At 47.0% G+C, this 71,670-nt stretch overlaps 1 protein-coding gene across 2 annotated transcripts; it reads left to right on the top strand.

Annotated features, from left to right (window-relative positions):
* Positions 1-41,131: 41,131 nt before the first annotated feature.
* Positions 41,132-66,374, top strand: GOT2 (glutamic-oxaloacetic transaminase 2). Of its 2 annotated transcripts, XM_077830834.1 has the most exons (11): positions 41,144-41,261; positions 45,554-45,668; positions 50,307-50,463; positions 52,138-52,266; positions 52,982-53,041; positions 53,193-53,354; positions 54,060-54,164; positions 58,638-58,788; positions 59,147-59,312; positions 60,655-60,805; positions 63,112-66,374. In XM_077830834.1, the coding sequence occupies exons 3-11, from the start codon at positions 50,329-50,331 to the stop codon at positions 63,232-63,234; spliced, it is 1,182 nt and encodes a 393-aa protein (XP_077686960.1). In that variant the 5' UTR covers positions 41,144-41,261; positions 45,554-45,668; positions 50,307-50,328; the 3' UTR covers positions 63,235-66,374. The 2 variants fall into 2 exon arrangements, with proteins under 2 accessions (XP_077686959.1, XP_077686960.1); XM_077830833.1 differs by lacking the exon at positions 45,554-45,668 and having other exon boundaries at positions 41,132-41,261.
* Positions 66,375-71,670: the final 5,296 nt, after the last annotated feature.

Here is a 71,670-nt window from a genome sequence, read left to right as displayed (position 1 = left end):
AGCAGGGAAAGCTGTAAAGAGTTTCTCAAACTGTTCACAGTTCCTGGTACATTTTACTTTCTGCGTTTCTGGAACACTTCCTAAGGAGCAAAGTACAGTGACTTTAAACCATTGAATTAGATCTCTGAATTCATGGAGGAGATACTGTATTATGATGGAGCATACAGACTGCACATGGGCAGAAAAGGGTTAATGCATAGCAGAAAGCACAATCAAGCCTGCCTGCCCAATAGACATTATTGGTGCCTGACCTTCAGAAAGGGCCTAAAAAGGGGAGAGATTGCTCAGTTGTGGTGTGCTTCCCACATGGGGAGAGAAGTCTGTGTGGGTAGGACTTTGCCTGGTCAGAGAGTCCCCCTGCAGGGAAGGCAGGCCTGAAACTGGCCTGTCTGGGTTTACCAGGGACTTGCTGATGGTTGTTATGCTGGGCAATGGCAGAGGGCACCTCACTTGAGGGGAAGGGTAGGATCTGAGGCCTAGATCATCAAGATGATTTAGATTCCTAATTTCCACTGAAGGAAATGGAAGTTAGGAGCCTAAATACCTTTGAGGACCTGGGCCTGAGCCCAGAGGACGGGTGTCTGAATAACCTCAGGAGCTGAGAACGCCTTGGTTTTGTTTTGATGTGAAACTGTTACTTTGGATTCTGTTACCCTGGGGGGGGTTGAAGGTTTCTGGTGGTCTAACCAGAGGGCTGAACCAGAAGCAACTAGGATGGGCTGAAGCCCCTTTGGAGGAAAAGGAGTGAGCAGCTGCAGCGCCAGCTGCTGCCATGAGGCGGTGCACAGGTGACCGCACCCAGAAGGAACAGCCTTAGAGGAGCTCTGGTGTGACCGAGAAGAGATTTTTTGCATTGCCTGCTGGCTGCCGAAGCAGGCCTCTCCTGTGTGTACCTCCGTCTGGTAAGTACCTTCTCTGAGACTGATCTCCACTGGGGACAAATGAAAACTCTATCGTACTGGGGGCATGCAATGGGGATGGGGAAGGGAGAGGAAGGAAAGTCTGAAAACCCTTGGGTGGAGTTGTGTTAACGGCAGAGTCTGTAGCTACCTATTCTGTGTTCGCCGTAGGATTCATGTGGACAGCATGAATCATTAGATATGCTTTAAAAAAAAAAATACAACCGTGAATGGAAACTAGAAAATCCACATCAACTCCACCAGTCTGACACCAGAACCACAATTTATTGCGTCCTTTAACTGGGGACTGTGGTTCCCACATGCTCAGAAAGACTCTGGCATTTGAAAAGGACTCGAATCCACAGGCTCTGCTCAGCCGGGACCCTGCACACACTTGTACTCTTGAAATGCTGCAGGCTGAGTGGGAGCAGAACATTTTTACCCCGTCTCCAGCCATGCCCAGATTCACAATGGGGCCATTCCTCACTCTTGCTGAAACTATGCAGGGGGGCTCTGTGGTAAAGCCTGTGGGTCAGGAACATCGTCCATAAATTCATGGCAACTATGCAGATTACTCCTGGTCCTGGCAGGGTCAATCTACAATGGGACAGGGCCTTACTGGCAGGGCCGGCTCCAGGCTTTTTTGTGCCCCAAACAAAAAATTTGCTGCCCCAAGCTCAGGTGGGGCTGGGGCTCGCAGACGGCGTGGGAAGCAGAGGAAGTGACATCATCTTCTCCCAGCGCCTGCAGGCCACCGTCTCCTAAGTACAGAAAAATTCTCCGCTGCGTCACAAGGTTCGGCTGACCCTCTTTCCTTTTAGGATGTCCACATGGGGTAGCCCTGGGGCGGCTGGAGACAGCTTAAGTCTTAGGCCTGGTCAGCAGGTTATACCGCCTTTCATTCATTTATATACACACAGACACACACACACACATTCCCCATATCCTGATACATCTTATTTAAAAATAACCTTAATTCTTTATACAACATTTCCCTGACTTGAGGTGGTCAAAACCCCTCAGCACTGATGCATTAACCTTCTTGAGTGCGTCAAGACCACTCCTCAGTACCGCATATAACTACCCTGATTGAGGGTGGCAAAACTAAACCCTCAGTACCACTTCAAACTACCCTTGCTGAGGGCGGCAACAGTTCCTCAGTACCGCTTTGCATCTGATCTTCTTGCTTAATCAATAAGTTCGCATGGCAGAAGCCCCAAAGTGACAGGCAGCCCCATGGGCAGTCCTCCTCTGATACCCCAATAGAGATTTCAAATGTCTTTTACCTCTATGGTGGCCCCATGGGATTCAAAGGGGAACGGTCCACAGTAGTTGTCGCTGACTCAGCTGGGCGTTGCCATACGAGTCACGGCACCAAATTGTGGAAGAAATTGCAGTCTATACTTGGGTTGCATACAATAAAGATTAACAGCCACATCTTCTTTATATGTATTCCTTTCTGGTCTCTTACTTTTCTCAGCAGCTTCTGCTACAGTTTACGTTCCATTTTTATTTAACACAAGGTCAAAACAGCATCTCTTACAGTTTTTCCACTCGCTTCCCACTCGCCCAGGCCCTGCCTTAAAGTCTCGTGTTATTAGAGTTAGCCTGACTCTTGCTCTATTCCTAAGAGCACTAAGATGTCTGCGTCCAAATCCCCTTTATTCCCCTTTTTTACTTCCACAGCAACTATGGCATCATCTAGATTCCCAATTTGGTGTTTGATAGGCTTTATCGCCTCCACTCGACTTTCCCATCTTGTGGCACTCAGTGGTTTCAGTGTCAGAGAGGATGTTCCCAGATGTTGCTTCAAAATTTGCCATCTATGAGTTGATGCAGAGAAAAATACATAGATGCTTTGAATTACATTAAACAATTTAGCAACCTCACTAGAAGCTGATGCTGCATCACTGACCACCAAGTTGAATGAATGAGAACTGCATGGGACAAAAAAAGCTCGAGGGTGTCTGCACTCCTGTTCTTTCCTCTCACGTTGGCACCGTTATCGTAGCCCTGACCTCTCACGTCAGCGATCGCAATTCCCGTATCTTCCAGCTTTTTAAGAAGCACATTTGTCATACCCGCTCCTGTAGTATCGTCAATGTCAATAAATTCTAGAAAATGCTCTCTGACAGTCACCATTGCAGGAACATTTTTACTAGGTTCTGTTGTTACAAAACGCACCATTAAAGTCATTTGTTCCGTATGGCTGATGTCAGGTGTGCCATCCAGAATAAGAGTAATATTGTGCTGACTTCAGATCTGCCACAATCTTCTGTTTGACTTTTTTGTTGCCAGTAACTGTATGGTCTCATTTTGAAATGTTTTTCCAAGGTAGTGGTGTGTGTGCCACGACTTGGGTGGTGACTCTTCTTAGATGCTCCTGGAGCACAGCATCAAACTCAGCCATCAGCTCCACAATTTTAAGGAAGTTTCCATTGTTTGGCACACACAGCTGATCTGCAGTGCCATGCAGGGCTAGGGTTTGGGTCGCAAGCATTGTCACAATGGCAATGAGCCTTTTCAGAATATTTTGCCAGTAAAGAGACTCTGACGCAATCTTCTCTTGATGCTGATCATCTATGGTGGTCTTTAACCTTTAGCACTTACCTCTGGGTTACCAGATAAATTCCACAGGTAAGAAGTGTTCTTAACATGTAAACTTAGAGAACGCTCTTGTGAGACTGAGCCAGTAGGCTGCGTGACCTGAAAACAACCATTAAGGATATATTAGCAGAGTATTGAAATGGTAAACAGGGCCATTGCTTATAGATAATTAGCAAAGCCATGTTAAATAGACCAGAGTCCTTGAAATGCAGGCCTATATTGTTAGACAATCAAGGAGTTGATACTAATTGTATTTATCTGTGTTTACCTGTATCTTGTTAGAGGTTTAACAATATGATTTAACTAGCTTGTAGATGCTAAACTTCTGTTCCTGTCTACAATGTTTCACTACTATATTCTATTGATTCGGAGATCAAAAGGGGATATTAACATTTAGATGCAACTTGTGGTGTAATATTATTGACTTCATTTCTCTTTGAAATTTTTAATAGACAATCTGTGAACCATTTGAATAGTTAATTGCCTTATGCTAACAAATGTAATAGTTACCTGTGTATGCCTAGGAAACAGATTACTTCAAAGCAACAGTGTACTTTGCCTATTCTTCAGCCAAAGAGAGCCTGCTGTGATCATTCACTGACAAGAGACAGACAGCTTTCAGCTATAAAGAAAGTTGAGGGCCTGATTCTTGCTATTCCAGATCTGCTTAAACTTTGTCAGGAAAAGTCTAAATCCATAAAACTGAGGTCTCCAGATCTACTCTGGATTATCCCTGAAATTTTCAGGGCAAATTTGAACAAACTCTTCACTTGGATTGCCTGTTGGATTATAACCCTTTAAATTAATTCTAGAAGGATTTTTACAAATCAGCAACTTCACCATTTCCTCTAGGAAATTGACCTAAGTAGTCTATTCATATCTGTATGTATAATGATTTTTGACCTTAGCTATTCTCGTTCTTTTCTTTATTAATAAATCTTAGATGTAGTTAATAAGGATTGGCTGTAAGCGTGTATTTGGGTAAGATCTGAAATATTCGTTGACCTGGTGGGCAATGTGTCTGATCTCTTGAGATTGGTAGAACTTTATGTATAGTGAATAAGGTTTTCAGTAACCTTCAGTGTATCAGACTTGGCTGTCGGGGTGGGAGCCAAATGGTGGACTGCTGAAAGGGACTGTGTTTTGGCTTCTTGGTACCAGTAAGATATTATAGGAGCTGTTTGGTTGCTGGTGTGTTGAATCTAATTATTAGAATTAACTACCAGTTTTGGGGATTGTCTGCCCTATTCTTTGCAGCTTGCCCTGGATGAGCATTCTCAGTACAGCCCCCCCAGTGACTACCCTCTCTGCTCTCTAGAGCCACTTCAGGTAAGAAAGGCTGCAAAGCTGAGAGCTCCTCCAGAGCTCAGGCCCAATCCAGGACGAGGCCGCTTCTGATCTTCAGGATGACTCAGTACTCATGTCTTCTTGAGAAAAGGCAGGAACACTGGTCTGCCACACTGTATAGCTATGGCCATGGCGTGGCACCACCATATTCATGGTCACTTTTATCCAGTTCAAAGGAAAAACTGCACCCCTCACTTATCCTCGTCTAATTCATTTAGAAACACCTAGAGCCAACATTGAGTTGGGCTTTGAGGGTAACAGTTCCAAACAGCTGAAGCAAGCTACTTGTTCCATTGTAAGAGGCCGCAACTTATGTCCTGCTATGTGTCTGCACAGGATGGGAGAGAGTCTTAAACCGGGGTTGCCAGCCCCAAAGGGGTCCTTGACGACTTTCTCAAGTGTCCACCAAATTCCTGGGGTTTCTCTTTAAAATCTTTGTATTTATCCATATTTGTAATCCATTACATTGCAGGAGGCATCTGACTTGCCTGGCAAACCAGAGCTGTGTCTCTGTACCTGATTCAGTGGTTCAAATGCAACCCCACAGCCATGCTTCTGTCCTCCCAGCTTTCAGTGCAGTAGGACATCCTTCCCAAGTGCATTGCCTCGTTCTGCTGGGGCTGTTTCCTGTGCACAGTTACTGAACACTGTGGCACATACGGAGGTGCTATAAGAGAATTGTCTCGATTCTCCCAGGATGCATTGACACAAACAGTTATTTGCAGATGCAAAAGCACAGCTCAGTCAAGGATGTGAGGCAGACAAGCTGCCGAGTAGATACAATTCCCCCATGATTGTTGTAACCAGGTCATGTAGTGTCATAGACGTGTGGGTAGATTTGCCGTGTGGACAGAGGCTAGAAGTTTATAGGTTTTCAATCTGCTGATAATCCACCCTCCCTTCCCTATCTACACTGGAAACTAGTCCTGTTGGGACCACAGTGCAACAGCTTAAATAGTTTCATCTTGTGGAGTCAACAGAACATACCCTACGGTCAAACCATGCTACAGTTGTTGACAGGACCAGTTTCCTAAACAATGTTTCAAACATGGATCATTGTGTTCCAAAATGATAAGTGTTGTAACGGGTGTACTGGTTGATGGTTGTATTGGAGTGGAGATGGACCCTAGGAATCCATAGTCCATTGGGATATAGCATGCTCAGAGGCGATGTACCATATATATGGGATGGTGTGAATGTGCCATTGTCATACTGTTTTGCTTGATGTCTCAGGTAAGACAGGCAGGAGCAAAGAGGTTGTCTCATAATTTAGGATAAAATTTTATCAGGTCATGGGCAAAAAAGAAAAATTCACAGAAGCCATGATCTGTCCGTGACTTTTACTAAAAAAGCATCCCTGATAAAATGGGGATCTGTGGGTTCCCACACCACCCGAAGCCGGCAGCTGTGTAACGGCTAGGAGCCACCTGCAGCTGCTGTGGGCTGCGGGGCTCCCTGCTGCCCTGGACCTCTGGGAGCTCGGGGGTTCCCCACCACCACCCGCAGCAGCCCGGATATGCAGGGTTGCCCTGCCTCCTGGGGCAGCCAGGCGCTTGGGGGTTCCCTAACCACCAGCAGCTCCGGGGTCCCTACCGTCCCCAGCGACCCTGCAGCCCCTGATCATTGCAGCCTGAAGTCATGGAGGTGGCTGGAAGTCACAGATTCCGTGACTTCCACGACCTCCCTGATGAAATCGTAGCCTTACTCATAACCTCTCAATGCTGCTTTCCTCATCACCCCTCATGAATCTGGATAGTGAATGATGCAGGGGAGCTTCTCACATTTTCCACTCACAGGGACTTCTTTGCTGTTCATGATTTCACGGACACCCTAGACCTGCTCTGACTCTCCAGAATGATTATTTCTACTTCCCCACCTGTGAGTTCTGGTTGCCGCGGTTGAAATACTGGTAGAAATGTAGCCCCACCTAGTGGCTCAAGAGTAAAACACCAGAATCTAGCAGGTCTGCTGCATGGAAACTTCTGATTCCATCATCCTCATAAATCAATTCCATAGCTTCTTTCATGTGATGGTCTGTTACATGCTGTACCTCAAAGTAGCACCCTGGTACCTCCGTATTCACTACTATGATAGGATGTAGCAAGGAGCTATGGCCTCCCTCCGAGATTGACAGGGAGGGACCAAAACCTGATGCGCGGAGCCAGGAAGGCCATGCCCTGCCCTCTGGAAGCAGAGGGGTCAGACAGGAAGAGGAAGTATAAAAGCCCGGCCCTGCAGCTCAGTTGGGCTGGAGTCATCAAGGGAGACAGATGCATCCCATTTGCTGCTGGAGCCTGAAGAGGACCCCAGCCAACCAAGGGCTAGATTATTTGCTACCCCTACGCAACCCTGACTTCTCTACTGCTGTGCCCAACCTGAGGGCCTGAACACTAGGAGCAGCTAATTCCCATTTTTAGATCACCCTTGCAGGTGCATGCCAGTGAGGAGGCGTGGCCTCCCTCAGAGATCGACAAAGAGGAATGGCCACACACTCTTACATATGATTATGGTATGTTTTGTGTAAAGTATGCCTTGTGAGGTATCATTTAAAAAGTCTTGATCTGTGGAACATTACTATCCTGTTGAACTGTGGGTACTATTAGTGTATGTGAAGTTATGAAATATTGCTGTAGGTTTGTTACTGAAATATGCGTTAAGTGGGAAATGCCCACAACTAGCCCTTCGCTGGCAAGAAAGGAGCAACTAACATTGACAAGACAGATTTACAGACAGACATGTGTTGATGGCCCATCAAGAAGATCCACTCTCCCAGAGACTCCTCAGAGTGGGCAAGTACACAATGAGACTACCTAACCCCCACATCACAGCAAGGATCTTTCTAACACCTGGAGAAAAAATATAAGTGAGGGTCAATGACCTCACCACCTGTCCTCTCTCCTCCCACATCTCAGCACCTGAAAGATCATTTGAAGGACAAAGACTTTGAACTGGGGAGATTGGTCCCAGGCTGAGAAGTGAATTCAGACTTTATTAAGAACTGTAAACTGCCTGGAACATCCAGTGGGGTGAGAAAAGCTGTTTGATTCAAATCTTGCTTAGTGTGTTAAAATTAGAATTTAGACTGATTCTATTTTTATTTCTTATGTAACCAGCTTTGACCTCTGTGCCCAACACTTCTAAACATTTAAAATCTCTTTCATTAATAAACTTATTTTAACGTTTTTCCTTACCAGTGAGTTTGTCTGAAGTGCAGAGGGAATCTGCTCTGGTTACAAGGGATGGTGCATGTCTGCTTTCCTTTGCAGAAGTGGTGAACTAATTAATGAGCTTGCACTGTTAAAGAGAAAGTCTAGAGCAGTGTAAGACGGTACATTTCCGGGGTGCAAGGCTGAGGCCTGGGGGGATTTGCTGGTGTCTCTCTGTATAATTCATGAATGGCTTATAGAGCATTCATGCAACTTTGCTGGGTGTGTCCCTGCTTATTGCTGGTTGAGTGATCACAGCATCTGGAGGGATTTTGCTGTTTGTCACTAGCGCAGCACAGGGAGGAGAATTAAGGGAGCACAGCAGTCCCACAGTTCCAGATTGTATCCCGGGGATCCCATCACAAGGCCTCAAAGCATTTTACGAAGGTGGGTCTGATGATCTCTATTTTACAAATGGAGTCAGAGAGGCTACTAGTGATTTGCCCAAGCCACACCGCACATTTGAGCGTAGAACCCAAGAGCCTTGACTCCAGTGTTGGCTGCACCAGATCACTCTGCTTGGCAGGTAAAGCAAGAATGGCAGAGCTGTAATAACAGAACCTTGCACTAAACCTCCTGTGCTAACGGTCAGATGGTGCCATGAAGGCCCAAGCTGTGTTAGGTTTGGTGTGGAAATGCTGTCCCATGGGAACCCCGCAGGTAAGGGCAGTGTATTGCACAATGCCTCCAGGACCTCCTGGGCACACAGGGGTAACATTTCACTGCTACCACCCCTAAGGAGGATGCAGCATACACTCCTCCCCATGACCAGTCCGTGTGCAAGAGGGTGTAGAAGCCTGTTCCCTCCTGCACTATGTACAGTGGCTTGCAACCCTGGGGATGCTAGCAGGGAACAGTCCCTGAACTCAGGAAAGCGAATGTAGTGCTGATCGGGCAGCCTCGCAGAGTGAAGCTCTTCAGTTAAGCCCAGAACAGGTAGAACACAGGCTGGATCCCCCCTGTGGATGGTTTTCAGTCTGCTATATTGGACCAACCACTGAATCCCATCTACTTCCAAGCCAACTAGGGCCAAACAGCATCCAGGGCCAGATTTCCAATTAGGCACAGTAGGCACGTGCCTAGGAGCACCAGCATTCTAGGGACCCCTAAAAGTTGAAAGTGGTTTAAAAAGTGAATAAGTACAGCTCCCCTGCAGGCGACTGGGCTCCGGGCGCAGGTTGGTGGCCACCCACCACGTGGGGCTGGGCAGGGCAGCTGCTGAAGGTACTGGGAGCGTCCCAGCCCCTTTCCAGTGTCAGCCACCCTGCTGCCGCCACCCCGTGCCGGGGGGGAAGGAGGGGGTGTGGCCAGCGCCCCGTTCACTTGCATGGGCACAGCCAGAGCGCAGCTGCCACACCGAGCTGCGGGAGGGACAGAAGACACCTGGGGACCACTTGCCATGGGGAGAAGTACAGTCCACTCCTTGCGCCCCGCCTGGGTGGCTCGGGCTGGGAGCGCCACGCATGGTGGAAGGCCTCAGGCCTTCCCGGGGAGTCACTGTTTATATTTTGTTTCATTTAATTTATTACAGAAACTACGAATATCAGCGGTAGGCAGGGCACTGAAGTTGATGGCAGCATCTAGACCTTTTCTCTTGTTCTGGCTTCTCAGGCTGACTCCAGAGATATAGACTGGCTGGTTGCCCTCCTTGGGGGGGGGAAGGGTGCCAAAATCCAGCTGCTCTAGGGCCTGAAACCTGTGCTGAACCTCCCTACCCCTGACATCCACCACTGGGGGCACTCTGGTTTATAGCTCAACTCTTCTGGGACCTGGGACAGTTCAGTAAGGAACATGGGCTTTGCAGAGGAACTTCTAAAACATGCATACAGCTTACTCATAGGCCGAGAGATACAAATCTAGGCAAAACAACCGAATGCAATCCCCTCCTCACCACTCCTGGGAGTCCTTGGGCTGGATCCATGTGCACAACTCTTATTGTTTCAGGGGGGATGAAATAGCAGTTCAGAGTCATTAGTGAGCCAGTAGTCCTTGACTGACACCTGGGTCACTCTTCCTGCGTTATTTCTCCTTAAGGTGAAGCCCCTCCTTCTCTGGCCTTGTAATGTATCACAACCTGCCTAGTGCAGACCAGGTCAAACAGGCTCCCAACACAGGACACAAAATATGACCACATTAGAACCAAGTGTTCTACTCCACAATGCAGGTTACAATCATAGTTTCCTAGAAATGCAGGGCTGGAAGGGACCTCAAGAAGCCAACCAGTTCAGCCTTGTGAACTGAGGCAGGACCAAGTAAACCTAGACCATCCCTGAGAAGATGTTTGTCCAACCTGTTCTTAAAAACCTCTAATGATGGGGTTCCACAATCTCCTTTGGAAACCTATTGCAGAACTTTACCCTTAGAGTTAGAAATTTTTTCCAAATATCTAACTAAATCTCCCTTGCTGTAGGTTAAGCCAATCACTTCTTTTCCTACCTTCAGTGGACACGGAGAACCATTGATCAGCAGCCTCTTCATAACAAGCCTTACCATATTTGAAGGCTGTTATCAGGTCCCTGCCCTCCTTTCTCAAGGCTAAACACTCCAGTTTTTTTAACCCTTCCACATAGGTCAGGTTTTCCAAACTTTTAATCATTTTTGTTGCTCTCCTCTGGACTTCATCCAATTTGTCCACATCTTTCCTAAAGTGTGGTACCCAGAACTGGTGTAACCATGTGCAGGCTCACCGGCAGCACCTCCTGCTGGTCGTCTTCGGGAATTAGCTTTCCAGCTTCTGGAGCACCTTCTTCAGGCCGGTGTCTCACCTTGCTGCTTGCTCCCGTGACCCTCCCAGGACCCCGGTGCCCCTTTCACTGGGTGCTTCCCCCGGCAGTACCCCTCAGTTCTGGGTCTCCCCCTTCCAGGGAACCCCCCACCCACTATCCCTACCTCGCCTCAGTCATAGGCTCCTGCCAGTCACGAACTAGCCCCCGCACCCTGGGGCAGACTGCAGTATGAGCCACTCATCACAGGCGAGGGGGTTTGGACCTGCTGCCTCTGCCTACCCATGGCTGCCCCTGCAAGCCCTGTACCTAATAGGCCTCCCCAGGCCTGCAGCCTGGGGCTTTGCTAGGCTAGAGCTCCCCAGCTCCTTTGGCCTTTCCCTAGCCCTGCTCCAAACTAGGTCCTCTATTCAGGTCTCTACAGCCAGGTCCCTCCCTCCCAGAGCTAGAGAGAGACTGTTCTTCTGCTCCTGGCTGTTATAAGGCCTGCTGGGTCTGTTTGGGGAGTGGCCCCCAGCTGCAGCTGCTCTGCTAATCAGCCCAGCTCTTCCCCTGCCCCAGCCCTCTCCCAGGGCTATCTTAAACCGCTCTGGGCCCGAGCAGGTATCCGCCCCACTGCAGCTGGACACAGTACTCCACCTATGGCCACATCAGTGCTGAGAAGACTGGGACAATTACTTCCCATGTCTTAGGTACAACAGTCCCATTTATACACCCCAGAACAATATTAAGCCTTTTTCGCAGCTGCAGTACATGGTTGTCATACTCCATTTGTGTTCCACTATAACCCCCAGATCTTTCTCAGCAGTAGTACTGCCTGGCTAGTTATTCCCCATTTTTTAGTTGTGCGTTCGACTTTCCGTCCTTAGTGTAGTACTTTTATCACTTGTCTTTAGTAAATTTCATCTTGTTGATTGCAGACCAATGCTCTAATTTGTCAAGGTCATTTTGAATTCTAATCCTTTACTCCAAAGTGCTTGCAACCCCTCCCATCTTGCCATCATTCACAAATTTTGTAAGTACACCCTCCACTCCAATATCCATGTCATTAATGAAAAAATTGATTGGTATTGGACCCAGGACTGACCCCTGCAGGAGCCCCCGAGATACACCCGCCTAACTGCTCTTTGAGTATGGTCCTTCAACAAGTTGTGCACACACCTCATAGTAATTTAATTTAGACCACATTCAGAATGTCATCTGGGACTGTGTCAAAATCTCATTAAAATCAAGATATATTACATCTACTGCTTCTCCCCTATCCACTAGTTCCTGTCAATGAAAGAAATTAGGTCGGTTTGGCATAATTTGTTCTTGATTAATCCATGCTGGCTATTCCTTATAGTTCTATTATCCTCTAGGTGCTTACAAATTGATTGTTTAATAATTTGTTCCAGTATCTTTCCTGGTATTGAAATTAAGCTGATTGGTCTCTAATTCCCCTGCAGACAACAGACATCACATTCCAGTACATAACGGGACAACAATCCAAGAGAAGTACGTTTGGATTTAAACATCACCCTGCAGACTTTTACAACCCACATGCTAGCACAGGAGAAGCAGGCAATGAAAGTCATGAGAAGCTCGCTGTAAACAAAACCAGACTGGCTAGTCTCATTTTGTTATTCAAAGCTAGGGTGACCAGACATCCTGTTTTTAAAGGGACAGTCCTGTATTTAATCCCTCCTGCGGGTGACCCAACTTTTTCTTAATGGGAAAATTGTTCCGTTTGTTTTGTTTCCCCCTCCCCAGTACTGGCGGGTTTTACTGCTGGCTGGATCCCCGCTCACCAGCTGCCCGCCAACCACTGGCGGGTGGGGGGTCCAGTGGCTGACAGTTGGGGTGGGTGTGCAAGGCTGGTGGCAGGGCAAAGATGCAGCACATGGGGCCGGCCACTCCCTGTGCTGGTCCGTCAGTGCAACCCCATGTGCATGCCGGCTCCTGGTCAGCAGGGCCTCGCCCCCGTCCATTTCCGGCCAGCACTGGCTGCACACGGTGAGCTGCGGTGGCTGGGGAGTGCAGGCAAGTGCCAGGCAGCGGGTGGGCACATGGCATCTCTGCTGCCCACTCATTGGCCCTTTGCGTTCTCTCCCTCTTGCTGTCCCCCCCTGCTCTACCTTTTTGCCCCCTCCCCCGAGCCTGCTGCTCCTCAAGATGCCCCCCGGTGGGGCAATCCCAGTCCCAGCGCTGTGCGGAGAACCAGCCCCTGGGCGGAGTGCTCAGCTCACCAACAGTCTGGCCGGCAGGCTCCTTCCCTCCCCCACTGCCTCTGGCTGAGCTCGCGCCCCGGGAAAGCTCAAGTCCCTCCGGGGCAGGGTGCTGGCCAGGAGGAGCCGAGCCCTGCATGCACCAAAGCCCCACACAGCGCTGACATTGGGAAGCCTCTCCACCCCTCAGCTAAGCTCTGGAGTTGGGAGTGGGGGGAGCAGTTTCTGCCTGTTCATGCCCTGAACCTGCAGGCTCCAAGGCAGCCCTCCAGGTAGCAGCTTAGCACCCTCTTCACCCACCCTTCCACTCCTGCCCTGGGTCCTGCCCCCACAAGGAGCACAGGGCTGCTCTGTCCCCTAGGTATCCTCTCCTGCTGAGCCACCTCTCTGGCCAGGTTCAGTGAAGCCCCTGCAGTCAGGTTCCCTGGGCCCTGGTGCACAATGTGCCTTAGGGCTTAACTCCTTCCTGCCTGCACTGTAGCCAGATGAAGCTGGTTTATGTCCGTGGCCAGCAGCAGCCTGGAGGTGTTAGCTGCCTTTCGACACTGTGCAGGCAGAAAGGGACAAGCTGCTTCCGGCCACACTCAGGGCTGGCCCACAACATTTTGGCACCTGAGGCAGGGAGCTTAAATGACGCCCCCCATGCCCCCTCGCTTCAGTCAAAACTTTGAAAGGTCTCAATTCTGCCTTCTTCCTGTTCTACTCCTCTCATGGTGCTGCTCTGCCACCTACCCCGATAAAGGAGAACTAACAACTTAAAATGCCTTGTTCAAAAATTTTAAGTAACACTTCACTTTCAAATGCCTGAACAGCAAATGTAACTTTTCTTGTCTGGCATGTTTATCTATTTGAATAATCAAAGTGGAGCTTTCCGTGCCTTCTTGGTTGCAAAGATTTGAACTGCTTCCTGCTGAAGGTCCACAGTCTGAGCCAGCTCATGCTCTGTTGAGATGATTGCAAAGCCGACCAGCCTCTCCTGTGTCATTGTGGAGCGTAGATGTGTTTTTCTTAACTTCAGCTTGGAGAAGCTGCGTTCTCCACTGGCAACTGTTACAGGAAGTGTTAGAAGTACACGCAGAGCAACAAAAGCATTCAGAAAGAGGGTGGTCATCTTATTTGTACACATATATTCCAGAACAGCCTTTAAATGTATCCTGAAAGGGCTTTCAGTTCATCACCTAAATCACTCGCATCAATATCGTGCCTGTCATCACGTGTCAACACTGTCTCTAGTGCCCTGCATTGTGCTGTAGGTCTTCTTCTTATAGTGAGGAGTTTTGGAATATCGTACAACATCCTAAATATACTGCTGTGTTCCTTGAGCTGCATGAAACGTTCTTCAGCTGACTGTATTGCACAATCTAGCACCTGGTTAAAGAATTCAACTTTGAATTATTAGTTGGGGTGTCTTATGGGATTATCCCATGCCAGGTAATCAAAATCTCTTCTTCGTCAGTAACTCTTATATTCCTGAATGGGTGGGAAAATAGCTTCAGTGTGATATTCCTCTGCCAACTTCTGTGCACTCTTCAGAATGTTTTGAAATCCCTCATTTGACCAGTAAGACTGTAGGTATCACTTTGCTTTGTCCAGTTGTTCCATTGCTCCAGATATATCAAGGTCAACACCTTAGAGTCTCTTGCTTACAACATTTATTTCAAACAGTATGTCATGCTACAACACTAAGCCACACAGAAATGTGAAGTTATGTATGTTTCTGGTGATTCCATTTCCCTCTGCCACTGTTCTCCCACGAACAGTTCCTGTCATAGCATTGTCCTCCATCATAGCAATGTGGAAGAAAAAAGCAGTCTTTACTTTTAGGTTGTTTGCAACAGGTCAGAGACAATTTTATTTTCAAGCAATTGCAAGGGAGAGAGTTCGCACAGACAGGGATTCCCTTTTTTTAGGCAGGTCTCCGCAAGATAAACAATTAGGGAAAGCATTTATACCTTGTGCTGCATACAATGAAGATTAACAGCCACATCTTGTTTATACGTATTCCTTTCTGGCATCTTACTTTTCTCAGCAGCTTCTGCTACAGTTTATGTTTCATTTTTATTTAACACAAGGTCAAAACAGCATCTCTTACAGTTTTTCCACTCGCTTCCCAGTTGCCCAGGCCCTGCTTTAAAGTCTCGCATATTAGAGTTAAAATTAGCCTGACTCTTACTCTATTCTTAAAAACACTAAGATGTCTGCATGCATTGGCATGTCTGGGCACCCCGACTGCAAACCCATGGGGTCCAGGCAGGGATTTCCCTACACCCCCCCATCGGGGTGTTAACCCTCACCCCCAATTTCCCCAACCCAGTTTTGTGAACTAGTTACACGCAGTGTTGCCAATTTAGTGATTGTTTGGAAATTTGAATTGAAATTGAAACATTAATACACACTTTAAAAGCATATATAGTGTATGATAAAATGCATGTATCTGAAAAAGTATAATAGATTTTAAAAGTATAAACATAGGGCTTGGCTACACTTGTGAGTTAGAGCACATTAACGCAGCCCCAGGCACCCTAGCTCACTCCCCATCCACACTGGCAAGGCACGTAGAGCGCTCTGCCTCCACGGCTACAGCACTCCTGGTGCTCCACCTTGGCAAGAAGATTTACGCTTGCTGCATCTTGGCTGAAACGCCCAGGCGTCAGTGTGAACAAGGTTGTCATAAATATAAAGGGAAGGGTAAACACCTTTAAAATCCCTCCTGACCAGAGGAAAAACGCTTTCACCTGTAAAGGGTTAAGAAGCTAGGATAACCTCGCTGGCACCTGACCACAGTGACCAATGAGGAGACAAGATACTTTCAAAAGCTGGGGGGAGGGAGAAACAAAGCCTCTCTCTCCGTCTGTGTGATGCATTTGCCGGGGACAGAACAGGAATGGAGTCTTAGAACTTAGTAAGTAATCTAGCTAGATATGCGTTAGATTCTGTTTTCTTTAAACGGCTGAGAAAATAAGCTGTGCTGATTGGAATGTAGATTCCTGGTTTTGTGTCTTTTTGTCACTTAAGGTTTTGCCTAGAGGGATTCTCTATGTTTTGAATCTGATTACCCTGTAAGATATTTACCATCCTGATTTTACAGAGGTGATTCTTTTACTTTTTCTTCTATTAAAATTCTTCTTTTAAGAACCTGATTGCTTTTTCATTGTTCTAAAGATCCAAGGGTTTGGGTCTATGTTCACCTATGCAAATTGGTGAGGATTTTTATCAAATCTTCCCCAGGAAAGGAGGTGTAACATTTAGGAGGATTTTGGGGGGAAAGATGTGTCCAAATGAACTCTTTCCCAATTACATCCCTGTTAGACGTTTGGTGGTGGCAGTGAAAGTCCAAGGGTAAAAGGTAAAATAGTTTGTACCTTGGGGAAGTTTTAATCTAAGCTGGTAAAAGTAAGCTTAGGAGGTTTTCATGCAGGTCCCCACATCTGTACCCTAGAGTTCAGAGTGGGGAAGGAACCTTGATATGGTGGCAGAGCGGTGGGATTAACTTGAAATCATTTTGAGACAAATTTGAGATTTTTGAACCAGAAGCACAGATTTTAAAAGGGATTTTTTTTTCCTTTGGGCTGCTGGAAAGCAGGTCTTAAACTGAAAGCAGTTAGAGGGTTTTTTTCTTTGCTTGCGGTCAGAGCAGAGACAAAAGGGAATTGTCTTTTGTGAGTTGGAGTTTTCTCTACCTAAAGGCAGGGTAGTTAACCTCCTGCAGGGAAATTCACAATTCTTCACAGACCTGAAGTTGTTTTTTACCTAAGAGCAACTAGAGGGGTTTTCTATCTATTTGCCTGGAGACAAAGGTGTTAGTTTTGGGGGGTCTTTTTAGGATCTTGATTTTTTGAACAAGAAGCACAGATCTTAAAAAGGAATTTTTTTCCTTTGGGCTGCTGAAAAGCAGGTTTTTTGGCTGAAAGCAGTTAGAGGGGTTTTTTTTTCTCTGCTTTGGGGCCAGAGCAGAGACAAAGGAAATTGTCTTTTGTGAGCTGGAGTATTCTCTACCTAAAGGCAGGGTAGTTAACCTCCTGCAGGGAAATTCACCAGTCTTCACAGACCTGAAGAAGTTTTTTTTCTACCTAAGAGCAACTAGAGAGGTTTTCTGCTTATTTGCCTGGAGACAAAGATGTTAGGGGTTTGTTTGTTTGTTTGTTTGTTTGTTTGGGGTTTTTTTGGTTTTGTTTTGCTTTTTAGGATTTTTCTGTAGGCTGACAATCACTATCAGAGAATATAGGTATCATATTACAGCACAGCAAAATTTTACAAGCCAAGTTTTTTTTGTTTGTTTGTTTATTTTATTTCTAACTCTCAGGTGTAAAGTTAGTTAAAAACAGAGAGGCAAAGATGACAGAAACCAAGACACAACACAAATTGGAGTTAGCCAGACTGGAGGCAGTGAGAGGCAGAAAAAGGCCTAGAAGCTGCCCACAGGAGAGAAATGGAGGCAAGGGACAAAGAAATGGAGGCAGCAAAAGAGGCAGAAAAAAAACAAGAGGCTGCCCACAGGAGAGCTATGGAGGCAGATGGGAGGAGATGACGCTGAGTTGCCTGAAGGTGTCTACTATGAAGGGAAAAGTGCTGGTGGCGTGGAAGAGGTGAACCTCTCCATGACCCTTGGGCGTATGCAGCGACAGCAGATCCAGGAGCTGTGCACTAGCTACGCACCGATGTTCTCAGCCACCCCAGGACTGACTGAACGGGCATACCACTCCATTGACACAGGTAATGCTCACCCAATTAAAGTCCAATCTTACCAGGTGTCTCCTCAAGCTAAAACTGCTATAGAATGGGAGATCCAGGATATGTTACAGATGGGTGTAATCCGCCCCTCTGGCAGTGCATGAGCATCTCCAGTGGTTCTAGTTCCCATACCAGATGGGGAGATACGTTTTTGCGTGGACTACCGTAAGCTAAATGCTGTAACTCGCCCAGACAACTATCCAATGCCACGCACAGATGAACTATTAGAGAAACTGGGATGGGCCCAGTTCATCTCTACCTTGGACTTAACTAAGGGGTACTGGCAGGTACCACTAGATGAATCCGCCAAGGAAAGGTCAGCCTTCACCAGCCATGTCAGGCTGTATGAATTTAATGTACTCCCTTTCGGACTGCGGAATGCACCCGCCACCTTCCAAAGACTTGTAGATGGTCTCCTAGCAGGATTAGGAGAATATGCAGTCACCTACCTTGACAATGTGGCCATATTTTCGGACTCCTGGGCAGAACACCTGGAACATCTACAAAAAGTCTTCGAGCGCATAAGGGAGGCAGGACTAACTATAAAGGCTAAGAAGTGTCAAATAGGCCTAAACAGAGTGACTTACATTGGACACCAGGTGGGTCAAGGAACTATCAACCCCCTACAGGCTAAAGTGGATGCTATCTAAAAGTGGCCTGTCCCAAAGTCAAAGAAACAGGTTCAATCCTTCTTAGGCTTGGCCGGATATTACAGACGATTTGTACCGCAATACAGCAAAATCGCCACCCCACTGACAGACCTAACCAAAAAGAAACAGCCAAATGCCGTTCAATGGACCAAAGAGTATCAGAAAGCCTTTAACTAGCTTAAAGTGACACTCATGTCTGACCCTGTACTAAGGGCCCCAGACTTTGACAAACCGTTCCTAGTAATAATGCACCACTCCCAATGCCGCTGCAAGTGCTGCAAATGTGGCCATGCCAGTGTGCTTGAAGCTGTCAGTGTGGACAGACTGCAGCGCTTTCCCTACTGTGTGCTACGAAGGCTGGTTTAACACAAAGCACTCTATATCTACAAGTGTAGCCCCATAGACTAGCTTCATTATAGCTTTCTTATCTGCAAGAAATTCAACTGACTGGCTTATACAGCTGTTGTTTTTTATGACCATGTCAGATCATTCATTTCGGTGATGTTGGCCAACCTAATAATTTCAAATTATGATTTGTAAGTAAAGTCTAAATGAGCTCTCCCTGACAGCAGGTGATGAGCTATGGACTGGGGGGAAAGGCTTCAGGACCAGGTTGTATTTACATTCACACCTAATCTACCTAGGTATCCAGCAAACAGAGCTGTGTTGCCCAAGTGATCGATTTTGGATGGAGTTGGATTACAAATCACTTGAATGCGGCAGAGGGTGAGGGTAATGAAATGTTGTTATTCTTATTGTCTGAGTAAAGGGCAGTAGAACTGTCCTTAGCCTGTGCTGATTGAAGGCATCAAGAGAGAGGGTGGGGACAAGTGTTTTGCTTGATGGTCTGCCTGAGTCACAAGTACAATTTGACCTGCCCCTCTCCACTGTTTAAAGACAGAGCTAATTAGGCTCCATAGATAGTCTTTTGTTCTGTTAAGTGACCACTGCAGCTGAAATCACTGATAATCTAAGTGCTTAGACCTGCTGTGGGACAGTGTTTCTGAGGAAGAGACGGCCCAGTCTGCACTAGCAGTGAGATTCCACCAATGAGATCTCAGCTGAAATCACTGAGAGCTGGTGGAACCTCAAGAGACCAACTCGCACAGGTCACAGTGGCAGGTGGCAGCACAGGGCCATTGGCAACACAGTGATGGAGTCAACAGCGGCACAACGAACAACAGTGGCCAGAGCGAACAGTGAGCAGCTGGAGGAACGAGCAAGGTGCCTTCTTGCCCCCCACCTGGGAGGTGAACTCCTGTGAAAGCAGCTCTGAACTCTCAGTCTCCACTGACCAAGGACAACACCGGTGAGTGTTAATGAGGCTGTTAAGAATGCTGGAGACACAACACAGTTCACGCAAACACACATGGCTGTGTCATCATACTTTCTATTTAGGCAAGAGATACCACACGCTACAAACTGGAGGCCAATGTTAAGTGCATTGTCATTTGTTCATCCTAAAGCTGAACGCTGGTTCCGAACAAGACCAGCAAATGCTCACTGTCTTTCTGCAAGAAACTCAACTGACTGGCTAGACGCATGCGGTGCAACAGTGAAAGACTCAGCAGTTGAAAAAGTGAAGAACTCTCTCACCACAAAAAAAAATTTGCATACATGGCTGACGAATGCACCGATGCAAATGGGAATCGAGTATTAAGTCATTGTGTACGTTATCTTGATGTCAGTGGTCGGCCATAGATACATTTCTAGATGTTCACGTTATAGAAGACACATCGGCTGCATCTGTGCAACCCACATCTTGGAAGAGTTAAATGCTTGTCAGTTGGAACCCAAACAGATGGCTGCTTGTGCATTTGATGGAGCTGCAAACTTCTCTAGAACTCAAAATAGTGGACTGCGGACCGGTGCCAGTCCGCGAGCAATCGGCTGCCAGCCTGCGTGCACATTGGGGAAAAAAATTGCCAGTCCCCCACATCAGATGTCTTCCAGAGCAGTGCTTCTCCAGCTATGATGGAGTACAAGCTTTGCAAAGAGAAAAGTGTAACCCTACTCTCTCCTACACACACTGCAGAGCCCATCTATTCCAACTAGCACTAGTACGAGCTGCAGACTCTTCAAAAGACATTAAAAACCTATAAATTATAATGTCTTCATTATATTCTTTTTTGAATAATAAAGGCATTTATATTGAATCCTTAAGTGAAGAGGACAAGAAGTGTTTGTTAAGACAACTGAAAAAGTACACAGACTTGATTCTTAAAAATCGAAAACAGCAACTTCTAGATTCTATTCAACCTCTACGTAACTTTTACAGATGCCTGTCTTATAAAACACCGACAGTTGAGTGGGGTGAGGCATACCAGCAATGGGGCTGCCATGTGCTCAGGACAGAGTAGAGAATTTAAACACAGAGTGGAATATGATACGACGAATGAATGAAGATTTGACTTCAACTTCTTTTTTATCATCCCTGGTGGTTCGATCCAGTTTTTATGCTCTGTTTCCTGAGATGAAAGAAGTAGGAATTCATCTCTTGCTGCTCCCAGTCACAACAGCTACAGTTGAACATTCTTTTGCCAGATTGAAGAGAATTTTGTGTTCTAAAAGAAGTCGCTTTCTGCCTGATCATGCGACTGAGCTAATGAGCATATCAATTGAAGGAATGGAAGTACCGGGCAGACGAGAAGAGACCAAAGATAAACACATTGCATTCAAGAAGTTCATTAATAGAGTTGTGCAAAACTATAACAAGAAACCAAGAAGGATGTAGATGTAGTGCTTCACAGAAGGCTTGAGTAGCCAACTTTAATTTGTGTGATGATTTTAAAATCTAATAAAATGTTCATGAAACATTTTTCAGTTTTTACTATGGTGCCACACAGCCCACCTTCACCCTCACGGTCTCACCCCCTCATTGGTTCTGACCACCGCCCCGTAAATTTGAACACCCCTCCTCCCCCATTTCAATTCCTGGGGAAAACACTGATTATCACACATGTAAAAACTCCAATTTTCTAAATACCTTCAGGTCCTAGGACCATAATGCAAGTACATGTAGAATGCAGAGGTATTCTTCGGTGGTCCGGGGGAATTCTTAGACTGTTTTTCCAATCACACAGGGGAGTATCCTGTCCGCTCAACAGCTCATATGGGACCCCTGTCCCTTTGGCGGCTCGTAAATTAGGGAAGATTTTCACTCATTCACACCCCAGGAAAGGGTCTACTGGGTTATAGGTTTCACTGACTAGCGGCTTAAGTCCGGACCTGGTCAGCGGCTCATAAGTACAGAAAAATTCTCCACTGGGTCACAAGGTTCGGCTGACCCCTCCTTCCTTTTAGAATGTCCACATGGGGTAGCCCTGGGGCGGCTGGAGACAGCTTAAGTCTTAGGCCTGGTCAGCAGCTTATACCGCCTTTCATTCATTTATATACACACAGACACACACACACACACACACACACACACACATTCCCCATATCCTGATACATCTTATTTAAAAATAACCTTAATTTTTTATACAACATCTCCCTGACTTGAGGTGGCCAAAACCCCTCAGCACCGATGCATTAACCTTCTTGAGTGTGTCAAGACTACTCCTCAGTACTGCATATAACTACCCTGATTGAGGATGGCAAAACTAAACCCTCAGTTCCACTTCAAACTACCCTTGCTGAGGGCGGCAACAGGTCCTCAGTACCGCTTTGCATCTGATCTTCTTGCTTAATCAATAAGTTTGCATGGCATAAGCCCCAAAGTGACAGGCGGCCCCCCGGGCAGTCCTCCTCCGATACCCCATTAGAGATTTCAAATGTCTCTTACCTCTATGGTGGCCCCGTGGGGTTCAAAGGGGAACGGTCCACAGTAGTTGGTAGCTGGGCGTTGCCATACGAGTCACGGTACCAAACTGTGGAAGAAAAATGCAGTCTTTACTTTGGTTCCATACAATAAAGATTAACAGCCGCATCTTGTTTATAGGTATTCCTTTCTGGTCTCTTACTTTTCTCAGCAGCTTCTGCTACAGTTTACATTCCATTTTTATTTAACACAAGGTCAAAACAGCATCTCTTACAGTTTTTCCACTCGCTTCCCACTCGCCCAGGCCCTGCCTTAAAGTCTCGTGTTATTAGAGTTAGAGTTGGCCTGACTCTTGCTCTATTCCTAAGAACACTAAGATGTCTGCGTCCAAATCCCCTTTATTCCCTTTTTTACTTCCACAGCAACTATGGCATCATCTAGCTTCCCAATTTGGTGTTTGGTAGGCTTTATCGCCTCCACTCGACCTTCCCATCGTATGGCACTCAGTGGTTTCAGTGTCAGAGAGGACGTTCCCAGATGTTGCTTCAAAATTTGCCATCTATGAGTTGATGCAGAGAAAAATACATAGATGCTTTGCATTACATTAAATACAGGACTATAAGGTAGATAGAAAGTTGGGTAGATTGTCGGGCTCAACGGGTAGTGATCAATGGCTCCATGTCTAGTTGGCAGCCGGTATCAACTGGAGTGCCCCAAGGGTCGGTCCTGGGGCAGGTTTTGTTCAATATCTTCATCAATGACCGGGAGGATGGCGTGGATTGCACCCTCAGCAAGTTTGTAGATGACACTAAACTGGGAGGAGAGGTAGATACGCTGCAGGGTAGGGATAGGATACAGAGGGACCTAGACAAATTGGAGGATTGGGCCAAAAGAAATCTGATGAGGTTCAACAAGGACAAGTGCAGAGTCCTGCACTTAGCACGGAAGAATCCAATGCACCGCTACAAACTAGGGACCGAATGGCTCGGCAGCTGTTCTGCAGAAAAGGACCTAGGGGTTACAGTGGATGAGAAGCTGGATATGAGTCAACAGTGTGCCCTTGTTGCCAAGAAGGCCAATGGCATTTTGGGTTGTATAAGGAGGGGCATTGCCAACAGATCGAGGGACGTGATCGTTCCCCTCTATTCGACACTGGTGAGGCCTCCTCTGGAGTACTGTGTCCAGTTTTGGGCCCCACACTACAAGAAGGATGTGGAAAAATTGGAAAGAGTCCAGCGGAGGGCAACAAAAATGATGAGGGGACTGGAACATATGAGTTATGAGGAGAGGCTGAGGGAACTGGGGATGTTTAGTCTGCGGAAGAGAAGAATGAGGGGGGATTTGATAGCTGCTTTCAACTATCTGAAAGGGGGTTCCAAAGAGGATGGATCTAGACTGTTCTCAGTGGTAGCCGATGACAGAACAAGGAGTAATGGTCTCAAGTTGCAGTGGGGGAGATTTAGGTTGGATATTAGGAAAAACTTTTTCACTAGGAGGGTGGTGAATCACTGGAATGTGTTACCTAGGGAGCTGGTGGAATCTCCTTCCTTAGAAGTTTTTAAGGTCAGGCTTGACAAAGCCCTGGCTGAGATGATTTAATTGGGGACTGGTCCTGCTTTGAGCAGGGGGTTGGACTAGATGGCCTCCTGTGTTCCCTTCCAACCCTGATATTCTATGATTCTAATTCAGCAGCCTTCACTAGAAGCTGATGCTGCATCGCTGACCACCAAGTTCAATGAATGAGAACTGCATGGGACAAAAATAGCTCGAGGGTTTAACTCTTGGATCCGTGTCTGCACTTCTCTGTTCCTTCCTCTCATGTTGGCACCGTTAACATAGCCCTGACCTCTCAGGTCAGCTATCGCAATTCCCGTATCTTCCAGTTTTTTAAGAAGCACATAGAATCATAGAATATCAGGGTTGCAAGGGACCTCAGGAGGTCATCTAGTCCAACCCCCTGCTCAAAGCAGGACCGATCCCCGACTAAATCATCCCAGGAGGGCTTTGTCAAACCTGACCTTAAAAACTTCTAGGGAAGGAGATTCCACCACCATCATCAATGTCAATACATTCTAGAAAATGCTCTCTGACAGTCACCATTGCAGGGACATTTTCACTAAGTTCTGTTGTTGTTACAAAACGCACCATTAAAGTAATTTGTTCCATATGGCTGCTGTCAGGTGTGCCGTCCAGAATAACAGAGTAATACCGTGCTGACTTCAGATCTGCAACAATCTTCTGTTTGACTTTTGTTGCCAGTAACTGTATGGTCTCATTTTGAATGGTTTTTCCAAGGTAGTGGTGTGTGTACCACGACTTGGGAGTTGACTCTTCTTAGATGCTCCTGGAGTACAGCATCAAACTCAGCCATCAGCTCCACAGTTTTAAGGAAGTTTCCATTGTTTGGCACATACAGCTGATCTGCAGTGCCATGCAGGGCTAGGTTTTGGGTCGCAAGCATTGTCACAACGGCAATGAGCCTTTTCAGAACATTTTGCCAGTAAAGAGACTCTTGACACAATCGTCTCTTGATGCTGATCATCCATGGTGGCCTTTAACCTTAGTCTCATCTCCAGCTCTTTCCACCTGTGGAATGCTCTATGGTGATTTGCTGCCTTCTCATGGCATGCCAGATTTCTAGCCAGATTTTTCCAGTCCTTTGTTCCTGTAGAACCCAATGTGGCTGGAACATTAGACTGGAAGAGTTTGCAACAAAACCATTATGCAGCATTCTGGGTTTTTGAGTACATAAGCCATGGCCTCTCCACTTTGTCACCATTGGGGATTTCATGCCAGTAACGTGTTGGATACTTCTATTTTCATTGTCTTTGGGGAACATGAAGTTTTTCACTTGCTGTGACCCATGCAGTACAAGGAAGTCCCTCAGGCTACTGCTCAAGTGGGTCCGCAGTCCTGGATCATCTGGACTCAAGGAACTAAACTCAGCAGCAGCTGTTTCTTGCGCTTCCACCACACTCTTCTCTGATCTACACTTTTCTTCAGGAATGTGCATGGCTACATCCACTTGAGATGGAGATATGGATGCTGCAGCAGCTGCCAGGTCACCTGCACTCTGACTGACTGGAAGATCAGGCATCTCCTCACCACTCACATCCTCACTGGGGCCGGAAGGCTCACCATGAACATTTGTGTCTATGTATCTCAGGAGAGCTCCTTCCTGCTTAGATAGAAAAGCTTCCTTTGCTTTCTTTCTTTTTCTGAATGCTGCCCCAGAGGGGCATTTTCTTCTTTCACTCATGGCTGCTGTTCTGTGCCAGCTAGAGTGGCTCTCAACACTCAGTTGAAGGGGAGAAATAAGCAGGCTGGTAGCAGGGCCTGAGTGAGGGAAGAGATCAGTGTCTTAGGGCCTAACTGGCTCCTACTACTCCAGTTGACAGCCTGTTCTCCTCAAGTGGGTTCAGGGAAGCAGCAGGACACAGGAAGCTCCCTGAGAAGCTGGGGCTAATCAGTCCAGGCTCCTGGGGGGCTAGAGAGGTACATAAGAGGCTCCTCCTCCTCTCTCTCCCTGCAGCTCCTGCTGCTTTCTGTTATTCCCCCTCCCCTTTTCTCCTGCCTGCCTGTTCTGTCTCTTGTGCCCTCCTCCCTCCAGCCCAGCACTCCCCCATCTCTGTGCATCCAGAGCAGAGAGAATCCAGATTCACCAGCAGCAGACACCATTTTCTACACTCTGGGTCCTCGTGGCCCACCCACACACACACACACTGGCACCTGAGGTGGGCACCTGGAGTAGTGGTGAAGGAAAGAGATGAGCTCTGCAAAGACATGGGCCAGGTCATCCCTCCCTCTCTCCTCCTCCCCCGCGGCTGGAAGCAACTCCCTTCCCTTCCCTCCTGCACAGTGCTGAAAGGATGTTGCTGGCCACATTCTGCTGTGAACCCTGGCAGAAATCAGGGACTCGGGGGCATGTGACCCTGCATAACACTCCCCCCCATGCATTGTCTCGGGAAGACATGTCGCCAGGTACCAGGAGAGGCGGGTCCATCCTAGGGGCCCAGCCTGGCATGGAGGGCAAAGAGCACCGGACAAGGGGCATCGGGTAGGTTGGTCACGTCCCCTGTGTGAGAGGTGTATGGGGGTGGGGGTAAGGGTATGTGTGTTTTCCAGTGTGAACTATAAATCTCAAAAATAAGACAGTAAATAAAAAGAATCCAACTATGCAGTATTTCTTTTTAACAGGGGCTCAGTCAACTTGATGTTAATTTGAATGTGTACGGCAGAGTTCTGACTGATTGCCATTGAACTTGCTTGAATATGAGTAATTTTTCTAGGTGTCCTGTATTCATCACAGGGAAATATAGTCACCCTGTTCAAAGCAACTGAAGTGAAAAATGTCTATTAATGATACAAAACAAAATGAAATTCATCAGGAGACACAGATATATTCCACGACTGTCACACTAACAACAGCTGCATGCACCAAGGGCCAAATCCACACCCTGCTCTGTGTGTGTGGTGGCTCCCAGGCAGTGGAAGGGATGCAGATCTGCTGTACAAGCAATGGAGGCTGGCTGCTGGGGCGACACACAGCGACTGTGTAACTGTGCCAGGGAGCTGTCTGTGCAAAAGCAGGCAGGAGATGGAACGTGAGTGGGACTGAGTGCAGTCTGATATTGCTGCTCCATTGGTCCTCTTATTCCCCACTCCATAAAGGCCACTCGAGCCACTGCAATCTACAGCAAAGGTCCACATTTATATGAAAGGTCTTGTGCATACATGTAGTTCCATAATTTACATGAATTACTTGTATGAGTAAAGATTTCTCACAAGTAAGGATTTACAGGACTAGGCCCAAAGACAAGTCACATTACTCTGCCTAAATGTCTACAACTTAAATTAAACAAGACAAATATAAAAGAGATGATACAGAGTAAAGCTTCATGCACTGCAGAAAACAGACATCAGATTCCAATGCACAAAGGAACAACAATCCAAGAGAAGAAGGGTATGTGGATCCAAACATCACCCTGCCGAGTTTTACAACCCAGGCATGCATTTTGCTAGCATGGGAGAAGCAGGCAGTGAGGTCATTAGAAGCTCACTGTACACAAAATGAAACTGACTAGTCTCGTTTTGTTGTTCAAGGCCAATGAAGTGCAAAAAGTGAACAGTTTACACAAATGGTGGACAGTAAAGTGGATCAGTGCAAATGCTATTGGTTTTAATAATCTACAGTGGTTTTGTTAGGAAATTATGTGTTGCTACTGAATGCTTAGGCAGCCTGGCCTTGGAAACATCACTCACTTGCTTGTTTTCACATACTCACCTGTTGTAATAATACCTAGTCTTGTGCAGCACTTTTCATCAGTAGACACCAAAGTGCTTTACAAAGGGAGGTAAACATCATTTTTCTCATTTTATACATGGGGATACACACAGTGAGGGCCCAGATCCTTGACAGTATTCAGACCACATTTCCACTGAAATCTTTCTGTGGGCTGAAGCCAGCGGCAGAGCTGGGTGGGTCTCAGCCCAGTGCACTCTGGCTAGGTCATGTTATACTAACCCACCTCCGGCCGGGCTGGGGTTTTGTGCTTCTAGCACAACTATTAGTCTTAAACCTCCAGTTTTATTAAACCTCGTATTTCTGATTTTAGATCAAATGGTTTAGTCTTATGGGCTTTGGTTTGATGCAATGACAATGCATGGTTAGTATGAACATGGAAGGTGTTATTATTATTACGTTCTTTACAACAGCAATAACATAACCCTAAACTACACAACAAGAATAAAAGCATTGACATTCCCAATGTAATAATATTATGGGGTTGTTTTATAGCCTTAGTTACATAACACAATGCATTATCATTAGTACATAACGTAGACACTTTATAGGCTGTATAAAAGGCATATTTTTTGATATATATTTTGAAGCATTTGAATTTGACCTTGTAATTCAGAGATTTCCCGGACGTCTGGTAGGAGTGAAAGCAAATTTTGGAACCGGTTAAGTACTAAGGCAGTTTAATTAAAGGTTATCTGAAACCTAAGGGCCAATTGTAGGATTCTATCCACAGGCCAATAAATAATATGATTGCCTGCCACAGGGGTTAGATTAAAATGTACGTCTTGCAAAGTGGTGTCCTTAACATACATATAACTGTTATTAGCTTGGAAGAGCAGGTGTTTTGTCAGGGTAATTCCTTGTTCCATACCCTTCCAACAAACATTGTTATGAACAGTGACAACTTCCCCTGGCTTTAATTTTTGTACACACTGAAGCTGTGCGGGGGTTTTAAAGGCCAGAGTGTTCATTTACTTCCTATTCCTATTCAAATGTTGGGTGTTATTTCAGAAGCACTGACTATAAATTGGTTAGGCATACCAGGTAGTTAAATTTTCTAAATGTTTTGGTGAATTATTCAATCCCACATGCATCCTCCCCATAGACCCAGCAGGATTCGGTATGTGGGAACCCACATCCCTTTAATCAGTCCATATGCTTGGAAGGAGCACTGTGAACGTCTGCACCTGCACCCAGAAAATTTCCAAGTACGTTTCCATGGCCACAAATCAGATGATAGAATCATAGAATATCAGGGTTGGAAGGGACCTCAGGAGGTCATCTAGTCCAACCCCCTGCTCAAAGCAGGACCAATCCCCAATTAAATCATCCCAGCCAGGGCTTTGTGAAACCTGACCTTAAAAACTTCTAAGGAAGGAAATTCCACCACCTCCCTAGGTAACGCATTCCAGTGTTTCACCACACTCCTACTGAAAAAGATTTTCCTAATATCTAACCTAAATCTCCCCCACTGCAACTTGAGACCATTACTCCTTGTTCTGTAATCAGCTACCACTGAGAACAGTCTAGATCCATCCTCTTTGGAACCCCCTTTCAGGTAGTTGAAAGCAGCTATCAAATCCTCCCTCATTCTTCTCTTCCACAGACTAAACATCCCCAGTTCCCTCAGCCTCTCCTCATAACTCATGTGTTCCAGTCCCCTCATCATTTTTGTTGCCCTCCACTGGACTCTTTCCAATTTTTCCACATCCTTCTTGTAGTGTGGGGCCCAAAACTGGACACAGTACTCCAGAGGAGGCCTCACCAGTGTCGAATAGAGGGGAACGATCACGTCCCTCGATCTGCTGGCAATGCCCCTACTTATACACCCCAAAATGCCATTGGCCTTCTTGGCAACAAGGGCACACTGTTGACTCATATCCAGCTTCTCATCCACTGTAACCCCTAGGTCCTTTTCTGCAGAACTGCTGCCAAGCCATTTGGTCCCTAGTCTGTAGCGGTGCATGGGATTCTTCCACCCTAAGTGCAGGACTCTGCACTTGTCCTTGTTGAACCTCACCAGATTTCTTTTGGCCCTATCCTCCAATTTGTCTAGGTCCCTCTGTATCCTATCCCTACCCTCCAGCGTATCTACCTCTCCTCCCAGTTTAGTGTCATCTGCAAACTTGCTGAGGGTGCAATCCACACCCTCCTTCAGATCATTTATGAAGATATTGAACAAAACCGGCCCCAGGACCAACCCTTGGGGCACTCCGCTTGATACTGGCTGCCAACTAGACATGGAGCCTTTGATCACTAACTAGACATGGAGCCATTGATCACTTGATACTTCTGAGGTATTTGCAAGGGCAGTGGTCCAAGCCTGATGCTCAAGATCATTCCAAATGGCCATAAGCTGGTTATTCAGGAAATCCTGAATTTCTGAACATGCCAGATCCCACTGCAATGCCTTCCCAGCATTAGTGATATTTAGTACCATCGTCATCAGAAGTCTCTGGGTTAGTGAACTAAGGGTGGAGATAACACGTAATTTACCAATTTCAGCCTGTACCTGGGTTAACTGTGCTCCAATAATAAGACTTGGGGCTTTTTACAACTGTCCTAATTTCTCTTCATGTTGTTGGCCTTTATAAATATTCTAAATTGCAGCTGCGCTATTGGCACCATCCCATAGGTGTCCAGCCAAGTCCCTCTTCTTGCTAGAGGAAACCCAGGCCCTTTGCTGTGCTAACCTAATGGCAGCCCCTTCTGAGCAATTAGGATATGTAGAGGTGACCTGAAAACTGAATAAGGGCAGCGTGAAGTTTATAGTCTCTAGTGTAGTCACAGTCCATTGATATTCTAACACATCTCTCTTTGGTGAAGTACCATACCACATTTGTTGGCTAAACACTTCTATATATTTCTGAGAGGCATTAGCATTAATAACATAGGAGAGGGTTAATAGCATTGGGGGGAGGCATAGCTCAGTGGTTTGAGCATTGGCCTGCTAAACCCACAGTTCTGAGTTCAATCCTTGAGGGGGCCATTTGGGATCTGGGGCAAAAATTGGGGATTGGCCCTGGTTTGAGCAGGGGGTTGGACTAGATGACCTCCTGAGATCCCTGGTATTCTTGATTTTATTGCAATATGGTGGAGGTTAAATTATTAGTTACTGGGATTATTTTAATGCAGGTAAAATTTCCAGTGGCAGAACAGACTCTTTGGGTATACGTTTGATTATTCACTACTTGGGTGACCAAATAACAATAAGGACCCTTTTTATCTACCGTACTGCAGACTCCAGGAACAGCCATCCTATCTACTTCGCTATAGAACCCATTAATCTTAATTTTTGATTTTGGGGGCTTATTTGTAGTGATATCACATATTTCTATCTTCACTGACCCTTTTGTTTCTTACTGAATTGTTTGCTTGTATGAACTATTTGGAACCTTAAAAAATAAATTTTTTGAACAAAATTTGAGTAAATCACTAAGCTGTGAAGGCCTTGGCTATTGGGTTTTATTAGAATATACAGTGTTGTCTGTATTTGGGTAAGTTACAGGGGTGGTGGCAAAGGTGGAAGGGATGGTGGGGTAATGTTCATGGCAGTAAAGCGTCTTTGGTATTTTTCATCAGGAAGCCAGCTAGGGAGGGCAGTACATTTTGATGTCCATAAGCACAAAGCCCAGACCCTGGAAGAAATTTAAACCACCACTTAACTTCACAATTCCAAGAACGGTCCCCACAGTTCCCTCCCTGCTAATATACAATACTCTGTTTTCTTCACCAGGGCCAATTTTTAATGTCCTTTGTCATCAGGAATTCCCGGACCTTGGTGGTTTCAGCAGAGCTAGTGTTCCTTCTTCTCTCTTGGAACAGTTGTGGTTTAGCATTATGCAGGGGAGAGGTTACTAGCACATCACCCTGTAATGATTTGGGGGTTTTTAGCAAAATCCAAATGCATGGTAGTTCTGTCAGTGGACAAGGGAGAAGTTACTAGCACTTTACTTTGTCCTTTTTTCTGCTGTCCAGAAGGAACAGCAGCACCAGAAGGAGAGAGAGACCAATCATCATTTGGAGAGTTATCTCAAGTTGGAGGGGCCTTTTTGCAGTGAGAAGCATGGGTCTAGGGAGTCAGTCCTTGGCACGTCACAGCAGTATTGGTAGTTAACAGAACTTGGTAAGGGCCTTTCCAGTGCGGGGTCAAGGCGGTCTTTCGCTGATGGACCTTTATGTAGACCCAGTCTTCTGGTTTCAGCGACTGGCAGAGTTGCTTAGGATCCTTGGGTAGTGCTTTTTTTACCTGTGTCTAAAGAGACCTAACACATTTTATTAGTGCCTGACAATAATTAAGCATTGTGTTATCCATTAATTGCATTTCCATCTGGGCGAGAGTTAGTGGAGGTGCTGCTGGAAGCCGCATTAGGCATGAGGACTGAGTGCAGTCTTTCGATTGGGAGTCACTCTTATATTTATTAATGCTAATGGGAGGGCATCTGGCCACTTTAAGTTTGTTTCAGCACAGATCTTGGCCATTTTCTTTTTCAAAATCCCATTCTGACGTTTTACTGTCCCGGCAGACTGCAGGTGGTGGGGGTAGTGGAGGTCGTGTTGGATCTGCAAAGCTGTACATAACTCTTTTACAATTTGTCCAGTAAAATGAGCTCTACGATTACTGTTGATACACACTGGTATGCCAAATCAGGGTACAAAATCCTTAAGCAAAAGTTTCACAACAGTTTTGGCATCTGCTCTTTTGCAAGGGAAGGCCTTAACCCTGCTTGAAAAAACATCAACTAAAACTAACATATTTATAATTACAACATTTAGGCATTTGAATAAAATCAATTTGAATATTTACAAAAGGTCTCCAGGGAGGTGATCAACTTTACCAGCAACAGCTTTACCAACATTGTGCTGCTGGCAAATCATACATTGTTGACAGCAGTGGTGTGCTATAAAAGAAAAACCTGGTGCACGCCAGTGCCTTTTAACTGCAGCAACCATCCCCCATTTGCTTACTTGCGCTGCTCCGTGGTACATGGGAGCAAAATAGGGCAAGAGCACCTGACGCGCAACCAGGCGACCGTTCAGGGAACGCCAAAGGTGATCAGGGTGTAAAATGCACCCAGCAGCATCCAAGAACATTTTTCAGCCTCTGATTCCGCCTCCTGGATCTTGGCAAGATCTTCAAGGGAAGCTAGCGGAGGCTGCTCAATCAAGGCACAAGTGTACGCAGCCTGAGGGCATTTTCACATGTAACTTTATCATGAGGGGTCTGGTGAGCTGTACATTTAACAATAGCAACCGCTTTGGGCAATAAAAGGACATCCAAAAGAGCAGATACATACAGACTATTCTTAGGAGAACCAGTGGATGTAAGAAAACCCCTGTACTTTCAAAGTAAACCATAATTATGTACCACTTCAAAGGCATAGCAAGAATTTGTATAAATAGTAACTGTTTGATCCTGAGCTAAAATACAGGCTTGGGTCAAGGCAATAAGCTTAGCAACCTGGGCTGAAAACACAGAAGGAAGGAAGGCACGTTCAATAAGAGAATACAAGGAACATATAGCATACAAATTTACCTTAGAATCCTGCAAGCACAAGCCATCTACAAAATAAATGAGATCAGGATTCTGCAAAGGCACATCCAGAAGATTTTTTTTTTTTTTGGACTGGTAAGGAGAGACATCACAGCTACGCAGTCATATGGCTCCCCGTCCTCCAGCCCAGGCAATAGAGAGGCAGGATTTAGAATGGGACAGTGAGCCAAGGTAATATGAGATGAAGACAGCAACACAAGTTCATATTTAGTGAGGCGGGAAGTAGACAGATGTTGTGTCTTAGATTTCAAGAGCAGAGCTGCCACCCCATGAGGTACAGTGACAGTAAATGGCGATCCTAAGACTATGGATTTAGATAATTGCACAGAAAGGGCGGCTGCAGCTACAACTCGAAGACAGGCAGGAAATCCAGCTGCCACAGCGTCTAGGGTAGTACTGTAATAAGCAAGAGGACAGCGTTTATTTCTGTGTTTTTGCGTTAGTACAGCCAAGGCAAACCCATTATGCTTGTGACAGAAAAGAAGGAATGGTTTAGCATAATCAGGAAGCCCAAGGGCCAGGGCACTGGAAAGGGCTTGTTTAATGGGTCACAAAGGCTTGTTCAGCCTCTGGGGATCATGGATGCGGCTTGGGGGTGCCTGACTTAATCCGCTCCTGCAATGACTTAATTACTGTCACATAACCCAAAATCCACTGTCTGTAGTACCCAGTCCTACCAAGGAAGGTTTGCATTTGAGAAATAGTGACAGGCCTAGGCATGTTTAAAATAGCTGTAATGTGAGCATCTGCTAAGTGGCGAGTGCCAGGTGAAATATCATGACCAAGGTAATGAACTTTGGGTTGGCACAGCTGGAGTTTTTTCTGAGATGCCTTATGATCCTTGGCAGCAAGAGCTGTCAGAAGAACCAAAGTATCAGTTTTACAAGATTCAATGGAAGGGGAGGCCAACAAAAGATTATTCACATATTGTATGAGTACAGATTTTCCTGGAAAGACCACATTGTCCAAATCCTTCTTTAAGATCTGGGAAAACAGGGATGGAGATTCAGTATACCCTCGGGGTAAGCGAGTCTAGGTGTATTGGAGCCCTTTATAGGTAAAGTCAAACAAATATTGGCTATCAGGATGAATGGGAATGGAAAAGAAAGCTGAGCAAAGGTCCACAACAGTAAAGTGAGTGGCTGTGGGGGGAATACAAGAAAGAATAGTAGCTGGATTAGGAACCACTGGAAAAGATGGCAAGACAACAGCATTAACCATGCGTAGATCTTGAACAAACCGATGGGTTTTTTTCCCTGGTTTATTTACAGGGAAAATAGGTGTATTACAAGAACTAGTACTAGGAACAATAATACCCTGCTGTAACAAGGAATCCATTACTGGAGCTATTCCCTCCTCTGTTTCAGGGCGCAATCGGTATTGTGATACCCTTGGAAGTGATTTAGAAGGATGAACAAAAATCTCAACTGGTTAGGCTGTTTGGATCTGCCCCACTTCGTTTGCATGCCTAGACCAAAGATAAGAGGGCACTTGTGACAACAAGTGAACAAGATCAGGGCTGAAAGCTGCACATGGTCAGGCTGACTCTGTTGTGTGAAAAGAAAAGGAGGACTTGTGGCACCTTAGAGACTAACAAATTTATTTGAGCATGAGCTTTCGTGAGCTACAGCTTACTTCATCGGATGCCCCTACTCTACTTGCGCTACATTGATGACATCTTCATCATCTGGACCCATGGAAAAGAAGCCCTTGAAGAACTCCACCATGATTTCAACAATTTCCACCCCACCATCAACCTCAGCCTGGACCAGTCCACGCAAGAGATCCACTTCCTGGACACTACCGTGCTAATAAGCGATGGTCACATAAACACCACCTTATACCGGAAACCTACTGACCGCTATGCCTACCTACATGCCTCCAGCTTTCATCCAGACCACACCACACGATCCATTGTCTACAGCCAAGCTCTGCGATACAACCGCATTTGCTCCAACCCCTCAGACAGAAACAAACACCTACAAGATCTCTATCAAGCATTCTTACAACTACAATACCCACCTGCTAAAGTGAAGAAACAGATTGATAGAGCCAGAAGAGTACCCAGAAGTCACCTACTACAAAACAGGCCCAACAAAGAAAATAACAGAACGCCACCAGCCATCACCTTCAGCCCCCAACTAAAACCTCTCCAACGCATCATCAAGGATCTACAACCTATCCTGAAGGACGACCCATCACTCTCACAGATCTTGGGAGACAGGCCAGTCCTTGCTTACAGACAGCCCCACAACCTGAAGCAAATACTCACCAGCAACCACATACCACACCACAGAACCACTAACCCAGGAACCTATCCTTGCAACAAAGCCCATTGCCAATTGTGCCCACATATCTATTCAGGGGACACCATCATAGGGCCTAATCACATCAGCCACACTATCAGAGGCTCGTTCACCTGTACATCTACCAGTGTAATATATGTTATCATGTGCTAGCAATGCCCCTCTGCCATGTACATTGGCCAAACTGGACAGTCTCTACGTAAAAGAATAAATGGACACAAATCAGACGTCAAGAATTATAACATTCAAAAACCAGTCGGAGAACACTTCAGTGTCTTTGGTCACTCGATTACAGACCTAAAAGTGGTAATTCTTCAACAAAAAAACCTTCAAAAACAGACTCCTTGAATAAAGACTGGGAGTGGATGGGTCATTACACAAAGTAAAACTATTTCCCCATGTTTATTCCCCCGCCCCCCCGCGGTTCCTCACATATTTTTGTCAACTGCTGGAAATGGCCCACCTTGATTATCACTACAAAAGGTTCCCCCCGCCCCGCCCACTCTCCTGCTGGTAATAGCTCACCTTACCTGATCACTCTCATTACAGTGTGTATGGTAACACCCATTGTTTCATGTTCTCTAGGTATATAAATCTCCCCACTGTATTTTCCACTGAATGCATCCGATGAAGTGAGCTGTAGCTCACAAAAGCTTATGCTCAAATAAATTGGTTAGTCTCTAAGGTGCCACAAGTCCTCCTTTTCTTTTTGCGAATACAGACTAACACGGCTGCTACTCTGAAACCTGTTGTGTGCAGTGTAGCTAGCACCAGATTGGTATTCTCATTAGGACCTTGTAGGAATACGCCATCTGGTGTGCAATAGATAGTACAGCCTAATTTACACAACAGATCCCAGAGTAACAGCCGCGTCAGTCTGTATTCGCAAAAAGAAAAGGAGTACTTGTGGCACCTTAGAGACCAACAGATTTATTTGAGCATAAGCTTTCATGAGCTACAGCTCACTTCATCAGATGCATACTGTGGAAAGTACAGATGAAGTGAGCTCTAGCTCACGAAAGCTTATGCTCAAATAAATTAGTTAGTCTCTAAGGTGCCACAAGTACTCCTTTTCTTTTTACAACAGATCCCGTTCCAACAAATTAAAAGGAGAGGATGGGCTGAGTAAAAAGGCATCTTGATCAGAAATGGGTCCCAGGAAAACAGAACCGGGTTTTGTGATAGGATGTGGAACAGGTTGGTTTGAAATATCAATGGCATTAATATGACAAGGGAACAGAGGGAAATTCTAAAGATCTTAAGGCCAATTTGCTAGCTTCAGTGTCCACAAGATAAGCAACAGATTGTCCTGCAATTTCACAATTTACATGTGGGCCTTTTCGATTAATAGGAATGAAAGGATTCATGATGCAGTTACGTTCCCTCAGGCTGTTCTAATAAGAATTGTTCTGTGGGGGAGAAGGAGCCGCTTCAGGGTTTGGGAAAGGGGGTGGAAGATTTTGAGGTGCTTGGTTTGCGCATTCATTTCTCCAGTGTCCCTCCTGGCCACAAACGTGGCCTGCAGTGTTCCCTGTTGAGGTAGGATATGAGGGACCTCTCCCTCTCCCCTGACCTTGTCCTCATTCACCCCTCATTGCCCCACAGCCTCTATATTGATAAATTTGCAACTGCAAGGCCAAGAGTTTTGTTTCAGAACTTTCTTTTTTCTGCTCTACGCAAGCTGTACAATGGTTGGCAACTGTCACCAATTCAGAAACAGGTTTAGTTTGTCAGCCAGTGCAGATACCCTTAACTGCTGCTGAACCTTTGGTAAGAGTTCTTGAACAAAGGCAGCCCCCACTGCCTCTCTGGCTTGGTGGCAGGCTGGGCAATTCCCAAATGTTGTTCAAATACCTTAGTTAGTCTATTTAGAAAATCGGTCGGGGATTTGTCTTTGTTCTGTTTACAGTTATTGATCTTTGTCCAATCCGTTTTAATAGGGCAGACCTCCGGAATGGCGCCCAAGAGGCGATTTTTAGCCTCAGGGCATCTCCAGATTTGGGGTCAGAACCGGGCCACTGGGCCTGAGCAATTAGTCATTGTTGAACCTTTTTTGAAGCAGAACTACTCGCAAGAGTTGGTTAACATCTGCCCATGGTAGATTGAAACACTGAATTACTGTCCAGAGCTCCTTTCTAAACTTTTCTGGCTCCTCTAACATTAAGAGTAACAAGAAGGGTTTCTTCAGGTATGTTGGCAACAAGAAGAAAGCCAAGGAAAGTGTGGGCCCCTTACTGAATGAGGGAGGCAACCTAATGACAGAGGATGTGGAAAAAGCTAATGTACTCAATGCTTTCTTTGCCTCTGTCTTCACGAACAAGGTCAGCTTCCAGACTGCTGCGCTGGGCAACACAGCATGGGGAGTAGGAGGCCAGCCCTCTGTGGAGAAAGAGGTGGTTAGGGACTATTTAGAAAAGCTGGACGTGCACAAGTCCATGGGGCCAGATGCGTTGCATCCAAGAGCGCTAAAGGAATTGGCGGCTGTGATTGCAGAGCCATTGGCCATTATCTTTGATAACTCGTGGTGAATGGGGGAAGTCCCGGATGACTGGAAAAAGGCTAATGCAGTGCCAATCTTTAAAAAAGGGAAGGAGGAGGATCCTGGGAACTACAGGCCAGTCAGCCTCACCTCAGTCCCCGGAAAAATCATGGATCAGGTCCTCAAGGAATCTATTCTGAAGCACTTAGAGGAGAGGAAAGTGATCACGAACAGTCAGCATGGATTCACCAAGGGAAGGTCATGCCTGACTAATCTAATCACCTTCTATGATGAGATTACTGGTTCTGTGGATGAAGGGAAAGCAGTGGATGTATTGTTTCTTGACTTTCGCAAAGCTTTCGACACGGTCTCCCACAGTATTCTTGTCAGCAAGTTAAAGAAGTATGGGCTGGATGAATGCACTATAGGGTGGATGGAAAGTTGGCTAGATTGTCGGGCTCAACGGGTAGTGATCAATGGCTCCATGTCTAGTTGGCAGCCAGTGTCAAGTGGAGTGCCCCAAGGGTCGGTCCTGGGGCCGGTTTTGTTCAATATCTTCATAAATGATCTGGAGGATGGTGTGGATTGCACTCTCAGCAAATTTGCAGATGATACTAAACTAGGAGGAGTGGTAGATACGGTGGCAGGTAGGGATAGGATACAGAGGGACCTAGACAAATTGGAGGATTGGGCCAAAAGAAATCTGATGAGGTTCAACAAGGAACAGTGCAGAGTCCTGCACTTAGGACAGAAGAATCCTATGCACCGCTACAGACTAGGGACCGAATGGCTAGGCAGCAGTTCTGCGGAAAAGGACCTAGGGGTGACAGTGGACGAGAACTGGATGTGAGTCAACAGTGTGCCCTTGTTGCCAAGAAGGCCAATGGCATTTTGGGATGTATAAGTAGGGGCATGGCCAGCAGATCGAGGGACGTGATCGTTCCCCTCTATTCGACATTGGTGAGGCCTCATCTGGAGTACTGTGTCCAGTTTTGGGCCCCACACTACAAGAAGGATGTAGATAAATTGGAGAGAGTCCAGCGAAGGGCAACAAAAATGATTAGGGGTCTGGAACACATTGTTAGAGGGCTTATTCCTTCACCCACTTACTTCCCTGGTCCTTCTCACATGAACAGAGAGCAACAATACCCAAAGTCCAAAGGTGCAAACAATTCGATGTTTATTGGGGTGAACTTCCAGCAAGCATGATTCCAGTTTCCTTCCTTAGTATCCTCCTTCCCAGCTCTGACACCACAGAGCCTTACACCTGTGTCCCTGTTCCCATTCCTACCCTTAGCCAAACATGATTCCAACTTCCTTACCCCCATTCCTTGTTCCCATCTCCCCCTTTAGCAAAACATGATTCCAATTTTCTTACCCCCATTCCCTGTTCCCATCTCATACACCCACATGTCCACCCCCACCCAGTCACTTCCTCATTGACTACAGATTATATAGTAAAACTTGAGTTCTGCTTAGCTATACCTTAACCAATCATTTTCCTGAAATTTAACTAACCAATCCTAACATATTGTAACATGATTATGTAACCAATTATATCCCACCACCTTAATTAGTTTACACCCAGCAAAATTAATTATACAGCAGACAGGAACAATCACAGAACCAGACAGAGATTATACAGACAAACAATAGCAAAGTGGGAACTATAATGACAAGACAATACAGAAGTGAGGATTTCACATCCCAGCTATAGATAAGTGAGTTCTTGCCAGACAGGATGCTATCAAACTAAGTTTCCTTTTACATTTTCTAGGCACTTCCCTTTCTCTGGAGGTGATAGGAATTATCAGGACAGGATTGTATTCCTAACAGCCGAATAGCACCTTATTTCAGTGTGACTAGTTTGGAATGTGAGGATGTGACCGTTCGCTTCCCAGCTTATGGCTGCCTTTGCTGCTTAGCCAAAGGCCTTAGCCTAAGAACAGGGCCTCAGACTGTCACAGTAAGAGAAGGCCCTTACACCAGCAGACAGTGATTTTGATTCTTCTTTTATACCTCTATAATTAGCCAAGTGATAAGAATACACCTAAATTCTTAGAGTATAGGCCTTTACAGACAGGCCTGAATATCTATATCCTAACACACATGACTTATGAGGAGAGGCTGAGGGAACTGGGATTGTTTAGTCTGCAGAAGAGAAGAATGAGGGGGGATTTGATAGCTGCTTTCAACTATCTGAGAGGTAGTTCCAGAGAGGATGGTTCTAGATATTCTCAGTGGTAGAAGAGGACAGGACAAGGAGTAATGGTCTCAAGTAGCAATGGGGGAGATTTAGGTTGGATATTAGGAAAAACTTTTTCACTAGGGGGGTGGTGAAACACTGGAATGCGTTACCTAGGGAGGTGGTGGAATCTCCTTCCTTAGAAGTTTTTAAGATCAGGCTTGACAAAGCCCTGGCTGGGATGATTTAGTTGGGGATTGGTCCTGCTTTGAGCAGGGGGTTGGACTAGACCTCCGGAGGTCCCTTCCAACCCTGACATTCTATGATTAGGAAATTCCTTCACTAAATTTTTAAGGTCCCTGGTGTTCAAGGGGCATGAATTGTAACCAGATTATTTTCACCACAAGGCAATTGTTTTAAAGGACCCTGAAACACTAATGTCTGGCTCCTACTGTGGTAGGAAACTGGGCTAGACAAACCAGGGTTGGGCGAGCTGCTAGAGGGATAGGAATTAATCCTTGGCTGCTGACAGGGCGGCAAAGAGGAAGCCCCCGGAGAAAGAACTATCGGTGTGGCGGATACATGGGGTGCGCGCTGCGGCATGGAGACCCCAAAAGGCGCAACCCTTGGAGGGGGTGGGGGGGAGGCAGGGGCTGCTGCCCTGGGGCACCGCTGCAAAACTCCAGTGTCCTCAGCGGGTCCTCCTGGCCTTTACCCTGGACTCACTGGGGAGCTGAGGCGCTGAGGGAGCTGCGCGGGCAGGAGGCCTCCGGACGCTTTGCATTTCCTTTTCAGACCCTGTACTTGAGCTTTTAATTTTTCCTGGGAGTCCTTCAGACTCCGCACTGCGGAGCCTGGAGTCCCCTTGGCGCTTCCTGCCACCAGCACACGAGGGGCTCCCCCGCCCGCCGGGGCGCTGGGGGCCTTGGGGGGCTCTGATCTTCTCCCGCTGGAAGGCCCCGTCCGGCGGGAATTGCTCAGCGCGACTACAACCCGCGCGGGCCGCTCAGCGCCTCCTGCGCGCGGGCCTCTCCCCCGGGCAGCCGCCCCGCCCCGCGCCGGCCCCGCCTGCACACCGCCCGCCCGGCCCGCGGGGGCGCTCGCGTGCGCGGGGGCTCGCCGGGCGCCTCTCCGCGGGCCGGCCGAGCGAGGCCTCTCCTCAGCGCGGCGTGGGGCGCCGGGCAGCCGCGGCCAGCCAGCGTCAGCTCCCGCCGCAGCCATGGCCCTGCTGCAGCCAGCCCGGCTCCTGCTCGCCGCCGCGGCCCCGCGCCGCCTCTGCCTGGCCCCCGGCGCGGCCAGAGCCAGGTAACGGGCAGCCCGGCCGGGGACTCGCCCGCGGGAGCGGGGCCGGCGGCGCCCAGGCCGCCTCGGAACCTGCAGCTCGTGACTGTGGCTCCGCCGACGCGGGCAGGGCCGCGCGGCTGGTTTGGGAGCGCGAGCGAGGCGCTGGGGAGGGGAGGGGGGTCGTGTCGCTGCAGCCCGGCCGGTTCCCCTCCCCCATGATTTCTTCGCGTTACGAGGGAGCGTGTCCCTCGGCGCGGCCCGTATCGGACCGAGCTGGCGATGCGGGCGATGACGGAGTCGGGAAAGGCATCTCGGATTGGCTGAGGTGACGAGGGCGTGGTGCTCGTCCACCGCAGTGATTGGCTCCCGCGAACTGCCGGTGCTCGCGCCTGTGCCCTTGAGGGCAGGTTTAGAGGGCGGAGGAGCCCCGTCCCCCCGCTGCCGGGCTCAGTGCGCGGGCGGCCCCGTGCTCCTGGGGGCGGGGGGCCTTGGCCCGGCCCCAGGCGCACAATCCCCGTGTGCAGCGAGTGCAGGGCTGGGAGCCCGGACACGTGGCTCGGCCTGCGCCCCCCCCCCCCCCGGCCCCCTAGGGTGGGTGCCGCCGCCGGCAGGATGGGGGCCCTGGGCGCTGGCTCCCGGTGCTGCAGCCTCCGCCTCTTGGTGTTGCCCTCCTGGCTCTGCCCCTGCGTTCCGGGCTTGGCTAGTCTCCTCTCTGGCCTGCAGTCCCCTTTGGTGGGGACACCCTGGCAACACCCGCGCTCATGACGGGGCGATTCCTAAAGCGTGTCGTGACCTGGCCCTGAGCCTGCCTGGTATTGCAGTCGCATCTGCCTGAAAAATATTAAAACAGCCACTCAAATGGGAGGGGAGGTTATGAAACCTGCCATGCAGTAAGTGTTGGCAGCTGTACGGAGTACATGTACTGGGTACATGGGATTATTTTTGTGTCTCATCTCAGTTACAGTGACACTTAGGTGTTACCTCTAACAAGAATAGAGGGAAGTTCAGACAGAAGTAGGGTGACCATATTTCCTGTACTGAATATGGAACACCTAGTAAAATTACTCGTATTCAAGCAAGGTCAATGGTAGTCAATCAGAACGATGCAGTACATACATTCAGATTAACATCAGTGGGGGGACGGATAGCTCAGTGGTTTGAGCATTGGCCTGCTAAACCCAGGGTTGAGACTTCAATCCTTGAGGGGGCCATTTAGGGATCTGGGGCAAAAAATTGGGGATTGGTTCTGCTTTGAGCAGAGGGTTAAACTAGATGATCTTCTAAGGTCCCTTCCAACCCTGATATTCTGTAATTGATTCTAAGTTGACTGAGTCCCTGTTAAAAAGAAATACTGTGTAGTTGGATTCTTTTTATTGACCTTCTTTAAGGCTTTAGGGTTCACCTGGGGGAGACACACACCCCTACCCTCTCACACACATGGGGAGAAGTGAAACACATGCTCCCATACACCTCTCTCCCACAGAGGGGTGACCTCTCTCTGTGCGCCATGCCTGGCTGGGTCCTGGGGACGGACTCGCCTTTCCTGGTACCTGGTCTTCCCCGAGGCAATGTGTGTGTGTGTGTATGGGGGGGGGGGTCACATGCCCCCCTCCCCAGATTTCTGCCAAGATTCACACCAGAATGTGGTCAGCAGCAGCCTTTCATCACTGCGCAGGTGGGAAAGGATGGGAGCTGCTTCCAGCCGCAGGCAATGGAAAGAGGGATAACCTGGTCTGTGTCTTTACAGAGCTCATCACCAGTACTGATTGTGCGGGAAACAGAATTTTCCCCTTTTTAAGAAAAAAGTCAGAACACCTGCAGGAGGGCTTAAATACAGGACTGTCTCTTTAAAAATGAGATGTCTTGTCACCCTAGATGGAAGTGACTTTAAAAAAAAGTTGAATTGCATTAACTATACATGTAAATGGTAAGGAAACTGAGGCAGACAGGATAAATGAATCACTCAAAAGACAGTGAGTCAGGCTAAGAAATTGGGAGGTCCCTGGTCTGTGATTTCACTAGACACCTCCCTCCTCTTAGGAAATGGACAGGTAGTAAGGATATGAGGTGTAACCAGAGCTTTTTCAAGAGTCTGAAATTCTTCAGATTGTCACTTAAAAACGTAAACTGATCTAATGATGGCATTTTGTGCTGCCAACTGGAGGTCACTGAGCTGCGCACATGACCATCCTGGAGCACCAGAAGCTTGGACTCAAAGTAGTTAAGAGGCAGCACACTCAGACCTTGGGAGGGGAATGACTGCTCTCACGGAATCTTCATTTTCTGGTCACTGCTTGGTGTTCTGTGGCTCTTGTCAGTGTGGCAAAGCAAGGCTTCCTCACTGGGCTCTTAGAGGACACAAAAGAAACATTAGTGTTGTACTGCATACTACTTTTTGTATGGTGTCATCTATATACCACACCATGATGGGGCTTCAGGGAGAGCGTCAAAAACAACGTTTTCTGGTACCCTGAAGAGAGAAATTGGCCTTTTATGCTGCTCTTGTGTGCAGGTGTTGCATGCAGTGGAGCAGGCCTCTAATTAACTAGACTATAAACTAAGCTGAAGGGACATGGGGAGAGTTATTATACTGAGCTCTGCTTTTTAATATTCTTTTTTTAATCTATGTGGCTAGCTATTAAAAAGTCTTTTCCTCTTGGAATGAGCTGGATATGCCAGATGCCATTTGAAAAATTAAGATCTGCAGATATCAGATATGCCCCTTTCTCCCTGTTAATTTATTAACTAGTTACAAGCTGCCATGACCAGAAGGCCATCTAGGTTTCGTAAACGTTGCTTATTTTATGCAACTCTCCTTATCAAAGCTATTAGTGATGTCAGGTAGGGATTAGCAGTATTTGGTTTTGCTCCTTTCATTACTTTAAAATGTCATTTGATTGTGTTACAGTTGCTATTAGTAAAGAATAGCATCTCTAAAACTGGTATATAGATTGAGAGCTACAAAACAAATGGCCCTGAAATATAAAATTGGCTTAACATGCAAAATAACTGCATCAGGCATTTAATTTATTTATTACATCTTGTCATATGACTGGACTTTAGCTAGTTATTAAAATATCCCTGACTGGGGAAGCGCTTGCTGCAGCTGATTGAAAGAATGAATTCTTCAGGTTCAGTGGCTGAAAGGCTTTTTATAGCCACTGTGGGCCATTGGCAGCTGAAAAGGTGTACGTTCTAATCTTCTAATCGCAGTTGGTTGCAGGAGAAGGGTGACCTTTGTTCCACCTACCCTGTTTGGGGTTCTTATTGACAGGGGTTATGCAATTGAGGGTAGTATAGATATTTGTGGTGCTTGATGTAGCTGTATATTCACAGGACTCTCTTCAGAGAGGAGGAATGGCCCTCTTAAAGAGAGACTTCTGTGAGTTTCTGTATAATTAATTACACAAATGTAAATGTACTTTCTGAACCCAGGCTTTGCTGACTCTGTCAGCAAACTCCACTCCTGAGGCTGCTGTGGCTCGGAGAAGATGCTCATGTTAGAGACAGTCTGGGACTGAAGACAACTCTTTTTTTCACTTTACAGTTTGTATCCCTGGTGGTATTCACAATTTCTTAAGAACTTGTAACATCTGACATCTGCTTTCATCTTAAAGGATCCCAAGGCACTTCAGGGTTAATAGAAATGCAGCCAGTGCTGGAATGGAGGTTGAGGTGTTGAGCCATTTAAAATTTCTACCTTAATGCACGACTAACGTTGTCTTTTCTTAATTTTCTGAAACTCGGTATGGTGCAGTGCATAGATGACATATTAAAATATTAGATGTGAGTTACCACAAAAGTATAGGAGTTTGCTGATATCTTGAGCCTGGGACCCCTCTTGAGGCTCATGAGTTCAAAAACTCTCTGTAAGTGGGTTTGTAAATGTGTGGCTATCCAGAGTTGGTTAGATAAGAGCACATGATGTACACTGAAACTGACAAGGAAAATTACACATTTCACTTCTGTTTTCAGCCACTCCTAGAAAGCAAAGCAGACATTTCTCCTTGATAAAAGCAAAATCTGAACTCTGAAAGGTTTCAGAGTAGCAGCCATGCTAGTCTGTATTTGCAAAAAGAAAAGGAGGACTTGTGGAACCTTAGAGACTAACAAATTTATTTCATCGTATGAAGTGAGCTGAAGCTCACAAAAGCTTGTGCTCAGATAAATTTGTTAGTCTCTAAGGTGCCACAAGTCCTCCTTTTCTTTGAACTCTGAAAGGAAATGTAGTTAGTTGGGTTTTTTGTTCTGTTTTGTTTTTGGGGATTCTTTTCTTTTTTTGCATTTAAATAACCTATTTATCTTTTAAATAGCTGAATCATATCCCTCCTTCCAAATTCAATAAACCATAGAAGAAACTTTCTTCAGCCTTCACCCAAAAACTCATTCCTTGGCTGAGAATGAACATGAAAATCATCAGCCCTAAAGGTAATCTGGAGCCAGTGAAAACAGTCTTGGAATGAAAGTATTTAAATCACAGGAGTGTTGAGGGTTAGCTACTTAGTGCCTGATCCTGCAGACTCTTAGCTACATGAGTAGTCCCATTTAGTTCACTGACCTGCTTAAGTGTTTCCAAGCTTGGGACCTTAATATGTAAAGCACTTTAAGCTGCTTGAATAAAAGACACGGTAAAAATACAAAGGACTTTCACCATCTCAAATGTAATTTCAAGGGTCCTGCAAAAGTAGCCTATGCTTTTTCAGCTCAATCTAAGTATCTAAAAAATTGGTAGGGGTGTGTGTGTGTCGCAGGAGGTTCACTAGTGTACAGATAATTTTTTTATGGCTCTCTTGTAAAGTGGAAACACCACAAACCATGTTCAGGGCAGTTACCAGTTATTTGGAGAGACAGTCACTTCTGAAGGAACACAAAACAATATTCTGCATAACATAAAGTAGCTTTAAAAGCTCTGGCTGCTCATACGCACCTTTAAAGCAGATGAACTGAGGATGAATATCCAAAACACATGATTGATTCTTCCTCCTCCCTCAGCTGACACCGCGCTTAAAATATAAACAGCTTCTATAATCAACCGTCCATAAATTCCAAAACAAAAATATTGTCAATTTTAAAACTAATTAAGGACCCTAAGGCTTGTGCTGACATGCATCCTTACATCCTTTCAAGATACTCCTCCCAGTAGCAATAGAGAAGTGGACTTTAATAAAGGATTGCTATGGTGATGAGGGCCACATAAAAATAGACCTTCTAGACAACTATTTATATTATAGTAGTGGCCAGAGGGCTCAACTGAGATTGGGTTCCATTGTGTTAGGTGCTATACACACACAGTAACAGTCCCTGTCTTAAAGACCTTACAATCTAAATAGACAAGACAAATGGTGGGATAGGAAATGGAGGCACAGAGGAGAAGTGACTGACCTGGTGTATCACAGGTCAGTGGCAGAGCAAGAAAAGAACCCAGATCTCCTGAGTCCCCGTGCAGCACCTTGTCCATGATCTCACTGCCTCTCAGTGGTAATCTCCTGTCACTTGTCACATTCTGCCAGAAACTTCCCAAACCACCTGATCCTAGGGTAGGGGGGTGAAGATATATATTTATGATAAGCCCTCAGTATAAAGATTGTTGGTCTATTGTTCTCTGGCTCAGAGCTGCATGAGGTATTCTCCTTAATAGTCCTGCTGTTCATGATGGGGACTCTCATTAAAACTGTACCTGCTCATCAAATTGAGGGTGCAGGTTAAAAATTCCAGGCTTCATTCTCTGTGTCACCTCTACTGCCTGCAGACATTGAGTGCAGCTGTGTGTTAGCTGTGGCCCAACAGAAATAACAAGGGGTTTTTTTTTGTTTGTTTTTGTTTTTTTACAGTCTGTCTGGTGTGTCCTTGACATTAAGAGGGCTCTCCCTCTTCCTTGGAGTGACAGTAGGGCAGATAAAAGCAGGTTGCTAGAAAAAATAACCCTGGGGGCTCTCTGAGGCACTAGTTCTGCACTCTTTGGGGAGCAAAGCTCCCACTGAAAGAAAACAGAGCTCTTGCGTTGGTGTAGAGGTCAGAGTTGGACCATCAAACCCTGAAATCATAATTCACTGGAGAAAAGGGATAGTGCCAGCAAACTGACTTATTCTCCCTGATCAGGTGCAAGATAAGTGAGAGCCTGTCAGTGCCTTTTATGTCGTTCAGGGCCATGAAGGGTGGTGTAACACATTTGAATTCAAGTGCTATAGAAAGCTGCAATTCTCCACAATGGAATGTGAATTTTTGCACACCACACCCAGTCAGAGCAGTTCTATGGGCTAAATGTAACAGTATTGAGTTGAGAGGTCTTTCTAAATTCACACGGTCTGTGCTTATTATGAGGGTCTGCACTCTTTATTCAAACACTTACATTACGGTAATGTCCAGCAGCTGTGATCAGGATTTTGACTCTGTTGTGCTAGGTGCGGTGGTTACAGGGCTAGTTGCACCCCTGTCCCTTCTCAGGGTCTCTGAGTGTACCCCCAGAGGGATCAGGCCTTCTCCAGTTTGCCCTCTCTCAAACCAGGACCTAGAAACGTGACTAATTCAGCGGGTCTAACGGGGGTGGTTGGACCCTGCCAGGGTTTCCCTTTGGGAGCCTGTGACAACATGTTTGCAGTGATACAGGAACAGTGTCTTCAAAATAAAGCATGTCAAGTGTCAGGGGGTAGCCGTGTTAGTCTATATCCACAAAAACAACAAGGAGTCTGGTGGCACCTTAAAAACTAACAGATTTATTTGGGCATAAGCTTTCATGGGTAAAACACTACTACTTCAGATGCAAAATAAATTTGTAAAATAAAGCATGACACTTTCCCAAAAGGTACACAGTGCTTAGAGAAATTCATTTAAAATAACAGGCCTGCACACATACTCCCTTACCTAATCTTAATGTCTTTATTGATAGCTCAGGTGAGTTAGGCTTAGTCCCCATCTCTGAGTTGGGGGAAACAGCCTATGCTGCTTACAGCCTGGTCCCTCTATCTTTGACACTGCCAGCCTTTTCAGTGACACATCCTGGCCAGTCTATCTCAACTCCTCCCCTCCCCCCGCAAATTCTCCCCCATTATTTCTAGAGTTCTTTTAGGGATTAAGTCTCCTCTTGATCCCAGGCTTCCCGGAGATAGAGCCAGCTAGGTGAATTCTCCCACCAGTTGAGGGCTATCTTAACTCTTCTGAAGCTGTGATTTATCTCTGTCACTTTATACAATAGTCATAAAACATACTGAGGATTTTCCCAGTTTGTTAGAAGTAGGAGTGGTCCCTGGCCTGAAGAGCCTACCATCACAGAACAGTACTAAAGATGCATCTAGGACAGCGTAAAAAATGCAACTGTGGTTTTTGTCTGTTTACAGCCTTTTTAGTGCCTTATATTAATTTTAGTGCTGAAAATCCTCAGCTTCCATTGACTCCAGTGGAGTTCTGGCTGCCCAGCACATCTGAAAATCATCAGACCCCTTAGTTGCTACCCATTAATGATTTACAGAGAGTCTGGATTGAGATGGAACTGTTTGCTTAGCTGAAGCAAGTCTGAATGTTTTTCCAGATCTCTTGTGATTTGAGCATGTAATGGAACGTAAATTGTTTTGTTTCCAGGATTACTCTAATTAGCAGTGCTCTTAACTGCGTCTGCCACCATAAAAGTTCTTAGTCTGGAGTGGGGGATGAGTACAGTCTTTAGCTGTGCATGCAGCTTAATGGAGAGACACGGCTTCTTGAATTTAGAGTCCAGATTAAAATTGTCACTTCTTGAGGTATCCAGGTCACACAATTATCCTGCTGTCTTGGAAATGCCCTGGTAAAGTGCATTGCTGCATTCATACAGAACCCTTTCAGTTACAACAAAGAAGCTGGCTTTTCCCTCAGATGATGCTTGACAGCAGTGCAGCAGCGCTTATGCCATATCTGTGTCAGGCAAGAGGTAAAATTTAGCTAACAACTAAGACAAAAATCGCAGATCAAGCAGGAATGCTTTAGAGGCCCAAGGACAGTGGTTTCTGTCAATATGTAAAAATTTAGATATTCAAATGTCCACCCAGTAACTCAGCTTATTGGTAAGATAGGACAATGCTGACCACCCCCAGGGCCCCCAGATATCTGTAAGTACTCATTCCTGCCCCACCCCAGCCCGCCTCTCCCCCCTCAAGGTAGTCATAGATAATTTATGTAATCAGGATGGTTTCTATAGGTATGTATGTTCCTATTATTATCTTTGTTAAGAGTTCTCTCTTTCTTTGTAACAATGTCTCTGTAAGTACAAATAAATGCAAATAAATTAATAAGAAAATGTATATAACTAGTCACTGTAACACCATACTTTCAAAGCTGTTTACCAGTCTTCCCGGTGCCATAAATAAATCCTCCTTCAGTATTTGCCTATGCAGTCTGATTCTTGGGGGAAAAAATCTTCTTGCTTAACAGATTGGCACAGCAAGCAGGGTGTGATCGGGAATCCTCGGAGAGTTTCTCACAACCAGAGATAGAGGTGAGGACCCTTTTACTTACCACCTCTAGCATGCACCTTGGTTTGGGACTCCCCGAGACACCTCTTCACACCCCTTCTTAATATGAACCAAGTATAGGATGCACAGACAAGAGGACTGAACGGGACTGTGTTTGTGGCCAAGGTTTTTGGGGTGCAGGGATCACTGGAGGCGAAGGCTGCATCGCCAGGTACTGAGCACCAGGGTGTGTGCTGCAGTAGACTGAGCACAAGGGTGTTCAGTCAGTCTCCCCTGAAGTGCCGCTGAAGTGGGTTTCAGGAAGCTGGAATACAGTGTCATATGAGTTGCCCCAGAATCCGTCAACAATACCCTCTACGGGAAGGGGACTCGTTGGCGTGCCCCAGGGAACATCAATGATGCCCTCTACAGGAGGGAGACTCGTTAATTTTATTTTAAACACCAAAAGGTTCAAAAGACAATGGCAAAAAATGAATGGAGTGAGGGTATAAGTATGATGATACTAGTGCCAAAGAGATCCTGTTACAGTTGGCCCATAGGCCAGGATATAACGAACAGCAATAGGCCACGGACCATTTCCTTCTGTTCATAACCCTAATCCTCCCACTTCTATTCCTTGTTGCAGCTCCTGGTGGTCTCATGTGGAGATGGGACCCCCTGATCCTATTTTGGGGGTGACTGAAGCCTTTAAACGAGACACCAATGCTAAGAAGATGAACCTGGGTGTTGGGGCGTACCGGGACGATAACGGGAAGCCATATGTCCTGAACAGCGTTCGCAAAGTAAGCCTAGCACCAGGTGGTATAGGGGGTAAAATCCAAGCATCACGTGATATGAAGTACTGTAGCCAGGAGTCTGTGGGGTGAAGAAGGTCTCAGAGATTGATCCATAAGAAAGACTTTGCTTCTAAACAAACATTTGGCAGATGGGGTTAGTGTGAGTTCCTATTGCCAGCACTAGGGTGGTCTGGAAAATGACTCTGTTGGATCAAGTTGACTGACATCTGAAGGAAGAACTAAAATACTTCTCTAGGATCAAATCCTGCTCCCGTTGAAGTAAATAACAAATCTTGCCTATGACTTCCATGATGTCAGACTAGGCTCTGGGCTCCCCCTTGGGGATCATGCTGCCTGGATCTCTTAAACTTTTAAGATTTTTTTTTTTTTTTGAAAACAAGACTGATGCAAAGAGCCCTTCCCTAAACCATGCTGTGTCAGTGAGAAAGAGCTGATGCTAATCTAATAAGGGGCAGTCTCATAAATTCCACTGAATCTTACTGGCTTCTCTCTAATCCAATCTGAAATTCTGGACAGGGAAATTGGACACAGATCTGTATTGTCAAACTCATTGAAATCAGCCTCTCTGAGGGAAATTTTCTCCAGGCATCTGAGCCTTGGCAATGACTGTCCCTCTGTTCTGGGTCTACTGGTATGTTCCCCTCCCAAATGCTCATCTCCATTCCTACCGTTTAATAGACTCTGGACACAATACAGGTGTCTTTGCATTAGGTGGGATGAATGTGCTAAGGAGAATGTGGTTGAAATCCATTGTTCTTCTGCTACTATCTGACCTGTGTGGCATGTGGACAGGGGGAGGGATAGCTCAGTGGTTTGAGCATTGGCTTGCTAAACCCAGGGTTGTGAGTTCAATCCTTGAGGGGGCCATTTAGGGATCTGGGGAAAAAATTGGGGATTGGTCCTGCTTTGAGCAGGGTGGTTGGACTAGATGACCTCCTGGGGTCCCTTCCAACCCTGATATTCTATGATCATCTAGTCTGACCTCCTGCACATTTCAGGCCACAAAATCTCACCCACCAACTCCTGTAATAGGCCCCTAATCTCTGGCTGAGTTACTGAAGTCCTCAAATCATGGTTTAAAGGCTTCAAGTTACAGAGAGTCCACCATTTACACTCATTTAAACCTGCAAGTAACTCGTGCCACATTGCAGAGGAAGGTGAAAACCCCCAGGGTCTCTGCCAATCTGACCTGAAGGAAAATTCCTTCCTGATCCCAAATATGGCCATCAGTTAGACCATTAGGCAGACACCTGGGAAAGAATTCTCTGTAGTAACTCAGAGCTCTCCCCATCTAGTGTCCCGTCCCGCCATTGGAGATACTGACTGCAAGCAGTCACAGATTGGCTACATGCCATTGTAGGCAGTCTCATCATGCCATCCCCTCCATAAACTTATGAAGCTCAGTCTTGAAGACAGTTAGGTTTTTGGCCCCACTGCTCCTCTTGGAAGGCTGTTCCAGAACTTCACTCCTCTGATAGTTAGAAACCTTGACCTAATTTCAAGCCTAAACTTGATGGCCAGTTTATATTCTTGGGTGGTACCTTACCATTGTAATGAGTGCTAAGCGAAGGAAACTTATTAATATATATTACCTCTGGCAGAGCCTTAGGGAGCCTGTAGCACGTTCGCAGAAACTGAACATGTGTGTTCCTTTCTTAGGCGGAGGCCCAGATAGCTGCTAAGAAGATGGACAAGGAGTACTTACCCATTGCAGGGCTGGCGGAGTTCAATAAGGCATCAGCTGAGCTGGCACTGGGTGACACCAATGAGGTTATCAAGAATGGCCGGGTAAAGAGCTAGGTGGAAGACTGGACTAAAATACTGTACAAGTAGGGTTGTTCTAACAGGCCACCCTGTAAGCTTTGTACTTGTCAACAAAAGAATTCCATAACCACGAACCGACATTTCTCTTGCAGAGTGTTTAAAGAGCAACGGATAATACTTCTAGCTCTTGCAGTGCATTGCCTCGGCACATCTCAGAGTGCTTTACAACGGAGGTCAATATCGTTGTCCCCATTTTAGAGGAGAGAACTGAGACAACAAAGCCTGCATGCCTTGCCCATGGTCATCCAGCCAGGAATAGAACGATGTGTTCTGGTCTAACCGTGGCATTGGCCTAACTCTGCTGCCATTGAAGGCAACTCTGAGCACTTCTGAAAAACTCACTTAAGAGGGGAAGTGACCTTGTCCAAGGGCACAAAGAAGACAGTGTTAGAACTGGAGGTGGAGCTCAGCAATTCCTGGCTTCCAGTCCTGTGATGAGACAGTATTTCAACTAGTGTAGAGCCATGTCTTGCTGTTTAGCTAACTTTTAATCTCAGGTTGTATTGTAAGTTACCATTTGAAATTGAGTAAAAGATCCATGGAACATTGTTTTTAACTTCTCAGGCCTGCAGAATTAACTTGCTGTCTTGAACGGGATTTAGGTATTGATGAGTTAAGAATAGATATTTTTTGTGTAGTAGTTTGGCATCTTACGCATTTGCATCCTTTTTCCTTATAGTATGTCACCGTACAGACGATTTCTGGGACTGGGTCTCTAAGAGTTGGAGCCAGTTTCTTGGTGAGTCCCTGAGAAATGGTGATGGGAGGAGAGGGGACATCTGTGGCTGAAGCTCATGCATTGATTTAAACTTCTTACTGCTGGGAGACTGACTTTCCTATGTGCAGTAATGGAATACACCAGTTGAACTTGCTCTCTCTGTCTGCTGTAGCAACGATTCTTCAAGTACAGCCGTGACGTGTACCTGCCCAAACCATCCTGGGGCAACCACACCCCCATTTTTAGGGATGCTGGCATGCAGCTGCATGCCTATCGCTACTATGATCCCAAGACTTGCGGCTTTGACTTCACTGGAGCCTTGGATGACATTTCTGTGAGTTGACTGTTGAGATGGGAGCAAAGGGGGAAGGTAGTGTTGGTAGTCTCATGACCCTACTTACTTATCTTCTAGGCTGAGCCTGAATCTCAGGCCTCTGAGCAGCTCCCTCATCCTGTAGTTGCAATTTCTAGTAGTCATTTGAACCTCTAAAGCAGCAGTTCTCAACCTTTCCAGACTGCTGTACCCCTTTCAAAAGTCTGATTTGTCTTGTGTACCCCAAGTTTCACTTCAGTTAAAAACTACTTGCTTACACAATCCGACATAAAAATACAAAAAATACAAAAGTGTCACAGTACACTATTACTGTGCAAAATTACTGACTTTCTCATTTTTGCCGTTTAATTATAAAAATAAATCCATTGGAATATAAATACTGTGCTTACATTTCAGTGTATTGTATACAGAGCGGAAATGTCTGTATGAAATTTTATTTTGTATGGACTTAATTAGTGCTTTTTTTGTAGCCTGCTGTAACCCCAGATAAATATCTAGATGAGTTGATGTACCCCCTGATTAAGAACCATTTCTCACTCTTGAGCACAAGTTGATTTACTGCTACTCGCCTCTTACTCCTCATTTCTGATATTGCTGTGCCTTCTAACTCATTGCTTGCCTGTGGCTTAGTTATCGGCAGCTGAAGAAGAAACATCGCTTTAAACATCTCTTGTCTCATGTCACTCTCTGTAACATCTTCTTTAGAAAATTCCCGAGCAGAGTGTCATTCTCTTCCACGCTTGCGCTCACAACCCCACTGGTGTGGATCCCCGACCAGAGCAATGGAAGGAGCTGGCTGCTGTGGTGAAGGTGAGTTATGGGGTGGCCTGGTGTGTATGTCATATCTGTGTTGATACTACTTTTGACATTGTGCCACGTTCCTAGACTTTCTTAGAGCAAAGTCTTGTTATGTAGTCTTTGGTCTCTATTGAGCAATGGCCCATTTGTCCCTTGTCAACTTGGATGGCAACCTTACCTGTCTAAAGTAGAGGGGAGCCCAAGTGTATTGGACGGTGCAGAAGCAGAATTCACATCACATACTCACAGGTCAAACACTCAGCATTCTATGGAAATACGCTGGAGGGTAGGGATAGGGTCCAGAGTGACCTAGACAAATGAGAGGATTGGACCAAAAGAAACCTGATGAGGTTCAACAGGGACTTGCATCTGTAGTATGCAAGGTCTTGGAAAAAATTTTGAAGGAGAAGGTAGTTAAGGACATTGAAGTCAATGGTAAATGGGACAAAATACAACATGGTTTTACAAAAGGTAGATCGTGCCAAACCAACCTGATCTCCTTCTTTGAGAAAGTAACAGATTTTTTAGATAAAGGAAATGCAGTGGATCTAATTTACTTAGATTTTAGTAAGGCGTTTGATACGGTGCCACATGGGGAATTATTAGTTAAATTGGATAAGATGGGCATCAATAGGAATATTGAAAGGTGGATAGGGAATTGGTTAAAGGGGAGACTACAACGGGTCCTACTGAAAGGTGAACTGTCAAGTTGGAGGGAGGTTACCAGTGGAGTTCCTCAGGGATCGGTTTTGGGACCAATCTTATTTAATCTTTTTATTACTGACCTGGGCACAAAAAGTGGGAGTGTGCTACTAAAGTTTGCAGATGATACAAAGCTGGGAGGTATTGCTAATTTAGAGAAGGACAGGGATACCCTACAGGAGGATCTGGATGACCTTGTAAACTGGAGTAATAGGAATAGGATGAAATTTAATAGTGAGAAGTGTAAGGTCATGCATTTAGGGATTAATAACAAGAATTTTAGTTATAAGCTAGGGACGCATCAACTAGAAGTAACGGAGGAGGAAAAGGACCTTGGAGTATTGGTTGATCATAGGATGACTATGAGCTGCCAATGTGATATGGCTGTGAAAAAAGCTAATGTCGTCTTGGGATGCATCAGGAGAGGTATTTCCAGTAGGGATAAGGAGGTTTTAGTACCGTTATATAAGGCACTGGTGAGACCTCACCTGGAGTACTGTGTGCAGTTCTGGTCTCCCATGTTTAAGAAGGATGAATTCAAACTGGAACAGGTACAGAGAAGGGCTACTAGGATGATCCGAGGAATGGAAAACTTGTCTTATGAAAGGAGACTCAGGGAGCTTGGCTTGTTTAGCCTAACTAAAAGAAGGCTGAGGGGAGATATGATTGCTCTCTATAAATATATCAGAGGGATAAATACCAGAGAGGGAGAGGAATTATTTAAACTCAGTACCAATGTGGACACAAGAACAAATGGATATAAACTGGCCACTAGGAAATTTAGATTAGAAATTAGACGAAGGTTTCTAACCATCAGAGGAGTGAAGTTTTGGAATAGCCTTCCGAGGGAAGTAGTGGGGGCAAAAGATCTATCTTGCTTTAAGATTAAACTCGATAAGTTTATGGAGGAGATGGTATGATGGGATAACATGGTTTTGGTAATTAAATATTCATGGTAAATAGGCCCAATGGCCTGTGATGGGTTTTAGATGGGGTAAGATCCAAGTTACCTGGGAAAGAATTTTCTGTAGTATCTGGCTGATGAATCTTGCCCATATGCTCAGGGTTTAGCTGATCGCCATATTTGGGGTCGGGAAGGAATTTTCCTCCAGGGCAGATTGGAAGAGGCCCTGGAGGTTTTTCGCCTTCCTCTGTAGCATGGGGCACGGGTCACTTGCTGGAGGATTCTCTGCTCCTTGAGGTCTTTAAACTACAATTTGAGGACTTCAATAGCACAGATATAGGTGTGAGGTTTTTTTGTAGGAGTGGTGGGTGAAATTCTGTGGCCTGCGTTGTGCAGGAGGTCAGACTAGATGATCATAATGGTCCCTTCTGACCTAAATATCTGTGAATCTAGGGACAAGTGCAGAGTCCTGCACTTAGGAAGGAAGAACCTCATGCACCGCTACAGGCTGGGGACCAACCGGTTAAGCAGCAGTTCCGCAGAAAAGGAGTGCGGATTACAGTGGACAAAAAGCTGGATATGAGTCAGCAGTGTGCCCTCGTTGCCAAGAAGGCCAACGACATATTGGGCTGTATTAGTAGGAGCATGGCCAGCAGATTGAGAGAAGTGATTATTCCCCTCTGTTTAGCACTGGTGAGGCCACACATGGAGTACTGTGTCCAGTTTTGTTCACCCCACTACAGACGTAGAGAAATTGGAGAGAGTCTAGCGGAGGGCAACGAAAATGATTAGGGGGCTGGGGCACATGACTTATGAGGAGAGGCTGAGGGAACTGGGATTGTTTAATCTGCAGAAGAGAAGAGTGAGGGGGGATTTGATAGCAGCCTTCAACTACCTGAAAGGGGGTTCCAAAGAGGATGGAGCTCGGCTGTTCTCAGTGGTGGCAGATGACAGAACAAGGAGCAAGGGTCTCAAGTTGCAGTGGGGGAGGTCTAGGTTGGATATTAGGAAACACTATTACACTAGGAGGGTGGTGAAGCACTAGAGTGGGCTACCTAGGGAGTGGTGGAATCTCCATCCTTAGGAACAACGAGGAGTCTGGTGGCACCTTAAAGACTAACAGATTTATTTGGGCATAAGTTTTCGTGGGTAAAAAACCACTTCAGATGCATGGAGTGAAAATTACAGATGCAGGCATTATATACTGACACATGAAGAGAAGGGAGTTACTTCACAACTGGAGAACCAGTGTTGATTGGGCCAATTTGATCAGGGTGGATGTAGTCCACTCCCAATAATTAATAAGGAGGTGTCAATTCCAGGAGAGGCAAAGCTGCTTTTGTAATGAGCCAGCCACTCCTAGTCCCTATTCAAGCCCAAATTAATGGTGTTAAATTTGCAAATGAATTTTAGTTCTGCAGTTTCTCTTTGAAGTCTGTTTCTGAAGTTTTTTTTAATTCAAGTATAGCTACTTTTAAATCTGTTATAGAATGTCCAGGAACAGACTTCACTAAACCAAGCAGAGATGAGTTTGAATACACACAGCAGAGTTGATGAATAGAGTGTTACTTTGATACCGTCATTCTTTATCGAGCAACTTAAAGGGCAATCTCTTTAGCTGAAGTAGGTTTTCCTATTCCTGAAAGGAATCTTGTCCAACACATTGGCTAGTAGAATGAAGGCTGAAACTTGGGATTCAAATTAGGAAGCTAAACTTTTGTGGCCGACAACAGGAGATCTGTAGATCTGAGACTTCAGAGACCAGCTGCCAAGGAAGAATGTCTCTCTCCCCCCTCCCCAAAAATACCTTTTATATTAAGGCCCATGGCAGGGGTGGCCAACCTAAGCCTGAGAAGGAGCCAGTATTTACCAATGTACATTGCCAAAAAGCCACAGTAATACGTCAGCAGCCCCCCATCACCTCCCCCACCCCTGCTCCCAGTGCCTCCCACCCACCAGCAGCCCCACCAATCAGCGCCTCCCCCTCTCTCCCCACACCTTCCAATCAGCTGTTTCGTGGCATGCAGGAGGCGAGGGGGAGGGGGCAGGAAGGAGTGGGGTGGAGTGGGGGCAGGGCCTGTGGCAGAGCCAGGGGTTGAGCAGTGAGCACCCCCTGGCAGATTGGAAAGTTGGCACCTGTGGCTCCAGCCCCGGAGTCGGTGCCTATACAAGGAGCCGCATATTAACTTCTGAAGAGCTGCATGTGGCTCCAGTTGGCCAACCCTGGCCTATGGCATATATCTGTGGCTCAGTGGCACTGGAAACAGTTTCTAGTAAACCAGGGCCAAAGACTCCTACTTCAATAAGGATTTGCTGAGGGTGACACTGCTCTGCTACTAAATGATTGCTTGGTTCCTGAATTGAAGAAGGGAACCCAGTGATGTTGGCTTATTAAGTTGTGTTAAAGCATTAGGGCATTAATATGTTTGTCATGGAAGGGGTCAGAAGACTAAAACACTGAACCCAGCTAAATGTTAGTGCCATCTTGGCCATTGGACAGAGGAAGTGATGGGGGACAGGAGGATGCCAACCAACCTGACTAACTGTCACATACTCTGGGGTTAACATGATGAATCTTCCCTTCAGACACACAGTTCTCAAAGTATTTAGCTCAAAGATTAGTGTGTACACACCTTGAATGCAAATGCACTGGTATGTGCTCCATAATGTGTGACTATGCGTGCCACTTCGTGCTGCCTTTTAGTAGCCAGGAGCCCTGGTGGTTGTGGAAATGGCCCACAGCTGGTGCAGTAACATATGGGGGAGGCCCTGCATAAATATCTAGTAACGCTGCTGACTTAATTCCTACAGCTCATAGGTGACCCTGGACATTCAGCCATTAGAAGGGTGGGTGATTGAATCTTTGTTTTCCCTTGCAGAAAAGAAATCTCTTTGCATTCTTTGACATGGCGTACCAGGGCTTTGCCAGCGGGGACATAAACCGGGACTCCTGGGCTGTGCGTCATTTTATTGAGCAAGGCATTAATGTTGTTCTGTCCCAGTCCTATGCCAAGAACATGGGCCTTTATGGTAAGCAGTGGGAAAGGAAGATGGCTCAGAGGTTAATGATGAGATATGGAGCCTTTCACTTGCAGATTGCAGATGTGAAAGCCACCTGCACCATGAGTGACCAAAAATCCCTACCTTCTGGTGGATGCCTACCAGATCCATGACCTTTCGCCTCCTAGAGGCACTCCCCTTTGGCACAGAAGGGAGATCTGGTCAGAGCTGGGGTACTGGGGAAGCTCATGCTACTCTATCTGTGATGTCCCTTCTGCAAATGGGGACTGCTGTGGTGTCCCAGGGCAAGTCTAATCCAAATGCTGGAGGCCTACAACATTGTCTGTTGTGGTAGGATGGGTATCATCTAACTTGGACTGTGTTTCAGGGGAGCGTGTGGGTGCCTTCTCAGTGATCTGCAAGGATGTGGATGAGGCCAAGAGGGTGGAATCCCAGCTGAAGATCCTGATCCGCCCCATGTATTCAAACCCCCCCATCAATGGAGCTCGTATTGCCTCCACCATCCTGACGAGTCCTGACCTGCGGAAGGAATGGTAAGGCAACTCTCCTTCAGAAGACTGTTTGCTTCTAGTCTGCTCATGATGAGACAGGTGCTGCATAGGAATTATTCAGGACAAAGTACTGAAAAAGTCAGGCTAAACCAGCTTCTCCATTGTAGATAGGGAGCACAAAGGAATGAAACCCCAGTGGAGGGTACTTTAGGGTGACCCATCCCGTCAGCCACAATGGGGCGTCATCAGCCAAAGAAGGGGGAAATTCAAGAGGCTTACCCTTGAGGGAAACTTCTAAACAGGGCACAGTCTCCCACCATGCCTGCTCAGTGACTGTTGTTAAAATGAAATGTAGTTCCGACTGAACACTGCCCCTCAAGACTCCCAGTCAAATACGCTTGTCAAGGTGCTTCCCTGCATGGGTCTCCTCTGTTGCAGTAACAATGCCAGGGAGCTCTGGCACCAAGCTGATAGCGAGCAAAGAGACAGAAAAGCTACTTACACCTCTTTACCTAGAGCTGCAGGGGAGATGCCAGTGTATAGTCCAGCTCTTCCAGGAGGGGAGTTCCTTTAAATACAGCATACTCTCCTTCCTCTGACTATGCTGACTTCCCGCTGCTGCTGCTCCAAACATAGACCCTAGCAGTGCTGTTTGAACAGGTGGACTGATCAGTAAGGTCTGTAGAACTGGACGTTGTCCTGGATGGCATCAGAAATATTTCTGTTCATGATGAGCCCCTTGATATTTAAACTCCATGGCTCGAGTGTGCTTAACAATCAACCCTCTGCAATGGGAAACCCTGTGAGTATGCAAAAAGAAAAGGAGTCCTTGTGGCACCTTAGAGACTAATCACGAAAGCTCATGCTCAAATAAATTGGTTAGTCTCTAAGGTGCCACAAGGACTCCTTTTCTTTTTGCGAATACAGACTAACACGGCTGTTACTCTGAAACCTGTGAGTATGGTGATCTCACCCTGGTCCCCTCTGATTGGAGTCCATATCACACTCACTGTGCATAATCTGGGTTAATAAAGAGCTCCCATCTTCTGATCACAGGAGAGAGAGGCAGCTCCTAAAGCAGTGTGGACTCAACTTCCCACACTGAACTAAAACACTAGGCTTGCTCTGCCTCTTTAACTGAAGCCACCAAAGTGATCTTTTGCCTGTAGCACTCTCAGTTGAATGTGTGCATGACCAGTTTCAAGCAGCAGTGCATAACTTCACTTCAGCATCTCAGGTTGGTGCCCAGTGTGAATTGTGAAGAGGGAAGGTTTAGAGGTGTTTCCTTGGGTAGTCAACTGCATGCTAATCTCTGTTGTTGTCCTGCCTCACCTTTGTCTGAATCTGATGTCCATGCATCTCCTTCCTGTTGCTCCTACTGCAGGCTGGAAGAGGTGAAGGGGATGGCTAACCGAATCATTGACATGCGCAACCAACTGGTGGCCAACCTCAAGAAAGAAGGCTCCTCCCACAACTGGCAACACATCACTGACCAGATCGGCATGTTCTGTTACACAGGGCTGAAACCTGAACAGGTAAGTGCGATTCTCAAGAATCTGCTTGAAAAACAATTCCCCTGGACTTGAGGGAACAGGAAGCACATGGATATCCACGGCAGGCTGGGCTTATGGAACACATGCTGTTCGTGGGCAGGTCGGGGGAGCTGATGACGAAATAATCTCCCACTTTAGCATTGGCTTTTTCTTTCTAAGTATGTCTCAGGTCAGTGTTAAATTAAACTGATAAGATGTACCTGACTTTCATGTAGTCTCCTTGGGGGAATCCCAGTAGGACCTAAGCAGGTTGCCCTAAGGCAGTTTGCAGGAGAAATTCCAGTCCTGTTGGATTGCTCTGTGTGTGTGAGACTCCTGCTGGCTGCATGCTGGTCTGCTCAGTGCATTGCCTTGAAGGAGCAGCTTGTCCTCTCATTGAAAAAGAAGTTGGTCCCTTCTGGGTTGCTAGTGGCTGCATTAGGGAAAACATAGAATTATCATAGGATCATAGAATATCAGGGTTGGAAGGGACCTCAGGAGGTCATTTAGTCCCACCCCCTTCTCAAAGCAGGACCAGTCCCCAACTAAATCAGCCCAGCCAGGGCTTTGTCAAGCCTCACCTTAAAAACCTCTAAGGAAAGAGATTCCCCCACCTCCCTAGATAACGCATTCCAGTGTTTCACCACCCTCCTAGTGAAAAAGTTTTTTCTAATATCCAACCTAAACCTCCCCCACTGCTACTTGAGACCATTACTCCTTGTTCTGCCATCTAGTACCACTGAGAACAGTCTAGATCCATCCTCTTTGGAACCCCCTTTCAGGTAGTTGAAAGCAGCTATCAAATCCCCCCTCATTCTTCTCTTCCGCAGACTAAACAATCCCAGTTCCCTCAGCCTCTCCTCATAAGTCATGTGTTCCAGTCCCCTAATCATTTTTGTTGCCCTCCGCTGGACTCTTTCCAATTTTTCCACATCCTTCTTGTAGCATGGGGCCCAAAACTGGACACAGTACTCCAGATGAGGCCTCACCAAAGTCAAATAGAGGGGAACAATCATGTCCCTCGATCTACTGGCAATGCCCCTACTTATACAGCCCAAAATGCCATTGGCCTTCTTGGCAACAAGGCCACACTGTTGATTCATATCCAGCTTCTCGTCCACTGTAACCCCTAGGTCCTTTTCTGCAGGACTGTTGCCGAGCCATTCGGTCCCTAGTCTGTAGCGGTGCATGGGATTCTTCCGTCCTAAGTGCAGGACTCTGCACTTGTCCTTGTTGAACCTCATCAGATTTCTTTTGGCCCAATTCTCTAATTTCTCTAGGTCCCTCTGTATCCTATCCCTACCCTCCAGCGTATCTACCTCTCCTCCCACTTTACTGACCTCTGCAAACTTGCTGAGGGTGCAATCCACACCATCCTCCAGATCATTTATGAAGATATTGAACAAAACCAGCCCGAGGACTGACCCTTGGGGTACTCCACTCGATACTGGCTGCCAACTAGACATGGAGCCTTTGATCGCTACCCGTTGAGCCCAACGATCTAGCCAGCTTTCTATCCACCTTATAGTTCATTCATCCAGCCCATACTTCTTTAACTTGCTCGCAAGAATACTGTGGGAGACCGTGTCAAAAGCTTTGCTAAAGTCAAGGAACAACATGTCCACTGCTTTCCCCTCATCCACAGAGCCAGTTATCTCGTAATAGAAAGCAATTAGATTAATTAGGCATGACTTGCCCTTGGTGAATCCTTGCTGACTGTTCCTGATCACTTTCCCTCCTCTAAGTGCTTCAGAATTGATTCCTTGAGAACCTGCTCCATGATTTTTCCAGGGACTGAGGTGAGGCTGACTGGCCTGTAGTTCCCTGGATCCTCCTCCTTCCCTTTTTTAAAGATGGGCACTACATTAGTTTTTTTTCAGTCCTCCGGGACCTCCCCTGATCGCCATGAGTTTTCAAAGATAATGGCCAGGATACTGGGCTGGATGCACCTTTGGTCTGACCCAATACGGCCATTCTTATGTGCCACAGTGCTAGTGAGTAGGTTTCAGGGCTGGCCAAAGAACAGTTTGCAGGCCTAGTGCAGCTCAGAGATCTGTGATGTGACCTGGGGAAGCCACCTACTCTCATATAAACTACAATTCCCAACATGCAGTGCTGAGTCTCTACCTATCTACTGCTAGAATCAGGATGGAGCACTGCATGCTGGGATTCAGTCTCCATGGGCTACACCTTCATTTTAGGCAAACTGATTGTGACTTGAGGCCCTGGCAAGCTGCCAAAGCAGCCCTTCAGTCAGGTGAAGTTTGGACACCCAGAACTAAGAACTTTTTTTTGTTTTTTCCCCTTAGGTGGAGCAACTAACCAAGGAGTTCTCCATATACATGACAAAAGATGGCCGGATCTCCGTGGCAGGGGTCACATCTGGTAACGTGGGTTACCTAGCTCATGCAGTACACCAGGTCAGCAAGTAAATGTGGTGGAGCAGACGGCCTTCCCTTCAATGGTCTTTGGACTTTCTGATGCAAGAGGAAGGGGAAGTGCATTTGGGTCCTTGGGGCAAGCGGAATATTTACTTTCAACCACAGCACTTGACTCTGTCATTTAATGTATCTCATGTACAAGGCCTCAGCTAGCGGCATCAACACATCGTAGCCAAAGCCACCTGCCCTCTCTGACAGGGATGTCACTGGTTTCTGCTCCTCTCTTCAGAAGTATCTTCTTGTGTTATGCACCCTCTCCCCTACACAGGCACCCTTCAGGCTTTAAATGTCTTGGCAGAACTACTGCATGTAGAATGATAGAACTTGGACCAAGAGCACTGGGCGCCAAGTGGCGTCTCTGTGCCCATCCCTTACTTGGGAGGGGAGAAGGCTTCATAACCTAGTTCAGTTACTGTTTTTAAATGAGCTAGAACAGGATCAAGACCCTGTCTTCCCACTCTGAAAGGAGATCAAGTAAAGCATCACTGCATTCATGTAAACAGGGAAACCTGTCCTTACACATTGTGGTGGGGGTAGAGCAAAAGCTTGAGCTGTGTGAGCCACTGCAGCCCAATTGTCCATTTGTACAGCATGTCTGCTTGTTTTGCTCCCGTCATTCGAGGAAGGTCACTGAAGCTGAAAACTCTGTATGTAATTGAAGGTTTTTAGAGTCTGCTCCTCATGGGCAGTGGGTGGAGCCCCTATTCAGGGAGCCTAGTCCCTAGCTCTGCCCCTTCCGCTGCCACCCACTTCTCCCCTGGTGGCTGGAGCCCTGAGCCCCCCCACCCAACCTGCTTGGAAGAGCCCCGGGCTGGCGTGTGTAGTGCAGTTTGTGCATAATAAGCACAAATTTCCACCATGAAACCCACAACCGGCGGCGTCCGCCAGCAGCAGCTGCACTAGGGGAGGTTAAGCCTCCCCGGCCTGTTCTACCCATCGCCCATGCTGCTCCTCCAGATTGGTAGTTGTAGGGGGAGTGAATATGGCATACAAGTCTTGCTTGAAAAACAGCTTTTGATCAAATGTCCTAGAAAACCAGCTTGAGATGCCAGATGATTAACCCTCAGCCTGTGTGGACTTGCATCACCAACGTATTTTTAAAATTGCTTCCTCCTTTCCTGTCCGAGTGCTACCGATGAGGGGCCTATACCACCTTTGCAGCAATAGGAGCATGAAAGGAGAAAGCACTTTCCAGAGAGCGCATGCATGAGGGATACTGATTACACAGTCACAATCTAAGCCTCTGAATGCCACTTCTGGGGGTTGGTTTTGTCTCTAACAATTGCAGAAATAACACAGAGGGTCTGAATTTGCTTCTGAACAAGTAAAACGGAAAAGCTTTAGGGAACTCGTGATATCAAAGCCTGAATAATTCCTGGCTTTTCTTTCCAGTCAGGAATCTCATCTCCCTTCAGAAAAAGGAGTGGTGCTGTTAGGGCGTGTAAGATAGATCAGTGCCTCTCTGGGGTTGTCGTGTCTCACTTTAATCTTGTTTGGAAACATGGCTTGCTTCGTTCTCCCCCTCCCACGCCTCCCCAAGTGCCATTCGCACAGAAGTAGAGTGATTCCTCCTACGCTAAGATTCTGCTCTGAAAAATGGCCCCTTCTTTTGCCTGACCTGATCGTGGTGTGTACTCTCCTATCCCTGCTGCTAGAGAGACAACCAGTCTTAGCTGTTAAGAATCTGAAATTGCTGCTGTTCCTCCAGAGCTGAGAGAGAGAGAGAGAGAAGGCTGACTTCAATTCCTTGTGCATCAACAGCCCTAACTGGCCTGGGTTTGAGACTTAGTTATACCTGTGTAACCTCCTGAAAGCACGGGGGTTGTGCCCAGGTGTCGGGAGAGTATACTTAAACTGAACTCTCAGCACTCATGGTCATATACAGGAAGGAAAGATTCCATTCTGAAGGACAGCTCATTTTAAAAAAACAAAAACAAAAACCTCTTTCCTTGTAAACTAAGAGTTGTCTCTTAGCAACTGATCAATAAACATGGAACCCCATGATGTCTCTTCTTTCACAGTCACTCTTCAGAGTGGAAGTGGACTTTGATATTTAATCCTGAATAGACTCTCCTGCACACCACTGAAGCCATATTGATCAATTCTGGCTTTCCACTGTTTGTCAGATGAAGCCAACTCTTAAGGCTGAGCCCCTCCCCATTTTGTCTCTTCTTCCACAGTGTATGTCATCTTATAACCAATAAGCTGGGTTTCCATAGTTCTCCCCCCATACACCCCAATTTTAGAGGTTGAGGCTGCATTCAAATCTCTTGGGCTATGCTTAAAGCCCATGGCTTCCCATTGATTTGAGAAAGAGTTACATGGCTAAAACTCCAGTTCACTTATTTAAAAAGTAATTGGAACAGTTTGAATGGAAATTGGTTTTAAGAGCTCAGCAGGCCTTAAAGCAAACACAACAATGAAGTGTTTCCGTTGTGTCTGGCTGCATGAAGTTCTCCGTTGCTGAAGGTAGAGGCCTGAATGTGAGCATACATGAGGACACCTGCAAGGTACTGCTGCCCCCTCTGATCCCCATGTGTTTTTTCTTTTTTTCCTACTCACTCCCAGATTGGCTCCATCTCTCTTATAACTGTCCATGGGGATCTTTCCTGTTTTAGTCCCTAGAGGGCTTTTTGCTGATTGACAGGCAGCTGTCACTTCTGTAGTTCCTTCCTACCACTGTTCCATCCCGAACAGCTGAGAATACCCTGGTCTACCCTAAGCCACCACCTCTATACCCAGAAGTAAAGGAGGATTCTAGCCTGTCCCAGGTAAAGAGAAGTCAATTGCACTTTAATGGCAGTGGTGATATAGATGTCCTCCTGCATGGGAGTTACTGAAGCCACCTGCCCAAAGCCTTCACTTCTCTCTGATTCTCATGTGCATCTGGTTAGGGAATTACTTTTTTGTGCTGTGGTTCTAAGCTTGTGTGTGCTTCCAGCTCTGAACTTCACCTCTCTAGGCAAGCCGTCTGCCATGGGCTAGTCATTTAGGCCTTTATGCAGCCTGTTCTCTGTTACGATAAAACTGTTACAGCTGGAGTGTATCCATGTTTCTCTGAATAAGTCTGTAACACCTTCATTGACATTTTTTTCTGTTGCCAATTACAAACAGTCCGTCTAGGCTCACAAGTCAGTCTGTTCTTGGGAAGATTGTTCTAAAGTTAACACTAAACAAAACTTCTTACAGCACTTTATCCAAATATTAAACCAGGTATTTTGGATTAAAAAAAAGAAGAAATTGTTCAGCACTAGCATGGCTGAGGTTTTGAAAGCCTCCAGTTGGTGCATCTCCACCTTGAGCTACCTTCGGCCTGACTCTTCAAAGGTGCCAGGGGAGGGGTTCCTATACCCCACCCCATACCTGTGGGTGCGATTGGTTGGGGAGCGGGCTACCATAACTGCTGCACCAGCCCGGTGGGGGAAGTCCACTGTGCCTTGGAGGGAACTCATGACAAACGGTTTTCAAGGCTTCTCTAGGAGCAGCATAATACACTGCCCCGGGCTCAGGCCTTGTGGCAAAGCCATGAATGAGCCCTGTTTTCAGGGGAGATTACCTCCAGACCAGGCAAGAGCCAATTAACCAGAAACGCAAATATCCTGAAACAATGGCCAAATAGAGGAATAAGAATGGATCTTATAATGGCGAAAGCTTCAGTTAGTCTGATTCAGCAACACCACCAGCCGATTCCTCACCATAATGCTTCGCTCACTACGTTGACACCGTGTGGGATTCTGAGTGTTGTCAGGTGTGTGTTCTCTCTGTATGCTGTTCCAGCCCTGTGCAGGTAGTTGATTCAGCCAACCTCGATAGCACTACTCAGAAAGACCATGGACTCGGTTTGGTGACGAAGGCCCTTGGCCAGGTTTGTCGCCCTCAAGGCACAGTACTAGCGCCTTGGCTCCATGGTTACAGGCACACTAAGACGAGTGCTGTCCCTTTGGCCGCACAAAGGGCTAAGGCAAGGTACACCAACATTTATAGACTGAGACAAACGACTTACGTTCCACCTTACATGTTTTGTGACATCAGCTTGTTATGGCCCCTGGTATCATGCTCCAGGTGTCTCAGGCAAAACATCCTCTTACCTGGTGTTAGGTCAGAATGGCCCTGGGCTAATCTTTTGGAGTGTTCTCACATGTACCCACTTTCTGTTGCTTTTAGGAGTGCTTTTTAGCAATGCGAGCAATACTTTTGCCATGGTCATATATTGCAGAGGTTCTCAAAATTGGGGGGTGTGAGAAGCTGCTCTTTCTGCAGAGCTGGGTGGCAGTATAGGTACTTGGGTGGCAGGAGCTGGGTGAGGGGCTTTAAAGGACTACAGCCACAAAGAGGGGACACAATCAAATAAGTTTGAGAACCTCTGATCTATTGGATAATGAATTTGTAAACATCTATTTTAATACATGGCTTAACTTTATTCACAACCTCTGGTTCAGGCCTCAGGGCTTACTCCTGGCTCTCCCCTCCCCCCCCCACCCCCCCCCCCCAACACACACACAACAGGGATTCCTCAAGTGGCACTGAGATGTAGCTGCTTCTGGGGTGAGGCACAGGTGGTGTTTATTCCTCGCCCAGCATTGAGATGCAGCTGTCCCGGGTATATTTGTACAGGCATCTCTCACCCAATGCTGAGATCCGGCTGCCTCTGAGGTGAGATAGTGAGGGCTGTTTTTTAGATGCCATGATTGGCAAAGAGATGCAGCCATCTCTAGGTTGGAGCATGGGGTAGGGTTGCCAGATGTCCAGTTTTCAATCGGAACGCCTGCTTGAAAAGGGACCCTGGCACCTCCGGTCAGCATGCTGACTGGGCCATTAAAAATCCGGTTGGCAGTTGCTAGGCAGAGGTGCTCCCAATGGGAGCTACGGGGGCAATGCCTGCAGGCAGAGGCAGTGCACAGACCCGCCTGGCCATGCCGAGGGATGTGTCGCAGCTTCTAGGGAGCCCTCCGAGGTAAACGCTGCCCAGAGCCTGCACCTTTCACCCCCTCCCGCACCCTAATCTCTTGCCCTAGCCCTGAGCCCCCTCCCACACGCAAACTCCCTCCCAGAGCCTGCACCCCCTCTCAAACTCCAACTCCCTGTCCCATCCGAGTCCCCCTCCTGCATCCAAATTCCCTCCCAGATCCCATACACCCTAACTCCCTGCCCCAGCATGGAGCCTCATCCCGCACCTTGAACCCCTCAGTTCTGGCCCCACCCCAGAGCCTGCACCCCCAGCCAGAGTCCTCACCCCTCTCCTGTACCCTAACCCCCTGCCCCAGCCTGGTGAAAATGAGCAAGAGAGTGAGGGTGGGGGAGAGTGAGTGAGAGAGGGAGGAGGGGGTGGAGAGGGTGGGGCCCTGGACAAGGGGCAGGGGTGGAGTCTAGGGGAGGGGCCAGGCAAGAGGGTTCAGTTCTGTGGGATTAGAAAGTTGGCAACCCTAGCATGGGGGCTGTTTACATGCTGGTGGGGTCAGGCCCACACTGTTCCTAGAAGTAACAGGATGTCCAGGATTCTGGGAACACAGGAGTGGCACCTTTGTCTCCTATCTCACTCCTGTCTCCAGGCCGTTCCCCAAGGAGGGGGGAGAGAAGTGCATTGTGGGAGAAGAGGCAGCATTGTGCTACAATCTCCTGTCACAGGCTCCAGCTTGCCACGCCAGAGCAGGGAACACCATGTCCAGACCCCCACCCCAAATCCCTGCCAGGCACCCCCATTCTCAATGCCCACATCCCTGCCATCCTCCTCCTAGTCTCCACCAGCTCCCCCAGCTCCTTTCCGTTGTAGAACTGGGCAACTTTCAGTCAGTGTTCCTGCCAGGCCCGTATTAGGAAGAGCACTGTGGGAATTTTCCAGCTAGTTTTCCCCGACGGGACACTATTAGCGTGTGTGTACAGGGACAATGTAACTTCCAGTCACGGTTGCTGGATACTATTAAACTTCCGGTCACCATTCCTGGTCAGACGCTATTACTATTCGAGCTCCTCACTGGGGCGATTTAACTTCCGGGCACTGTTCTCGGACAGACACTGTGAGAGCACGTACCCAATTACCTTAACTTCTGGACCAGGCGGCCACTATTAAACTGAGTACCAAGTTAGGGTGACTCATATTTCCCTATGGTGAATACGGGACACCTGGTAAAATTACTCATATTCAAGCGAGTTCAACGGCAATCAGTCAGAACTATGCCGTACGCACATTCAAATTAACATCAAGTTGACTGAGCCCCTATTAAAAAGAAATACTGTGCAATTGGATTATTTTTATTTACCTTCTTATATTTAAGGCTTTAGGGTTCACACAGGGACACACACACGTGGGGAGACGTGACACAAATACACTCCCATACACCTCTCTCACAAAGAGGAGGTGACCAACCTACCTGACCCTCCCTGCCTGGAGCTCTCTGCCCTCCATGCCTGGCTGGGCCCCCGGGACGGACCCACCTCTCTTGGTACCTTGGGCTGTGTCTTCCCAAGGCAACACATGGGGGGTCACGCAGGGTCACATGCTCTCCCACCCCAGATTTCTGCCAGGGTTCACCCCAGAATGTGGCCAGCAGCAGCCTTTCAGCACTGTGCAGAAGGGAAGGGACGGGAGCTCCAGCCATGGGAGTGGGGGCGGGGAGAGGGATGACCTGGCCTGTGACTTTACAGAGCTCATCTCTTCTCTCCCCCCCCCCCCACCTCACGGCTGGAAGAAGCTTATCCTTTCCTTCCTGCACAGTGTCAAAAGGCAGCTAACACCTCTAGGCTGCTGCTGGCCACAGACATAAACCAGCCGCCTCTAGCTACAGCATGGCCAGGACGGGGTTAAGCCCTAAGGAGCATTGTGCACCAGGGCCCAGGGAATCTGACTGCAGCAGCTTCAGTGAACCCAGCCAGAGAGGTGGCTCAGCAGCAGAGGGTGCTTAGGAGACAGAGCAGCCCTGTGCTCCCTGGGGGGGCAGGACCTAGAGTGGGGGGAGGGGAGGGGAGGCGAGTGAAGAGGGTGCTAAGCCCCTGCCCGGAGGGTTGCCGTGGAGCCTTCAGGTTCGGGGCCTCAACAGGCTGGAAACTGCTTCACCCAACCACCACTCCAGAGCTTAGCTGAGGGGTGGAGAGGCTTCCCCATGCCAGCGCTGTGTGGGGCTTTGGTGCATGCAGGGCTCGGCTCCTCCTGGCCAGCACCCTGCCCCGGAGGGACTTGGGCTTTCCCGGGGCACGGGCCCAGCCAGAGGCAGTGGGGGAGGGAAGGAGCCTGCCGGCCAGACTGTTGGTGAGCTGAGCACTCCGCCCAGGGGCTGGTTCTCCGCACAGCGCTGGGACTGGGACTTGCCCCACCGGGGGGCATCTGGAGGAGCAGCGGGCTGGGGGGGGTGAAGGGGAAAGCAGGGAGAGGACAGCGAGAGGGGAGCACATAAAAAGCTGATGGGTGGGCAGCTGAGATGACACGTAATCGGCTGCCACCTGTCCACACTCAGCGCGCAGCCAGCAGTGGCTGGAAATGGGACGGGGGCAGAGTTGGCCGAGAGGTGGCATGAAGCAGGAGCTGTGTTGACGAACCAGCGGGGGGAGTGTCCAGCCCTGCACTCTGCATCTCGCCCCGCCACCAGCCTTGCACATCCATCCCCCTCATCAGACACGGGACCCCCCCACTCACTATTGGTGGGTGGGCGGCTGGCGAGCAGGGACCTGGCCAGAAGCAGAACCCACCAGTACTGATGAGGGGAGACAGAAAATATAGGACAATTTGCCCTTTTTAAAAGAAAAAGTCAGGACACCTGCAGGAGGGCTTAAGTACAGGACTGTCCCTTTAAAAACAGGACATCTGGTCACCCTATTTATGAATCTAATCACGTAGCAGAAGCAGAAAATGGTCACCTTTAGGTCTAAACCTTTGGTTTTGTATGAATGGAAATTCATTCAATTTACTAATCCTAATCTGGTTTCATGAACATTGTTTGGGGTGCAAGGAGAACCCAGTCCCATGACAACAGATTACTTTGGATGTAAAGGTTCCCCTGCAGCATCTGTAACACCTCTTCCCCCCTCTCAACCCTCCAAATATGCGCTTGCTTGCCTTGTATCTTGAGCTGTGGCTAGAGAGGGACTAATATAAAATCCTGTGGAACTGAAGCCCAGTGTTGACATCTCGCTCTCAAGAGGGCAAAGACTAATCCAGCAATAATCCCCTGCGCCACATCAGTGTGGCAGAGTTCTGTCTCCTTTGGAAGTGGGTAGCTTCAGCTGGAGAAAAGTGGATGTTCTTCCCCCTCACCGTGAGTGCAAAAGCCCCGATGCAACTGTAGTAATGGGATCAAACGAAGCAGAAGCACCTTGGGCTGAATGGCAAAAGTGTGGTGGTGATGTCCTTCCTACTGTTGAACACTTGCCAGGGGAAGGGCTGAAAGCGTCAATTAGAACTGACCAGACATAGCATCTGAGACTACACCAGTGGTC

Source organism: Eretmochelys imbricata, chromosome 12 (assembly GCF_965152235.1).
Source record: "Eretmochelys imbricata isolate rEreImb1 chromosome 12, rEreImb1.hap1, whole genome shotgun sequence".
Taxonomy (NCBI): Eukaryota; Metazoa; Chordata; order Testudines; family Cheloniidae; genus Eretmochelys; species Eretmochelys imbricata.
The sequence above is the reverse complement of the archived record's forward strand: the minus strand, read 5'-3'. Positions and strand labels throughout refer to the sequence as shown.

What these genes read in the sequence shown, in the direction of transcription:
- GOT2 (XM_077830833.1), top strand. Translation starts at nt 41,176, where the DNA reads ATGGCCCTGCTGCAGCCAGCCCGGCTCCTGCTCGCCGCCGCGGCCCCG. An exon ending in TCCTGAACAGCGTTCGCAAA is followed by an intron (nt 50,464 to 52,137) that starts GTAAGCCTAGCA and finishes TTCCTTTCTTAG; the next exon opens with GCGGAGGCCCAGATAGCTGC. An exon ending in AGCTGGCTGCTGTGGTGAAG is followed by an intron (nt 54,165 to 58,637) that starts GTGAGTTATGGG and finishes TTTCCCTTGCAG; the next exon opens with AAAAGAAATCTCTTTGCATT.